We start from the raw sequence: 72,089 nt of genomic DNA, 5'->3' as shown, positions 1-72,089 counted from the left end.
AACAGAAGCCATAGATTGAGAACCATTCATACAAAGACCATTTATTGTATAGCTTTTCTTGCAAACTGAAGAGATAAGCAATATGAGACAGCAAGGCCTTTCTGCAGATGTCTAATTTAAAGCCTGTGCAAAATTTCAAAGCCAAAGTACCTGCCTGTATGCATAAGGATTTTGTTGAATCTCCTGCAGTAGTGGGAATGAAGTAAGGGAAGGATGCCATAGCAACAGTAACTCAGAAGTCTCTTTCTGAGTAAGATCAAAAGTCATCGCACTTTTTCATGCTTAATGCAGGTCTCCATGTTTATTTTGCAAATGAAATTTGCAAGAAATTGAGGCGTTTAATTAAAGTGTTCAACAGTAGCCTTCCCCGACAGTCCTGAATTCTGTGTGAAACAAACAGGTCATAATCATTTATTCCAATGACTTGGTGCATTACTTATAAAGCAAGAGAATAAAGAAGTAGTTCTTTTCTTTTTTTTTTCTTTCTGACTAAGTAAGCAATGTACAACACCTGGCCAATAATAACAGGCATATTAATAAATTGTAAAGCCTGAAGCCTGTCATCAGTTTTAAGAAGTATTAGCACAGAACATTTCTTGGAAATTTGCAAAACCTGGGAAGGTGTACGTTCAGCAGTGGCTGAAAGAGAGTGGTACCTATCCTTTTGTGTATGTTTGTGCAGGAACAGAAAGAATGGTACCTGCACTTCTGTATGTATTTGTGTGGGAACAGAAAGATGCTTTAGCTTGTAAACTTGGTTCACTAGATCATTCTTGTTAAATAAGAAGTCGGCAATGGATGTTTTTATTGCACTGATTTTTGGTGAAAGCACACAAGAATGAAAAGCTTTCTTTTTTTTTTTTTTACCTATTGCTGATTATTCACTACACTAAACTATCTGAATAATTTTCATATTCCTTTTGTAATACATATGTGTCTTAGGTAGATGGAATGACATATCCTCTATATGTCCCTATACACTGGCTGTTGAAGAAGCTGTGGTTGCACCTAAAATAAATGCCTAAAATTTAGGTCTAGGCAGACATATATGAAAAGCAGTACTGTCATATCAGTGATGAGAAATCATCTGACTTCCCAAAGATTTTGTGAAATATTGAAATTTTCCATTGTTAGGAAGTTGGTCTCATTGATCCTTGTGAGTCCCTTCCGACTCAGGATATTCAATGACTCTAGGATTCTATGAGTTTACAGAGACTGCCTTTTTATTTGTGGCATTTCAAATACTTTAGAAAAACATTTTCTTTTGGTAGTATTTACATCATTTCTGTGCAGGTAGTTTTGTGCTTAGATATGCTACCAGCTAGACAAATCAGATCAAAATTAACATGAATGCATTCATAAGTAAACAGTAAGGACCGTTAGGATTAATTTTTGCACATTTGTTTTTACTAACAAAGAAAACAGCAAACCACCTACCTGGATGAAATGAGATGTTATTTATCTGTGAATGTCTGAATGGATCAAAGGCACTGATAACATCAATATATTGGTGAGAGAATCTCTCACAATGCTTTTACTTTGGTTGCTTTTCTAACTTCAGTCAATATGTTATGTGGAGATCTTCATATTTTCTCTTGCAGCAGCTGCCTACAAAATTAAATAAGAAATACAGGTGAACAGAAATGAATTTACTAACAAAACATGTGAAATTCAAATCAGAATTATATTGTTGTAAAACTCAGACTGAAATGGTAGACAATATGATAAAATGAACTTAATTGTATTTGTATGGCAGAAAAAAAAAAAAAGAGGCATTCAGCTGAATTAAACTCAGACTTGCAGAAGTCTGTGCACCTGCTTCCCTTCTGACATGTGAGAGTCCATTGACTATCCATGTGAATTAAGTAAGTGTATGAGTAGCTAGCTGTTCATTGCTTCAAGACTTTAAAGAGAGCCTTGGTTCTATATTTATAAGAGTTTTTTTTCCTCTAAGGGAGACTGGCTGCTTTTAAGTCTTCAAAATAAGTCTCAAATGCTGTAGAGAACCAGGCAGCAAAACTGGGTTTTAAATTTCCTTTCTGCATCAGTACCAAACAGAATGATTAACTCTAAAATTTCTTAAAACAGCTACTGTTATTTCCATTTCCAATCATGCTGAAGTTTGAGCTAAAGCTCTCTCCACTAGTTCCTTGTACAAAAGCTAATTTCAGTACACTAAACTGTACCAGGTACATTTTGTTAAAATAAAATGTGAAATGTCAAATCAATCAAACCTAACATTAATTTGACAAGTGTTGTCCCTCACCATGAAACAGATGCCTGATTGTTGGAAAAATACCTGCTCAAATGTATTACATAGGTCTTGTCTGGAAATAGATATTTTTCATTTCAAGAGCTGTAGGAGTAGCCAGCATTTCTCCTTTCATTAAGTTCTTTCACTCTCTACTAAAATGTGAAATCTCTGTCTCCTCAGCTCTTTTACCCTCACCAAAGAAGGTTTAACAGCTCTTGTGGAAATGGTAGAGCACGTGATGACAATGAGCAGCCTGCATTCTAAGGCTGGAAACATGAGCTGTGATTAATCTGTCAGGGATTAAGTTTACAAACACAGATTGCTCTGCTAATCATACTGCAAGTGAACATGTCCCTGTTGAGCCTCAGTAGTAATACTGACCACTAAATAGAAGAACGGGAAGTATAGCATACAAAACTGTCTCAAACCACAGAAGTCCAATACAGTAGTTTACCGATCACAGTATGAAAGTAACTGTTTTCCCTAATGTAACTTCCTGAAACTTTACATAAATATGCAAATGTTCTCCCCAAAATCATGCTGTCAAGTTGTACCTGAGTCTGTTGGAACTTCCAAAGTTCATTCAGATACTGCTTCAACCAGCTTTGTGGTTGTATGGAGGTGTTTGCACAACTGGCATTTCTGTGAGGAGACCATTGTTTTTAAGGCCATTTTCTGAGTGTAATCTTAATTTGGAAACATTCTCTCGTTACAGCTCCTGGGTGGGACCCAATAGACTATACTTAACATACACACAATTCAGTATGTGTCTGATCTAGCAAAAACTATCTTTGATAAGGAGACAACTGCAGTCTGTCTTCACTGAATATACCAGTAGTTAAAAGGAAACGTGCATATAAAGATCATAAATCTCAAGCACAAATATTTGAAGAGCAAGTTCTCTTCAAGAATAACCTAAAATGCCCACTTCTAATTCTTCACTCTTATTCAGAGGTGGCAAGAGATTATTAAAATAATTAGAGTGAAATACCTATTCACCTGTGTTTTTCTTTAACTTGATGTTCCTATTTCTGATTAGGCTCTAAAAGAAAGAAAGCAGTGAACTGAAACTTAGTGCAGTAAGGAGCCTTTCCACAAAATTTAATAGGAGTCTCTACTTAATTCACTGCAGGACTGACCTGAATCATCTGCTTGATCCTACCTAGCTTCAAGTATCTAAATGAGGTACTCATTAGCATGTTGCCCATAACTACCTATCTGGTCAAAGAAGATACCTATGCAAATGCTAGCTATGCTAATATTCCCTTTATGATGAATATGCTGGTATCTTAAGCATATCAACTGGATGCTTGAAGGCAGAAGGAATGAAAGGGTGAATGTAAACAATTTGATACAAAGCACACTTCCACTTCTTCCTTTGTTCTTTGATTCTTCCTGTTCCTCCACTTATTCCAAAATGCCCCAATTGGCTTTAATGACTAATAAGTGAAATCTTAAGACTAACAGTAGAATTATCACACTAACAAAAAGAAAACTACTGTCCCACAAAACTTGTGATATTTATCACACGTGGTTAAATGAACCAAACCAGAAAAAAAAAACAATGATTTTTTTCCTATGTAGAAAGAAAAATATGTGACTGTCATGGTTTGTGCCTTAACAAATCCCTTCTGCAAATGTGGCTTTACATTTCCATATTAATAGTGAGTGAAAACAAAATATGAATTAATCTTATTCCCACCAGATATATATTAAGATAATGAACTCACCATGTTAATTAATTGTCAGGAAAGACTAGCATTATAGATGCTTGCTGGATTTTGCAACACACACCACCATCTGACTCACATTAGTAAGAATTTTCAGTGTAATGATAATTGCTATTTTTCTTGTTAATAAGATCCATGAATCCACTATAAAACTCAAAAGTAAAGATAAAAACACACAAGTCAACAACATAATTTTGTTTCTTGCTCATGAAAAGGCAGAATGTTCTTCAAAATATTCTGCTTAAAGTGTAAGATCCTGTGCATCTGTTAATCTGTTATGAAAGCGATACCTTATTTTAAATAAAGGTTACTTTTTTAATAATCTTCCATCTATTACCTTGTGAATGCAGGCATCAATTCCAAATATTTTGTTCAGTTTGAGGGTGGATTATCACTTCTGCTGATAGGTAGGTTGAATGAGGAAATATATAAGAATTTATGAAAATTGTATATTTGACATTTGTGTGCAGCATGCATGAAGTATAGCATATATTTTAATGATGCAGTCTTTAGCATTTCATGTTAAACTGAGGTTTGATTTACCTCAGTTTTGGAAAAGAACAAGTTCTACAGAACAGATCTCTCTCCTCTGTTAAGCAGATGTTAACCCGTAGAACTGTCCTGACCTTCTAGTCAGTGAAGAAATTGATTTTTCTTCTTTTTTTCTTTTTTTGTTGTTGGTTTTCTTTTTTAAGACAAGCTGCTGCGGTAGATTAAGGGAAGTATCTGAATTGCGTTTGCTTCAATAGCAGTTTCTCAAGAATTTGGGAAGAAGTACCAATTCTGTTATCAGTAAGAATTCCCCAAACATATGCGAAAATGTTTACAAAATAAGGGCCACATAATGTACTGCAAAGCATATCCTCATATCCTAAAAAACAGTATCAATTGATGCACATTTTTGTAGCTCGTATATCATAAAAAGTCGTGATGTCTTTCTCGCTCTGGATAAAGCTTTGTATAATAATGTCAGAATGGTGCGTTATCTGCACTGTAACCTCTCCTTTTAGCAGCTCTGCCTGTGTGGAAGCATCAGGCAGCACAGGGTAGTTGGAGTAGACAGCCCAGCTGCAGCCATTATTTGAGTAACAAGTAGCCCTCATCCCATCCAGACAATAGTTACTGAAGCTTTACAGGGACAGTGACCAGGGTGCATGGCCCTTCCCACATATCCTTGCATGTGATTGGTGTGTCAACTGCAGCAATCTCCTTGCCCATGTTTGCATGCCATCGTCACAATGCTCTTGACTGCGTGTCTTCCCTAGGGCTCCCTTTTCTGTGATGAGAGTTGGATGCCCAAACCTCATCAGACTCTCATGAGAGTTGCTGGCTCCTGCCAGCCCACTCCATTACCCTAGGGTTTCTCTGGCTAGCAAAACTTCTCTGTACATTGCCATCCACTGCTCAGCTGTTGGAAGGATTTGCTTTGGTGCAGTAGGTCCCAACCACGTGGCCATAAGCACATCACAAAATGGCTCCACATTCATGGCTATCATTTTTGCTTGTTTGCATCACATTTTCCTGAAAGGAACTTTCTGATAAGTTGATGGAAAAATACTAAGAGTCATGCACAGTAGAAGTAAAGATAAGTAAAAGAAAGATTGCTGTGGTGATCCAACCCAGTATGGAAGAAACAGGCCTAACTGTGAGACAGTAGATTAGTCATTGAACAGGCCTGAAACATGGGGATTTGTCTGCCAAAACCAATCCATTTCAGAAACATAGTCAGAAGCACTGGATTTTGATAAAATTTTTGTCAGGAGTTACCCATATGAGATTTTGTCAAAGACTTATAACTGATTTTATCAGTAGCTGGAAGCATCTATCAACTGTTATCTAATTATTTGAGAATTAATTTAGAGTACAGAAGAGTACTCTAAATTGACAGCAAACATATTTTAGTGAAAATAACGTATATTTATTTGTTCAAGATTGAAGCTTAATACCCAGACTCTTGGTAAACAGCCAATTCACATCAGTTCATTATCTTTATTACTGTAGTCCCTGAAGTGCCAGTAACTACAAGCAAATTTAAAGCAATCGGATCTAAAGCTGTACTTTTTTTTCAAAGATGCTTTTATAACATTTCAGTGAAGCTATGAAAATCAACTATGGTGTTGATTTTTAGCTTGGGAAAAAGGAAAGGAAAAAAAGGCAATTTGTTTACTCAGAAAGGGAATGAGTCTATACTAATACATGTTTCTTTAATAAAAGCTGATCTTATCTTTTTGTCAGAAAAAAAGACAATTTTACTGTCAGTCAAACTTAACATGCTTTTTTATGCTATGCAGTGTATTAACCTTTTAGTGAATATTATGTTCATCATATCTGTAGTTCTAAAGTCCTCAGCAAAAATAGCCTTTGCAGAGAGCAAAGTCTCCATTTTCCATTAGCAAAAGGAGGAAAGGAAATATGAAGATAGCCCTTATTTCCAGTCAGTTTGTTACAATACACATGAACAAATGAAAACACTAGGAAAACAGTCCCAATATGTTATCTTATTTTGGAGAAAATGAATAAAGGATTCTGTAAATAATTTGCTTGAAGGGATTTTTTTCCACTGAAACTGCATTTTATGGAGATGAGTTTCCATGTTGTGAAATTTGTCAAGTGAGACATTAAGAACTATGATTTTAAGATAACCTAGAGGTACCACAATATGCATCCTGCTTTTTTTTTGCTATAAAAGAAAACAACAGTCTACTCCTAATTTGTAGCTTAGTGAAATGAGAAGATTATTTATTGGTAACAAGCATGGAACAAAAAGTGGAAGTGTAGTTTGCTCAAAACCTGAGAAAATCAGGCTACAGGAAGGCCATTGTAATATAATAATGCACGTACACAGATTAAAACACTGAAGTTTTGCTTCATCTAGATTTCAGGTAAGTCTGAAATAGCTACTTGAGGGAAGTGATTATTTCGCTCTACTGATGAAGAATCTAGAGTGGAAGATGTATGAGGAGACACTGAGATCCCTCAGTTTGCTCAGCCCAGAGCAGAAGAACTGAGGGGAGGCCTCATGGCAGCTGCAGCTCCTTGCAGGGAGTGGAGGAGCAGTGCTGAGCTCTGCTCTCTGGGCCCAAGGGGACAGCATGGAGGAGCATCAGGGAAGGGTCAGGTTGGGTGTTAGGAAAAGGTTCTTCACTAGAGGGTGGTCGGGCACTGGGACAGGCTGCCCAGCACAGCAGTCATGTCGTCAAGACTGATGGAGTAGAATAAGCACTCAGACAGTCTCTCAGACATGGTTTGAAATTTGTGTGTTGCTATGTGGAGCCAGGAGTTGTATTTAATGATCCTTGTGGATCTATACCAGCTCAAGATATTCTTTGACTATATAGTTCTGTGAAATTGAAATGTAAGTATATGCCCCTTGAAGCATCTCCTAGAGTTGTTGTAGACATGTACAGAGGACATATATATGTTAGAAGCAAAAATATATATATATTCCAGTTATCAAGGAAATGAAAGAAAGTGTTTAATAGATGAAGGCAAAAAGTTCTCAAAAACGATGTACAAAAATATACTGTGTTAACTGGAAGCAGAGATTTAGATAAGAAGAGCACCATGAATACACTTAACTGAGAACAAATTATCTGAACTGCATATAAAAAGAAAGAAGAAAGAGAAGAGACAGATCACAGGAAAATGTGATGGAATTGTGATGGTAAAGATAAAAAGTAGATTCTTAAATAACTTAAAAGCTAAAAAAATCTACACAGAATTGAAACATGAAGAAAAGAAAGTAGAGACGTTAAAGAATATTTTTTGTTACAATAAAAGTTTGACTGACAGTATCTAATAAGCAGATATTCTATGAGGAGGAGTGATTATTTTAGAAGATAAAGTCAGGTTTAAAAAACCAAAAAAAAACCAAAAAAAACATACAGATTTTTTACTGACATTTTTGAGGGGAAAAATGTTATCAAACAAGCAAGATAGATAGGTTTTCATTTAGAAAAGCCAGAAACAACTTGGTGCATGGTTATGACTATATCTTCTGCCACAACTAGAACTGCACATCTGCCACAGTACATTTTATGAAATGACACTACAGAAATTAAATGTCCAAAATGACCACAGACTATTTGGAATATGCTGTGAATGGACTTGGAAAATGTGTCAGATTATGAAATCCATCTTTTGTGGATACATCTGGGAACTGGGTCAAAGGCCGTGGAACATCTTGTCCCTTGTCCCTGCAACAAAAATATCTTCTCCAAGAAGACACACTAAACTTTATTGACTGCAAATAAGTCAACCACTGCTCAAAAAAATGAAGAGATGGAGCCAGGTGCTTTCTTTGGAAGCCTAGGGCTTCCAGGGGGTTTCCAAAGAGTAACAGAAAATTATTTCCCTTAACTAAAAGAGCAAAGTGAACAAGCAGTGGACCAAATTAAGGAAGTTTTAAAAAGGCACAGATACCCAGTGCATGCTTGTATCATCTCTTCACTTCTCCAAAAAGATCTGGAGTATCTTCAGACCTTTCCAAAATCCCTAATACTTTCCTGCTTCATCCACCTACTGCCCAGTGACACACAACCCATTGTCTTTTGTGGGCAGGCCTTGCTGCTTAACTGACAACTTCCCTGACTCCATATCTGTTAGGCTTTTTTTCTGTGGGCTTACTTCTTTACTGCTTTTCTAGGAAATGATAGGGAAAAAAAAGGGAGGAGGGACGCAAGGGGAGGAGGTGGGGCAGAAAATTGTTCTGTCGTACCTCAGGTCAGAGAAACTCAGTAAGCACAGAGGAGATAGGGCATAGATGCCCACCCAGAGCCAACAGCTGCTGCTATTCCAGACCCTTCTCACCTGTCCAGCCAGAGCCTTTCCCCCCATGCTTAGTTTATTGGCACAAATGCTTGTTTTGATGTGGCCTTTTCTGCCAAGGTCATAGCCAGATCTCTAGTTTCTACAAGTAACACATGCTTGCACAAAGCACACAGACTCTAGCTCCTTATCCTCATCCCCTGTGTTTCCGCACCCCAATCTCATGCTAGATACTCAGAACTTCACTGATCCTCTCTGCTTTTGCCAGCTCTCTGTCACCTCTCTTAAAAGACTTTCATATTAAGAAAAAAAGTAGATGTAAACAAAGGCCAAAACTTAATGGTGACACAGCCACTGATGAACATAAACAGGTTATCAAAATTGTTCATACAAACCAAGAGTACTCCCAGAAAAAGCCAATGACCCATAATTTGTAAGGATGTGATCAAGGAAAGGGCTGAGGGTGGATACACCACCATTGCTGAGAACTTTTAAAATCATAAGTTGGGAAAGAGGTGGAAATCCAACAAAAGGACATGACCAACAGTGCTGCCATTGTAGCAGAGCTCTGGTACAGCTTGGCTGAATGAGACAAAGTAAATGACTTCCTCAGGAAGATAATACAGGGGTAAGGATAGCGTCTGCTGCTGTGCAGAAAACTCAAAAGGCCCAGACACATATGGTACAGTCTGGAGTCTTTGTCCTGCTAGAGCTCTGTGCTCTGTGGAAGGTAAGGCACACTCACCTAAAAGAGAGCAAGAATTCTTTTTATCTATTGAAGTGTACTTGATCATGTGCCTGAGAACTGCAAACTAGGAAGTAATATCTTGTTTCTTTTAACTAGGGGTGCACAAGATGTGTGAGGGGAGGCACCAATGCCATTTTACTGTCATTTCAATGAGAAGAGGATTGTCCTTGCTTGAAAAATACTTATCTTCAAATTTCTAAGGGCAACTTTTTAGCGTGTATGTTCTTTCTGTTCCAGTAAGTTCTTTTACCCGATACTGCAATTACTGCAAGCTCAATAGGAGGTCAAATACATTTTTCTCCTCATGTTGTTCAAAAAAGGGGCTTTGCGTTAACCTATCTTCCTGATCTTTCAGGATTATGTAATGATTCAAAATAGTATCAGAGCTGATTCTAGAGTGAACCTGAACTCTCCAAACACACTCACCAAATTATATTTGGATGGTGTTGGTGAATTCAATTCTTGATTCAATTACTAAATCAGTATAAAAGAAACACCTGTTAATACTAAACGTTTTGTGAGCACATCCTTACACTTATTCCCAAAAAGACTCAAATTAGTATTTTTATTTCTTAATCCTTTCAGTTTGTTGGGTTGATGATGATGATACTGTTGTCATTATTTTTATATATTTTTTATATTTTTATATTTTTCTCATTATTATTTTTAATAAAGGAAGCTTCTGCTACAGAAATGAAAATCTGTGATCAAAAATTCCCTGGAAGAATATATAATGAATTCAGCTGCTGACTGAAAGACAGTGTGTATGCTATAGATGTGTGAAAGGCTTAAGAGGAAGGGAATAGTACTTGACTTCCCTGATTCATTCAGTGACGGATGTTAGATTCAAGGAAGGGAATGTTAGAAATAAGCAGTTATTTATTCTCTCCAGTCTCTTGCAGCAAAAAACCACAGTAGTGACAGCATTCACCCACACTGAACAACTTAGAGATGCCAATTTGTGCTTAAAAAAAAAATCTGATTGCTCTGTTAACATGGAAACCTTTCATAGCATAATAAAAGCAAAAAATCATCTACCTCCAGGGTCTTACTGGCTACTCAGTGTGACACATATGATAGCACATTACCACAAGTTTTTATTTATTTCAACTTGAAGGTCAGAATGGCATGGTTTTTTTCAAGACTGGGACTCATGCTGACCTTCATCAGAAAGCTGGCTGTGACTAGTATATTGGAATTCTCTAAAAATAAGACTAGCAATTCTTGGCAAAGGGGTGCATTTTATTCTGAATGTAGACACAACATCTAGATTAATGACCCTCCCACCTCTCTGATTTCTCCCTGCAATTAAAACTTTCACAGGACATGTCATTAATAAAATTATGTTTGTGCAAGGTCAATGATACTTCCCTCATTTTCTTCAGTAGCTGTGGAGCCAGGAAAGGACAGTCACATGTCTTTAGCTATCTCCTTTTCTCTTCCTCCCAATTTCTCCGATGTCTTCCTTCATCAGCCGTGATGTCTAGCAGCACTCCTGTGGGTGTCTGCCTAAATAGGCAGAATCGATAGATGAGGCTCATGTGAGGGCAATATGCACACATTTTCAGAACAGGAACTTCCTATTCATATTTAAAAGCTTTAAATAATTTTCTGTATTGCATCATCAAAGTTAGACATTGATGCATCTTCATAGGTAAGTGCCTATCATTAAATACATGACTGTGTTCATGATTTCATACAGAAAATCACTGTTTTCAAACCCAGGCAACATTCCTTTTCATACACGATTATTGTTCTCCATTACTCTTGGAGGACACATTATTATGGCTGTCTCCTGTTAACTACATTGCTTTATTCTGCAACAAAATTTTAACATTTTCTCAGTTGTGTAGTTTTGTATATTTATTAATACATCACTTGTTCTGTAGTTTTATAGATTCATTAAAAGTCTGAAACACTATCAAAATGTCAAGCACCTTGTGGCTCTGATTCATGTCTGCTCGGCATTCAAGACTTAGTGCTATCAAACCCGTGACCTTTTAATTGCAGCATGTGCAAACTTTGTTGTTCCCTTGCCTGTTCACAAGCATGCTTTGATACTGTTCTATGGTGCATTGCAAAGCCGTTTCTTTTCTTCTACAACATTTCCCTGACTGGCTGAAACTGCTGACAATGTCCTGAAGGATCAATTAGAAACTACTTCATTTCTGTGAATAAAGAAAGAAAATCTGAGCTCTTTCTTTAGTAGGAAAAAACAAAAACAAAACCAGTAATTTAAAAAAAAAAAAAAATCAGTTCTCCTTTCTGCATTAATCGGAGCTATGAACAAGGAGAGTGGTATTTTCAATTTCATTTCCCAGTCAGCTGAAATGCAGTCAATGCAGTGTGACAATTTGGCTCGAAATGGCTAACCTTTTAGGTCACCAGTGTACATGATGCACCAGAACTAGATTGAGACTTTCTGTGATAAAATCCACAGCAGTAGGGGACATTATAGTGATCAAGAAAAGACATGATGTATTTTGAGACTGTATTTTCTTGAGTTACAACTAGTTAGCAGAAATTATGGCTGGTAATAGTTCTGCTCTGCCAGAAGTGGCTTGTATGATGCTGTGGATCCTAGCTGTGTTCAGTGATCAAGCCTCTTAATGTCCAGTTGAGAGACTAGAACTTGCTCTCCTATTGCAGAATTACAATCTTTCAGCACAATAGTATTTCCTCACCCCTCCACCTCTGTTATTTCTAGAACATCTTTAAATTTTGATATTTTAAACCTTTTACATTGGTTGAATAAAATGAGGACCATGAGAAAGCAAGTTCCATCTTTCATGAAGGAAACATAATCTACAGCTCTCCCAGTTGGAAAAAAAAAAAAAAGCACCATAAGTACCTGAAATCAGGAGGCAAGGAGAAGAGAAAATGAAACAAAATTCATGTTTGTTTATGCTCTGCTTTGAGAAGTTATGAAAAGTGATTTCATAATAAATAATTTGCTAGTGAATAGCAGATAGAATTTCTGTACTCAAAAATATTCTTCAAAAAGGTAAGTGATTTTCCTGTTTCAAAACAGTACTGAGTCACTTCTTTGTTGTTTCTCAGATGCATTGGAATACAGAGGTTGAAAGTTTAATTATGCAGTTTCTCTTCCTGTGAATTTACTTTTCTTTTTTGTTAGTATGCATGCAGAAAAGTCTCAGAATCACCAAATTTAGTTAAAACAAAGAACTCTGCAGTCAAGGCTGCTATTTTAAAAAACAATCTTCTCACATGTAAAACATTTGGTGTGAAAACTAAGCCTTGGCAAGCTTCCTGTTGGTCTCATTTATTTCAGATGAATATATTAAATAGTAAAAACACAGTGAACTGGAGATGTAATTTTATGAATAAAAGCCTTAAATATCCTTCCTGTAAGTTTTTCCTCTTATATGCCAGGTTTTAGACAGAAAACTATTTTTTTCCTTTTGCTAAGAGCTTTATTTATTTCATGTGACACTTTCTTCAAAGCTAGCTTCTGATATTTGAAAGAATCTTCCTGCAGACATTTTAAATTCAAACCTGATTAACTTGGTCTTTTTGATTTCTTTTTTGATTGTCTACAGGTACATGACCCATTCCAATTAACTACAAAGGAAGGTAAAAATAATCATCTTATTAGCTAGCAGCTGCAACTACCATGGTAACCCCATTTAGTATACTACCAGAAAGTAATGCAGAAATGAGAAATTTTAGAGACATTTAAAACAGCTAATGGAAATGTGACATTAATTCTCAACTCTACAGAATCTGTTTTATAGCTCCAGCACAAACACCACAAGCTCTAAGAGAGAAGTCTAGAATATGTAAATGAGCTGTACTACTGTACATAATTCATAGTTATCAGTAAAAAGACTAGAACAAAAAACACATCTTAAATTAGGAACAGTCAGCCAAGTGAGATTGGTTTTAAACAACCATGTACTATCTAATTGTACTGAAAGTTTCCTTTGTTATTTCTGCTATAATTAGAGAGAATAAAAAGGCCAAGTACACATCTGCGTGTGATATATTTCTACAAACTACAATTCAAAAGTAAATTTGTCAGACATCAAAGTGGAGTTGTTTACTCATTTTCATTTAATCTGGGAATGGTTTAGAAAAGGAGGTATATCCTCCTCATCAGACAAAGGGAAAACTTCAAGGTCTGTCAAACTGCATATTGCCCTCTCAGACACTGAAGACTTCTATTTCAGGATCAGCTAAAATGGGACAAAGGAAAATTTTGGAAATGTCATAACCTCTTTCTTTTGTTGTTATCTTTAGAATGAGTCATTTTTGAGGTCTTTACATTTAGAATTTGAAAATGTGAAAGATGGAAAGAGGTTTCAGAGGTGACAAGCACACTCAAAACTAAGAGAAATCAATTTATTTTTACAACACAACGCTTTAAAAAATTGTTGCCAATAACTAGAAATATCAATTGTTTTCAATGCCTTTTGTGCACCAGAAAAGAAGGTGGGTTGAAAAGCAAGGGTAATGCCTCTGAAGTGAGAGACAGTCTCTGTCAAAGTGCTCTCTCAGTGTTGCTGAAGAATTTCTGTCTATTCACTGTTAGTAGATACCTGTCTGAAAAGACAGAAGTCCCTGAAGGAAATGTGTTTCAATTTTTTTTAGCTTATTCACATTTTTTTCTCTGTGTGTAAGTTGAAAATGCCCTCTCTGATTCATGGGAAGTATATAAATGTATGTATAGAGCTAACTACAACTTCTGCTTTGCCTTAATTTCCTCTTTCAAATCATGATAAATATCAAGATGATTGTAAGCATTTCCTCCAAAAAAGCAAGAATCAAATCCATTAACTTTTGAGGAAAGCTGATTGACATTTGTGGCATTTAAATACCATTCTCAAGTGCTGTTAATGGATGTGGTCAGAAGTGATGGCTCTTAGACAAAGAATGTAAGAGATCATGGATACATTAGTTTTTAAGGACTGTGAGGAGACTATCAAAATCTCATAGAACGTGTGTTAAATTGTTGGCCTCCATCATATTTTGCACTGGCAAAAAAAAATGGTAAATTGTTACCTTTTTTTTTTTCCTCCTTGTCACTAATAACACAGAATGTGGTGAACTAAGGGTGTTCCTCTTTTGCATAAACCAAAATCAATAATTACTTTTCAGCCTTTCACAGATCTTCTGCAGTCTCCTGACATGAAGTAAGCCACAATTTGTCTATGTATATATGGAGTCTGAGTATAAAGTATAAGGTAGATGAGTTTCACAACTAAGAAAAGCTGTAGAGCAGTGAATGCTGACATTATTACAATGAGACAGTTAACAGAGGCAGTGCTGTATCTGAGAGCTGAAAGTAATTACTTTATTATTTGGAAAATGATACTTGAAAACTTTCCAATCTGTTGGCCAAGAATGCTTATTCTAACTTTTGGACAATGTCAGGAAAACACATTGTGTTGTTACCACGGTTTAAAATCTCAATTGATTGGTGTGAACTCAAGTATCAGAGTTTCATGTAGAGGCTTTACCTATTCAATTACTTCGAGGTACTGTCGACATTTGTCATCTCTTCAGCTATCCCCTATTGATGACCATGCTAAACCCCTCACGTGAATCTTATTGCACAAAAAGAGCTATTTGGATGAACACTTTTACAGACATTTTGTTGCTCATTGTGCCTTTTTAGCAGACATGTGCTCTATTTGGTATTTTGCCAGGATTCGAAAGCATGTTGCCAAAGAAAAGCAGATGTTTTTCAGTCATTTTATATGTACAGTCCAAGTCACAGTCCTTGCTGTCGTTTTATTTACACGATGTTTCAAGCTGCACTGGGTCAAACTGCAGTGGTAGTTGATATTTTATACTATAATGTAGGCAAATGAATTAAAAAGAAGCTGTGGCACACTATCACAAGAACTATCTATAAAGATCTTTCAAATCTCTCTGAAGGCATAATAGAACTAATGAGCCACTAGTATTCACTGCTTTTCTGAGGCATGCATTTAAAGCTTTTTCTCTCATGGATCAATACTTTAGAGTAACAAGAAAAGGGAGGAAAGTATTTTAAATATGAGACCAAAAATCAATTGCTTTTCTGTCAGCTTGATTTACACCACTGAGATTGATTGAGATGCTCAAAAATGTTGACAGAATACCTTTGAACAGAAATAAAAGCCAAAATAAAGCACTAAATTAACTAGTGTTTGACATGGGAAGATTACAAAATCCTTACTGATAGCCATGTTAAAGTAGAGGATAGATCTTTATTTTTAGCTTTGTTTATACTTGAGCTTTCATTCATGGTTGCGCTTTCTTGGGGGCTTCTCAGCTGGACTCATTCAGCCATATTCTTTAAACAAGATTATATCTTCCAAATATCAAAGGAGGAAAAACTAAATCATTAGTCAAATTTGTTTTGGATTTGTAGAGATATGGGGTTGAATGAGATTAAGTTTGTAGATTATTACAATTGAGCAATCTTTAAGTAGACTTTCAAATCTATATTGAGCAAGGTGTTTAGGCTGTCATTATACTGGGGAGATTTCCATTATACTGAGTTTAAATGTCAGCGTGCAAGCAGAAAACTTATGTGTCTTAGTCTGCATGCTAAATTCTAGTCATGCTTTTTTATTTAGTTTATCAGCCTTGAAGTTCAAGAGTCTCTGTTTGAGACAGTGGTGCAAAAATACTTTGTTCAGTTAAGGAGAGATATGTAGAAGGTTCTGTGAAATCTATGTTGATATATGTCAGCTTGAATTTAATAATTTTGAGTCACATCTGACTTGCCTACTTTAACTTTTTTTAACAAAATGAAAATTTGGGAGGGTGGCAAAGAGCTTGAATCTTGAAGGAAAGACTGGTTACATGTCAGACTTTCAGACTATATCAGACTTTGGCTTATACAGAGACTATGTATATTAGTATATGTCTGGATATAGCTGAATGTATGTGGGACCATTTTCTGTATTTCAAAACTCTCACTTCCTAAGCAGACTAGCGTTGTAATTCCTTGACAATAATGGTATTTAGTTTTTGCTAACTCCTGAATAGCACCCAGAAGAGTTTAAACCAGTGCTAGCTGATTTGGGCTAAATCACAGGGCCTATTCTGACAGTTTAGCACAAAAAACAATTCACTTCAAGGTCCATATCATAGAAGCTCATATGATGGAATGGTCTAAGCTGAAAAGGACCTTAAAGATCATAGAATCATAGAATGGCCTGGGTTGAAAAGGACCACAGTGATCATCAAGTTTCAACCCCCTTGCTATGTTCAGGGTTCCAATCACCAGACCAGGTTGCCCAGAGCCAGGATGGGCTCCTTCAAGGATGGGGCGTCCACAACCTCTCCAGGCAACCTGTTCCAGTGTGTCACCACCCTCTGAGTGAAAAACTTACTCCTAATATCTAACTTAAATCTCCCCTGTCTCAGTTTGAAACTATTCCCCTTTGTGCTATCACTATCCACCCTCATAAATAGCTGTTCCCCCTCCTGCTTGTGTGCTCCCTTCAAGTATCGGAAGGCCACAATGAGGTCTTCCTGGGACCTTCTATTCTCCAAGCTAAACAAGCCCAGTTACCTCAACCTTTCTTCACAGGAGAAGTGCTCCAGCCCCCTGATCATCTTAGCGGCCCTCCTCTGGACCTGTTCCAAGAGCTCTGCATCTTTCTTTTGCTGGGGTCTCCAGGCCTAGACACGGTACTCAAGATGGGGCCTCAAGGAGTCAGGGGATAACTCTATGAATTCTTTAATATATTAGTAGCAATGCAGCTTATGTTTCTCTAGTAACATATTTATAGAGAGTTCAGTTAAATCTTTTACTCTGTTACTGAAGATATGTATTTGGACGCAACAAGACGAGTACACAATCTTTCAGATACTTTATAGAGAAAAGTAGCAGGATTAAGACCCAGTCTTGATATGCAAGCTTAGATGTTGTAGAAGAATGTTGTTGATGAAAACAAAAGCTACAGAGGGATTAGTGCTGTCAACAGAATAGCAAGAAATGACCAAAGATTTGGAGAAAGATTTGAAAAACATCCAAATCTTTCTTTGGATATTTTCCAAATATAAATTTTCAGTGAAGTCAGGATATCACAGCTATAATCCGGATTTTTCTACAGTCTTCAGCTAATGAGAGCTAGAAAATGCCTAAGGTATACATGACTTTGAAGTAATTGTTCCTTTTGCTATATTCAGTAATTTCAGTAATTTAATTCATAACGTTTTTCACACTGAGTGTTGTTCTACCCAGATGTCACTTTTTTTTTACTTTTTTGTATTGTTTTAAAAGTTTAATACTTTCTTTCCCAAGTTGTGTTTAGTTGGAATGACAACAGATTAATCTCTATTTTAGATTGCCTGCAGTAATTAAAACTTGCTGCAGTTTCAATTTGCTTGCTTTAGATATCTGTCAACCTTACCTGCCTGGTTTCTTTTTTTCTTTCCTGAAGCTTTAAGTGTATTTATTTTTTCTGTTTGCACCTCTCTGGGAATTTGAACATAGGCTGAATGCTAAGGGAAGCAATTGTCTTTCAAGTTTTTTAATTCCAGAGAGTGAAGGCTCCATCTACAGAGTCCTGTGCACAGTCATAATCCCATCTTAGGAAACGGATACAATACAGAGATGTATCTGGATATAATGCTATTGACATTTGTGTCTGAATATGAAGATCCCAACACCTAGCAAACTGCCAGCTACAGCATAGCCCTGGAATCTTGTTTCTTGCTTTGTGATTGTAAGCACTACTTCCTGCTAAATCAGAGCCATGAGATACAATCACAGAGTCACAGAATATCCCAAGAAGGGACCCATAAGGATCATGGAGTCTGACTCCTGGATCCACAGAGGACCACTCAAAAACCAGAACATATGGCTGAGTGCATTGTCCAAACACTTCTAGAACTCTGTCAAACTTTGTACTATGACCACTGCCTTGGGGAGCCTGTTTCCATGGCTCCTACAGGATGTCTACATGAGAGCAGCCCTGACACTGTGCAGCAGTACTACTTATAATCCTAATAAAGAGCTGTGAGGGATGGCAACTCCTCCCTGTATTTCTTTCCATGCCTGCTGAATGAAGAGGATGGGATTTATTTGGCCTCGTTGCCAGGCTGATGCACAGTGCAATTATCAGTTACTGCTGATTGCCTGCCAGTTGCCATAGAAACAGTGCCATGGTAAAGTGTGTGATAAAAGGTGATAAAATGGTGGCTTTGGAGCCCAAGTATCAGCCCTGGGATCTGAAAATGAGTTTGGTGCTTAACAATGAAGCTAGGACCTTTAAAATGGTTCCTCTGTTTCCTACTGTCATGCTTTCAAGACACCAAAAGAGAGTTTGGAGATATAGGAGATATTTGTGCCCTGAACCCTGGGTTGTGCCCAGGGTTTTCTTCGTACCCAAAACTGAGGCTCTATGTCCTGAAGAGGAAGCTCTGAGATGTAAGAATCAAAACATTACAAATGCATCTGTGTCTTGCTGTCTGAGTGACCCTACAACCCATGTTGTGAGAGCTCTTCCAGAAATGACAAATGATCTTAGCTCAACATAAACCAGTCGCAGCTGGACCGTTTCATGAGCCTCAGCAACACCACGGATAGCAGAAGGCATGGTGGAGGACTTCACCAGTAGGCCAGAAGAACAGGTCTGCACATGCTGGGCTTCAGATTCTGGATGCATCTGTCACAGAGACACATCCTTGGGCATCTATCCAGGGTTTTCAAAGACTAGCTAAGACATGTAGCGAGGAGAGATTTCCCACAGTTTATGTCTTGACATGGATATATGTTGTATGCTGGTTGGTGAGCAGTTAAGAATTAGAAGAAAATAACGAGCAGAAAAGGAAATGTCACATTTCCAGCAGTTTCAAAACATTTTTCTCAGGCAGGCTTGCCCTGCTCTGAGGCTGGTAAAGTTAATGCTTGGCATGGACCAAAATTTGTTTTATCTGTCTTCACAAAACAAAACAAAAACAAGCAAGCAAACAAACAAACAAAAAGGAATCAAGGAATCAAGATTGGAATATTTCTGTGCAATGTTGTGTTTTTCTGTGAGCTTTTTGAGTTCTTTTGGTAATTAGAGCTATAGCAGTCTATGTTAAAACTCAAATAGCCAATCAGCGTATTCAGTGAGACATTGGTTGCTGATAACTTGAAAGCAGAAATCTCAATGAAATCCAGCTTGTCAAGTGAAAACAACAGTTCTAGTGACGTGATTGGATATGGCAGTTTGTATTAGCTAAAAATATCCCCGATGCCCAAATTGATATTGTATATGACACCATTTGTGCAAATCATTTGCTAGAGCAAGGTGTTACTTTTCATATAACATACAACACAGGTTTCTTTTTAAAGCAATGAAAAAGTAAATTAGAATTCATGGAGTGGAATGGAGGCTTTAAATTAGCAGGAAAATAATTATTATTAGCACTATCAACTCAACAGTTTCCATTCTTTACCATGTTAATGCTAACCTTTAATTAGGTCATATCTGAAGAGGCAAAAAGTTTAAATATGTCACAGGTCTTAATTTTTATACTTTATTTGCAAAAAAAAAAAACAACAAACAACTATACATATACTCCATCTATTTTAAGTAATAGTATGTATTAGGCAGGCACTGCTTGATACATTTTGAATCCCCTGCATATCATTAAGATAGGGATGATAAAGAAATTTTCAGAGGCTATTACATGTACTTCGTTTAAAGTAAGATTATTTGTTGATATGATTTTAAATTTTATGCTTAATTTCAAGCTACGTGTGAAAACAGACGTCAAATTGTTTACTTATATAGTTTTAAATTATTTTCAAAAATATTTCACAAACAAAGGAAAAAACGAGTCAGAGATTTTATTCAGTTGTATAGGCTCCAGAGTTTTACTTCAGGAAAAAAAAAATAAAAATCTTAACTGGTTCAGCTGCAGTCTTTGGAATTAGAGGGGAGAAAAAGGAAGAAAAGATTTTTCATGGAATTGTGTGCAGTTTTGAGTGCTGACAATTGACAAAAACTGCTCTGTCATTTTTTAAGAAGGATTGTCTACTGAGACCTTCATTAAAGTGTGAGGATGTGCTTCAGGAATTTTGCAAAAAGAAATGATTTAATATTCTATCTCCAAGTCCTTCTGTTCTCACTTCTTTAAAATGTGAAGAATTTATCCTGTTCTTCTTGTAAAGCAGTAGTGAAAAAATGTTATGAAGTTGGAAGGACTGCAAAAACCTGTTAAATTATGAGTCCCTTGAGACTGAAATTCAAGTTAATCTTGTTCATGAGTTTGAAGAGTTTTGTGAACTATGATTTGAAAAAGAAAATGTCGTATTCTTATTAAAATTAACTACTGAATAGTAAGCTGTGCTAACTGAATTGTCTGAGAGCTATGGAATTTCTTCTTGCTTAAATGCACAATATGAATAAAGAAATACCTAGAAATGAGCACTGTCTCCAAACAATGTTTAGTTGCTCCTTACTTCCATCACACAGTCCTCAGCATTTCTGCTACCGCATCTCCAAATTTACATTACACAATCTTCTGTTCTGGTGCAACAGTTAGCAGAAGAAAAAGAATGAAGAAACTGGTTATTCAAAAAAAAGCAGGTAGAAGTCCTTATTAATAAGGAGCTTGACCATTTAATTATTTGAAATGTCAGTGCTAGAAAAGGCATTATACAAAAGGTTAATATTTCATGTGGCTTAAAAAACAAACAAACAAAAAAAAAAGAAACAACAGTGTGAGAGTGGCATGAGAATACTGGGTAACCTTTAAAGGTCAGTTTCAAATCAAACAATTCTGAGAGTCTATGATTCTGTGATTCTGCTTGTTACATCTACTTAAGAATTTTGGATTGACTGTATGTATGGGATCATGTCCATAAATGTATCACAGCAGGGTCCCAGGGTGCACTACACAAACCTCTAAATGTCTGCCCTTAGAGAAATATCTATCCCTACAGTTGTGTCCAACAACAAAGCTGGGATGGGAGATTAGATAGTGTACCTCCCAGACTTCTTTGAAAATACATCTAAGATTCTGGAATAGCCTAACTTCAAAGCCAAAGAGCAATAATATCAGTACAGATGAGGGAGGAGTACATTTGGGAGTATATAGATTTTAGTCTGTTTCTAGCTAGCGCAAGGGCATTATAAATATTGCTTTAAAGATACAGTAAATTAAAAGAATCAGAGTTTTAGCTTGAAAACAAATTCTATCTTTGTGACATTTTCTAGAGGTAGGAATACAGATTATAAGCTTGCAGTACGTAGAACTATGTTTATGTCACAAAAATTATTGGTCTGCAGGAAATGCTATAAATTTATATAGTAAATACTCTCAGTCTTGTGTCAGATATTTTCATTTGTATTTTAAATGTACATTTGGATCATGGCCTGCTGCCTTAGTGTATTAGGAATTAAATTGTTGTGGCATTGCACTCCACTAACCTTTCTTTGAAACATAATCTATGAAAACAGAAATTTCAGAAGTGTTCCAGAAAGCCATCTCTCATCCTAGGGGAAGCACCTATGAGCACCTGCTCTTTCATGTTGGAAAAGTCTCGGAGGCAAGAAAAGAGGCTCTCATGTGAATCCAAGGATTACTCAGCAATGCCTGCTGCTGTCTTGAGCAAACACATTAGTCTGTAGCTTAAAACAGATGCAGGTCACGTTCTCTGGGCCAGCATGCACAGACAAGACTGCTGAATTGCCATCTGTGCTTAATCTGTCACTAAAGAGCAAGCAAGGGTGTTACAGCTTTTCAAAAGAAATGCTGACTGCAAGGAACACGTGCAGTATTAGAAGGCTTGCCAGTCACATGGCTTTCTTCAATGCCTTCTGTTCATTGCTTTGCTAATTCCTTCCATAAGGCACATTATTCTGACTTCTTACAAGACTGTTCATCTTACTTGGTATCTTTTTTAATTTTTATTTTTTCCTGGAAGTTAAGGGAGAAAGTGGGAAAGAGTGGAAAAGAGAGAAGGAGAGAAAGAAATGGAGAGAGAGACAGAGAGAGTATTTCTAAAATTTTTCTTGTCAAGGTAAAGAGAGATCCATCACATAACACTAATTTTATAAAGAATCCTTCTTATTATGAGCATGGAGTGAATTAATTTTAGCCATAAAATAACTTAAAAATAGTGAAGATATTTATATCTAATTAATTAAAAATTAAATGCTTATATGGCCAAGGTAACTGTCAAGTTAATCAGTATGGACATTTTTAAAAAAGATTAAATGCTAAAAGGAAAAAAGTCTTCCCCTGGTAGTTCTCTTTTCAGTATATTATAGAAGATATGTAATTTCTGGATATATCTATTTTAATTAACCATATTATTGTTATTGTCATTTTTTTTTAATATGATTTAGCAGTATGTGAGAAATGCATGTGAAGTACTTTCTGGCTACTTTATTTCAATATATTATATGAGATTATTTGTTTTAAAGACAATTCACTCCAGAGCATGTCTTTAGAAGAAATGTTCTGCCAAAGCTGTTAGTTTGCCAGTGGATTTTTCAGTCTTCTTTTCTATCCTAGAGATACTTTCATAGATTAAGATTTTATGCTTCCAAAATCCATCTCTTTGAATTTCTCCTACATATATCATAATTCATGCAGCTCTGTGTTTCTTATTGCCTATCTGTCAAAGTAAGGCTGTAATTTCACAAACCCTGTATTATGACTCAGCGACTGGAGCAGCTAGAAAAACATATTAAATTGCTTTCTCTCTAGAGGCAAGACATCTCTTTGATAATTAGGTAAGGCGGCAGAGAAACTTGGCAGAAACAATTTCAAGAAAAATCTCCCTGGTTTTTAAATAACATGGGTAAGATACATGTCTTGCATGAAGTGATAGACCCCAGTGAATTTTAATGGCACTAATACAACCTGAGTATTAGACTTGATGTATTTTGGTTTATTATAATTTACTTAGCAACCAATTTACATGTGTGCCATCATGGGTTGAGGGTGAGAAGATGCAATATGAATAGCTGGGCAGTTCAGTCCCTAGGCAGGTAGAGAATCTCCCATTTGAGCCACTGAAACACTGTTGGGAAGATAATTTTGTTGCAACTCTCATTGTGCTGATAATTGACAACAAGCTGAACTATTTGCTAGTATTTTAAAAGCCTATGTGAGTTTAGTTGCTTGGAAAAGAAGCAGAATTATGAGGAAAAAAACTTCCAGGGAGAATGGATAGGTTTATGTGACTCTTCATTCCTCTAGTCCAGGAAATCCTCAAGCATCTTTTGTAACCTTACAAGTTTTCTGTCTGGGTACTCCCTTTTCCTGAAACTTACTATAATATCTCATCATATCTCTGTTTCCTCAGAGAACTGATTAGAAGCAGGTCTTCTACACTTAAGAGAAGAGACATCTCAAGCTTATTTTTTGCTGATACTACATTAAATAAGATTTAGCCTTAGAATGATAACATTATTTGGATGGAGCTTTGCCATGTTCAGTGGCGTACAGCATTGACTATAGGTCCCTCCATAAACATCTTCCAAAGTGATGTTGTTTGTTTTATTTTATTTAGGCCTTTGGACATAAAATCATCACTGCACATATTCAGGATGGTTTTATGCTTCCAAGTTCTATTCTATATTGACAATAACATTAAAAAAAAAAAAAAAAAAAAAAAAAAAAAAAAAGATTTTATTTCCTTAAGTCCCTTAAAAAAATCTTTAACACACTTTTTTGCACTCTTAGTAGCATATGCAGAAGACGTGGCAGTGGGATAGGATGGACTTTTTGACCAGTTTTTGGTCCCAATAATGTTGTTTGATTGTAGTCTTATCATGTATAGACAATTCAGTTTCACCAAATTCACACTAACAGAAACTTAGAAATATTTGGGAAACGAAATGAGACATGTTTCGTTTTGTTTTTTAGCAAAATCTCCCTTCTGCCACTATCGTTATTTTTAAAACAATGACAATTTGAAAATTGTGACTCTGAACTTAATTTCAATTTTGACAAATTGTGTTTTCAAGAATGGAACTTGGGCTTTTTAACTAGGGCTGAGCAGATGGAAAGCTACTTCCAGTACTCCCACTGGCAGTGTGATTCATAGCACTTACTTCCCAAGAATTTTTACTGGCTTAATTTTTTTCTCCTCCCACTCTCACTCTCCAACCTCAAAACTCTTGGGAACTGATATAAGATTGTTTCCTCTTTTTTTTTACATTATTTTGCTTCTTAGTAAAATGTATACTTCCCACCCCAAATAAGAGCTGGGATGACTCCATGATACACTAGCACTTGCACGTCCTTTACAGAGTGCATGCAGAGCTTTCTAAATAATTTAGGAATGGATTAGACACACTGACATATTGCCTCAGTTTCATTTAGAAAGAAATTGTTTTCTTCGGAGTGTCTGATATGATGCTATGTTTTGGTTGTAGGAGAAAAACAACAGTGATAACACACCAATGTTTCTAGTTGTTGCTAAGCAGTGTTGTTCAGAGCCAAAGCCATTTTCAGCAAAGAGCCCAAGGGGAGGGAATAGAATCAGGACAGCTTATTTAAACTGGCCAAAGGGATATTCCATACCATATGACACCAAGCAGAAGGAGTTTTGATGGGATTGGGAATTCATTTGGCTTTCTTCCACTCACTGTGTGGCTAACTGGGTATCATCAATAGATTGGTGGTGAGCCATTACTTTTGCCTCACTTGTTATATGCATTCATATATATTTATATTGTCATAACTTTTTTCCTTTATCTTTCTAAGGAGTCTGATCTCAATCCACAAGTTCTACTTTTTTTTTTTTTCTTCACAATTCTCACCCCTATCCTACAGGGAAGTATAGAGGGTGAGCCAACAGCTGTGTGGTGCTCAGCCACCTGCTGAGTTAAGCCAAAACACATATGTAGCAATATCAGGTAAAAGATCACTGTCATTATCAGCTGCCTATCATTCAGAATGTCGGGACTGGAGTGGAGATGAAAGCTCCGCTTTTACATGGCTTTTAGCAAATTTTTCATGCTTTCCTGAACAATTTAGTCTCTTTAAGTATTAAACTACTAAGGCTATTAAATTACAGAGAACTCATCCTACGGGGACTGTACTTTAGATGCCAAAATAATAACACAGTACCTTAGTGCCCAGATGATATTTGTTTGCATTGAAGTTCTAACGTGGTTATTTCAGACTGCCTGGTGTGAAAAAGCTTGGCTGAATAGAGAAGCGTTTCACTGTGAGGAATGAAAACTTGAGTCTGAGAAAAGACATAATTCAAAACAAATGCTTTTTCCATGAAAGGCCTGCCACTTTGGGGGGAAAATATCAGTGAAGTGAACAATGCCAAAATGCTTCTACTGCCCTGCTCAGTTCTCTAAATGCACCAGCAACATGCTATGCTCAGAGCAGGCAGACAGCCAAGTCAGAAGGAAGCTGCCATGGAGCAGAAGCCAACAACGGTAGCCATTTCCTCCTCTGGGCCTGCACGCTTGGTGTCTGGCACTGCATCCTCATGCCCATGGCCTACCAACTTCCAGCAGGCAATGGGATGGAACCCCCATGGCTGCCTGGGAGTTGAGCTCTGCATGATCTGAATGACAGCAGCAAAACTTCAGGCGGCCTGGAGATGAGGATGTATTGTTCTATGCAAGCAAACATCAAAACATGCTTTTAATTTTTTAGTGCTCATTTCCTCTGTGTGACACCTTGCCAGCTCCATAGGCTGGGTTGGGGTTTCTGTTAAGATTTGCCACACTCAAGCATTTTTAAAGGATAAGTAGATAGTTAAAGCTATGGCTTTAATTATATCTTGGAAGAAGTGATACCATGCTTGGATCTCAAATTTGTAATATCTACCACAGCTTGGTCAGACCTCTGACTGACGGTGCTTTAACTCATGGAATTGCATGGCTTGCTCTTAGACTTGAGCTTATCTAGACAGCTAAAGTATCTCAGTACATCTGTGAGCACTGTGTGCAGCTCAGTTATCCAATCACAGACTAGAAACCCAAACTGAACTGTGTAATACCTCAGAAATATCGTTGGACCAAATCTGTCCAGGCTGTAAGGAACCGAGGCGAGTGAGATCTGAACTGTGCATGTTGCCCTTACCCAGCCTGAAGCTCATTTTTCTTTTATGTCTGGAACCCTGTTGTAAAATCTTGTAGAAGATAACTGACATTACAGATGTCTGAAGTTAAGTAGGATAAATTCTCTCTCGGATGTAGATATGAAAATTTTGTCACAGGTCAAAGCTTTCTGACTCTGTCTGGCTTACTGTTGAGTTCTGGTATGTGCTTTTTTTCAGGTATAATGTAATGGGGAGAAAATTACTTCTTGTGCTTTTTTGTTGGTGGTAGTTCAGCAGTTTGTAAATCTAGGTGCAGCTAGTAATACTGCCTGTTATCAATACTAACTCTCATTATTAATGTCAGGTGTGTATTAATGTCTTCAGGTGTTCTTAACTGCCAGCTCTTCGTCATGTAACTAAAACTTTCTGTTCGAAGTATTGTTTTGGCAAATTTGTTTTATATTTCTCTAAGAATAAAAAATATGAGAAAGATTCACTTTCCTGTTAAGAATTGTTAAGATTTTTTGTTTGTTTGTTTGTTTGTTTTGTTTGTTTTGTTTTTTTGTTTTTTTGACTGAGTGAATTTTAGAGCAGAAACTTGAAGTTGAACCAGAGCAACTTTGTTTCAGGGCAAACCTCTTCTGTTGTGAATGGGAAAAAAAAAAAAAAAAGAAAAAAAAAAAAGACTAAGACTAATCTTTCTTCAACCTATGAATCTTCGAAGAAATTACAGTTAAGGTATAATTATAGGAGACTTTCAAAAGCTTTGCAGATTAATTAGCTCAGAATTCCAGCTGCTCTGAGCATGTTCCCTCCAAGCTATTCTCAGACATCACCCTTGCACACACACCAATAGATACTCCAGTGCGAGGTTAGATCCTACAGGTTCAGAAGGATTTTGATGCCTCTGATTCATTGCAGGCTGAGCTGGGGCTGAGATCTAAGACGACCTTTCTCCTTCTCTGAAGGAGAATATATTTAATTTGAACCTAGAGGACTGAAGTGATGGATCAAAGAAGGAAAGAAAGAATCTACAGATTGGAACTGATTTTGAAGCTGTTTCTGTATTAATAGATAAAATGGGCTTGAATTGTTCTCTGGCCTTAAGTCCAACTGACACAGCATAAATCAAGTTTATATAGCTCAAATTACTTCCCATCCAAAATAGGTTGACCACATCCAGGCTGGTTGTTTTGAGTGGTCTGTAGTCCATGTTAACTCCAGATATTGCTGATAAGAGCGCTAGTTGGTTTAGGCCAAAATGATACTGGGCTCCATGTTAACAGAATGGACAATTCTACAATCCTAAGCATTTTAGTTTTCTAGTTTTGATGAAAGTGTATGGAAGGAGTGAGGTAGGAACAGGGAAAATGTTCAGTCTTGGTCTGGGAACATTAGAGGGGGAGACTGAGGCGGGGATTTAATTAAGAAACATCAGACAGGGAGAGCTAGCATTAGAGAAAGTGCTTAGCATGAATGAATAGATGAGGAAGGCTAGAACCAGATAGTAATTTAATTGCAGTGTTTGTAAACAACTATAAAAAACTGTCAAACGCTGTATTCTTATCTCCTAAATATCTGTTAGAACAAGGTGTCCAAATCTGTCATCAAGTGTAGCAATAGCAGACAGAAAGCACGGAATGATAATTAGTCCAGTGTTTGCAGTCCAGATTAGATTTCAGACTTTGAAAGATGTTGTGGTTTTGTGTTTTTGTAATGTTATCAATATATGAGGCTACATAAATCCATAAATCCATTAATCATTCATTAGCTTTTCTCATTTCTCAAATATTCCTTATTACTTTTTTTTCTTTTTCTATTCCTTTTTTTTTTTTTTTTTTTTTAGCTCAAAAAAGCTCAGGAGGCAAGTAACTACACATTTTATTTAATCCTTCCTCTGTTTTGTAGGTATGAAATTTTATAGCGATTCAGAAATGTACTATAGTCATAAATTTGAACAGTGCAACTTTTTGTTAAGGATGATGAAAATACCAAATATCTGATGACTAAAATTTTTTATGTAAAGTATATCCCTGCCCAAGAGATGGTGAACACCCTTTCTAAAATGGTTCTGCTAAAAGATTGAAAGAATTTCTGTAAGTGAGGAGGATGCTATTCTGCCATCATTTAATAGCTCAGTGATTTAAATACTTAGAATTCAGGACACCTGGATGTTCATTCCTCCTTTGCCTAAATAAGTCTGACTATCTACTTTCAATCATCTAGAAGATCAGCTCAAAAGAGATTTGAAGACCAGACAGTGTGTTTTTAATCCATTATCTTAACTCTACACAAATTTGTAGTAACACAGGTTGCAAACAGGAATTCAAATATCTGATCTCTCAGTGTAATACTCAACTAGCAGCTGCAAGGTTGTTCTCAGAATAGTTTTGGTCCCTGTTAGCATAAGAGACCTAAAATGAAACACGGAGCAGTCTAATCTCTTGTCTCTGATACATGGGAACATGTGACATAGTGGTGTGGCTTGTGCTGCTTGCGTGATAGGTTCCCAGGGAGAAGAAACTGAAGGTCAGAACTTGTTCTGTGAATGTCACATTCACAAGTAGAAAATTGACTTTGTTTTCTAGTGTAGCTGTTGGAAAATAAGAAATAGTAAGAACAGTCTGGCTATTTTGTTAATGTACAATGAAGAGATATTTGCAAGTCTGTGTTGTGCAGTTAATGGCATTCATAGCAATACCTTGTTGGCTTCATTTACCAAATTGAATATATACTTCATTATCTAGAAATATTAGTGATTCAGATTTTTACATAATGAGCTTTATAGATAAATGGGATCTGAAAGTATGTGAAAATCAGCCTGGCACTGGCATCAGAAATATCTATTCAGATAGCTTATGATTTAGAAAATGTGTATTTTGGAGGGCTTTAGTCTCTTAAAGTACTATACTTACAGATATTTCACATCCTTATTCTGTTGATATACTGCATACTTGAAAGCACTTACATGTCAGCTTGCAATTATTTCTTGTCTAGAGAACTTCTTTTAAATATAACATGTAATTTGGGTAAAAATATCAAATCTGAATATTGCCATACAGTTGCAATATTGCTTCTCTCTTACCTTTACCACAGATGAAACCTTTACACTTTAGAATGAAATCTTTTGCTATATTAGTCCCCATTTTTATGTATTTATTATAAAACTACTTTTTTTTACTTTGACTTCCCTATGTTGGGCTCTTCCATTTTTGGAACTGCATGTAGATAAAGCCATTTAGCAAAAATTTCCTCAGACTCATTGCCACTGAAAGAACAGCTTCCGTTTTTTGTTGTTTTGTTTTTTTTTTTTCCTATGCATGTCAGTAAATTCAAAATGAAAATCTTTCTTGTACTCTTGAGATAAATGATACTCTATAAATCTATAAATCTCCCTTAGTAAAAAGATTGAAAATCACACTTATTTGAGAATAATTTTCACAATTTTGTTTTAAAATAAGTCGGAGTTTGAGAAGTTTTCTATGGAGTAACAGTTTATTTATGACTTACTAAATCTCTCCTTCGTCCTTTAATCCCTCTGTATATCATCCTCATTCATTACAGTCCATAATAGCATCTCATTGGCTGTCTCAAAATATGTGAGCTAAAAGTGAGGATTCCTGCCAAATGAGAGATTTGCATATAGATAGCCATTCAAGTTCTAAAGCTTTGAGAGGCTTTCTGTTAGCTAGCAAGTAAACAGAACAAGGAGGAGGAAGGACAATAGGTTCAATCACTGTGAGATTAAAAGGTGAACTTCAGTAAAAGCACATATAATTCTTGTCTCTTTCACCTTGAGATGAAAATACTAGTATGCTTGTGATGGTTCCCATGGTTGCACTTCTAGCTAGCTTAAAAAGTGAATACAATAGAATGTATCACCAAGCCTCTCCCTCTTCTTGACCTTTGGTAAAAAAAAAAAAAAAAATGATATCAGCACTTATAACAAATGAAAGGGAACATATTGTGGCTGGGCTGTTGTGTCCCCGGACTTATTTTGCTCTTTTTGTTCTAATTTTCAATTGCACTTATTTTGGTTACATTATACAAGATATACATGAAATACACACTTTAGCCATGGCTGAGCAGGTTTTAGTGTCTGTTTATATCAAAAATATATCTATTTAATAAATACTCTTTCTTCTTTCTTAATGTCCAAATGAAGCCTCCATTCTCATCTGTGCTTATCTATATGCATTTTTTTTTAATTATTTGTGTAAGGCTTCCTCTTCTCATAAAACATAACAGCATACTTTAAAGCCTTCCTGAATGGGGTGTGTGCACCTGAGAGATTTGCGTTTAGTCTCTAAAAGGTAACTCTCTACTGCAGCTGTTTTGACCTCTTTGTCATATGCAGTACTAGTCTTTCTGTTTTTCTTGCTCTTATTTTGCCATCCTGATCACAGTGTATGTGAAACACTAGACAATAGGCAGCAGGATTAGAAGTGAAGATATTTATTTAATGACCTGTATGTCAAATGCATGCTGGCTTATAATGGCTAATTTTAAAATTCAGATGCTTTCCTGTGCTGTCACTCCTGTTTAGATGTCTCAATGGATATTGACTTTGAACATCTAGTCTAGGTTGGCAGACTGTGTGCTCTCCTCCCCATCATCATCTTTCTCCACCTCTATGTCTCCCTCTTCTTCTTCTTCTGTAGAAGTGTTACAATCTTCCTGGTCCATGGAAGGGAGAAAGTCGGTGAGAGAGACATTCTCATCCAGAGCATTGTTGATAATGTTGCCTCCATTCATTGCCACTGCTTCATCTTTCTCATTTTCCCATGCATCCTGATGCTGTTCCATAATGTACTGTGTGGTGTTGTGGGGTGCACGCATCCCAGGTGGACAGTGCCTTGCTGTGTTCATGAGGTGGAAGTACTTGTCCATCTTTTGCAGCAGAGTGAGAGGCACATGGAACCCTTCATTGCAGCTGCAATCCTTCGTGTTACATAGCGGGGAACTTTCCCCATTTCTGCTCTTGCTTCTTTTATCTCTGAGCCTGTTGCTGCCCACTGCTGACTCACAGGGCTGTTGCAAGCCCAAGGAAGAGTTGCAGCTATGGGCAGAATGGCAGGCCTGGGGCTGCCCACATCCAGTGGCAGGAATGTGAATTTGGGACTTTTTGGGGCTGCGCTGCCGACCTGATCCTTTTTGGTGGAGTGGCTTGGAACAGCAGTGACACCTCATTCTATTCCTCTGCCTCCTCCTTCCACACTGCTGGCGTGTCACCCCTGGCCTCTTGTGCCATGATCTCCGTGCAGGAGATATGCGCAGCCGTTTCTGCCCACTGCTGCCTTTTGATGAAGATGCACAGATGTGGTGCATCTGTCTCTCTGGTTTTCCTTGCTTTGTCCTTCTGTTAAATTTTTGTTTCCCCTGTCTTGGCCATCTTCTGCCTTTGCCAGCCCTTAAGCCAGTCAATTTGAGTATATTCCTTCGCCTTTGCCGTTGCCTGTCACGTCTGCCAATACAGCGGTGCCTCAAGTTGACTGCCTTTTGCAGAGCGATGTGGCTGCACAAGCATTGCAAGGGACAGTCTCCTCTGACATTAGGGCTCCACTGTGTAACAAGGGTGATATTTGGCAACTGGTGCCAGGAGAGAGCCCTGCGCCTCACCTGCCGCATGATGGCACCCATCTGTCTCACTGTTCTCTGCCAACGTGGCTTCATCTCTGGTGGCCTGAGGGACAAATGGCGGACTGACATGGCACCCCACCCAGTGCTATGATGTGACATCATCAATGGGGTGATACCTATGACGTGTCATCCTCTGTGACCTCCAGCGCTGGTCATCCTGTGGGAGGACAGGGGATATCTGCACCTGCTTCCCAAATAGACCCAGGCACCAAACCAGGTCTAGCTTTAATGTTAGTCCTAATTTTTCCTTCTCTTAAAGTGAATGACCTTTATCAAGGGGGAGAGGAATATGTTGAAATAAATTTCTGTCCTTTCATGGCCATCAGAAAGATGGATAGCAGACCTATCTTTCTCAAGATTCATTATCCATACATATTCTAATTCCACTATACCAGGCACTGCTTGTAGCATCCATTTTGTTGGCTTTCCCAGTGTGGAACAAATAAATGAATAAAGGTGTCTGTTATGGTGAGAGAACAAAGCCTTACACAGGATAGCTAGATTGAAGACAAGTGTTATACATTTATTTCTGGAAAAACAGATAATGCGTCCTCATTCTTACCACACAAAAATAACGTTTATTTGTTTGATTGGCTGTTTGTTTATTTATTTATTTATTTTTCATACATGTGTCTCTGTGAAGGTTTTCAAGGCCTGTGCAACTGTGAAGAAGTAGACACTGTGAGGATGTATTGCTTTAGCTGTACACTGATAGATCTGAGTCATCAGGGTCATGGTTTTGTCATAAGAGATGCTCATTTACATCAGGTTCTGTGTTCATCATTTGCTGAGAGATATTGTCAAGTACTCATCATATAAATTATTTGCTTGCAGTATTTCAGAGAAAATATTTTCTTCCTTTTTTTTTTTTTCTTTTTTTCTAGACCACTAACTTTTACTTTCACTTCCTCCTGGAATAGTTTCCAAATCCTTCCAAATCCAGAATATATTAAACATAAAAGAAAGGAAAAAAAAAAAAAAAGAATAAAAAAGAAAAGATGTATGGCATTCAGCTTTCAAAAGATAAACAAAGATTACATCTATTCTTAGTGTTAGGCTTTGGTGTATTTGTTACCAATTGTGTTATCATTTGTCAACGCACGATGGCAGTAGCAGCCCATGAAATGGTTAGCTGATCATTGCATGAGTAATGTCCTTTTCACATTCTTTTCTAGGGATAGCTATAGTTTTTGCTTATAAATGTTGAGAGCTGCTGAGCTCAGCTTGACTGCAACTGAAAGAGAAGATGAAGGTTCACAGTATTTGTTCAATCAAGGTGTCCTGAACTGTTGCCCCAGACACTGTTTGTGATCTGAACCTCAATGTATACAGTGACAGTCTGATGACAGTATTAACTGCAGAGACTTTGTGGAAAGCTTTGTCTTACTGTATTAAGTATTGTAGGTTCTGTGGTCATTTTTTTATCTCTCAGTCAGATTTTAGCGATTAGGAGACCTTCCCAAATCAAAAGAAGGATTTACTTAGCAGCTGATCTGGTTAATAACGTTCCCTTGTCCCTGATGAGTTTTGAGAGGAATCAAAGGTATTTGCAAGGCAGATGTAGAAATATTCTGTACTGACACAGCAAATACAACTTTTTCCAAGCTGTTATCACTTCAATATGTTGAGGAAAAACCTTTTAGACATGCAAAAGTAATTTAATCAATAGTGATTGATGTAACTTGATTTGATGTTGTTACTTATCTCCTTGTTGAACACTGACAGCTTCAGCAGAATGTGTCTACATGGATTCCCTTTGGATGAACTCTTCAAAACAAACCAGATATTTAACTCAAGCTCCCTGCAACCCAAAGGAGTTGCATAGGGCTGGATTCCCATGGGTCTCCCAACTTTAGTGAGACTGGTTTGTGCTTAATGCACATTTGCATTTGGATTGTGTTACTGAAAGAACAGTGTATCCTGCCAGCTCTAGAACCTAGAAGCAGTAATAGCCTCATCGCTGCAAAAAGCCCAGGTCCACAGGCTTTACCTAGAAGGGCTCAAGGACAGCATAGCTACGCCGTTTCAGACACCTGACTCCCCCCAGCACTTCCGTCCTCCAGGCTAAGATGTGGTTCACAAGTTACTCATTCCTCCAGCAGCAGTCCTAGAGGATGTACTCATAAGATGTCAAACCCAGCACAGCTGCACTGAACAGTCTATAATCTTTTTCTTTTAACTAGTTCTAATTTTACTTGTTCAGTTATCTTTTCTGATAGGATTGTCCTCCTAGCAAAGAGGAACTTGCAACAATTACCTGTGAAGATACATGCTTTTTCTATTTCCAGGACTTGCTAGTGCTAATCTCTGGACTGTTTTTTGAAGTGACAGTAGTATCAACTTCATTGCTTCTGATAATACATATAGTGTAATGGTAGTGTAAGATTTGGACTGTTAAGGAAATCTGAGCAGAATATAGACTTCCAGACTATGGATTCAGATTCTTTGAGTAGAAGTACTCTTGTACAACCTGGAGAATGGATGGGGCAGGTCTGAAGACTTGCTGCCACGATGTTTCTTAGCTAAAAGATTGTTGGGAACTGCAGCTGTTTTGGATTCCATACACTGACATTATAGTCCTGCATTGTGGAAAGAGTCAGACACCTGCTTTGTGTCCTGCCTTGCAGCCAGCAGCTGAAACATTGCAGGTGGTTATCTACCAGTGCACAAATTCTGTGTTTTAAGAGTAAGATTGTGACCAAAATGTCAAGGGAGACAGGTAAGCACAGGAACTGGCTGCAGAAAAGCTGGGAATCACTGTTTTTTTAAATTCAGTTCTTTATTTTTCATAGACTTTCCACACTCTTGACACAAGACTGAGTAAAGAGAAGCTAATGCTTTCCATTCACTGCTCAGAATAGGTTCTGCATGCAGTGAATATATATGTTTTTCAGAGAATTCAAATGTTATGGCTGTTTTGCTCTAGAAGCAGAACACTTGTTTGTCTGTTGAAAATATACCTCCTTGTATTCCCTGAAATAATTCTGAAGCAATTATTTGATGCTAGGGCAGTCTATGTCTGTGTCTGTGCATACAAATTCTTCCTGATTCAGATGCTGAGAGAAGTGTTTGAATTTTTGACATAAGATTCTGTACTGTTAGAGTGTCCTTCATGCTTCCTACCTTTTTCAAATTCACCCACCTGTACACACATCTGATGTCTCTCTCTCTCTTCTCCAACTTTAACTTGTTGTCATCTTTCATTTTAAAGTCTGCATTATTCTGCTGTTAAAAGTCTTTTGTATAGTGTGGATATATAAGGATTATACTGCATACTATGTGTTAGATTAAGGAAATAAATCCATTTTTTTCATGATTATTATGTTGTACATTTTGGTCCCCAACATGGTAATTTGAAGTTGATTTATTTTCAAAGAATTATTTGTTGTAATATATATATATTTTTTTCTGTAGTGATTCTGAAGTGAGGCTCAGATCCTGTTGGTTTGGAAAATTCAGTGGCTCTAAAAATCACACTTAGTTTTTCAGGGTCTGGCAGTTTCTATAACTTACTGTTGATGTCAGAATACTCCCTCCACTTGGGAGAGGAAATCTTTTTTGGAGAGATACTTCACTGTTACACAGTGTTGTATTGCCAGCATTTGGCATCTCATTGCAAAAGATTCTGTCATCTTCCTCTTTTGCTTGTTGAGCAAAACAAAAGGAAAGCTGGTTTCTGTAAGTGTATTTGCTGAAAATCATTTTTAATCTACTGGTTTAGTCTACTTATTACATCCAGGAATAGTTCAAAAAGAAGCCTGAATTGTTATCTGACATTTTCTTTTTACCTAAAATAATTTACCTAATTTATTGTCTGAATTCAGATTCGCCTCCTTTATTTTTTGTAAATGAGAAGTGCAGACTGATAGTATGGGCACAAGACTGAAAGCAGAATACTTCAAAGGTGGAACCCTTACCTTTCTTGGACTCAATAGGTATTTTGCTACTGACATTTTTACGACTGAGATTTTATCCTCAGTGTCTAATGCTGAGATTTCCAGGACGTTTATTTGTACTGTTTTTATTTATGCTTTGCGTAAATCAGTAAGATTTATGCACATTCACTTTGTGAAAACTGTGTGAATATAACTTGAGTAGAAATTTTTTTAAGAATTTTACAGTAGTCAGTGGAATATGAAAGCTATACTACCACTCGTGGTTTTGATCATATTCTCTCAGAGTCTTCACAGTCACCAGAGAAAAATAAGCCAGTACAAATAGGGCTGCCTTTTAAATATTGTGGATACAAAACATTACATTTCTGACCAAAGGAAATATTGTAGTTTTGTCTGATACTCTTTTGATGCAATTTTACTACAACTTCTTTTGGTGAAAATTTGCATTAACTGTTTGCCTCACCACCGCAGATGTCAGAACATTTCCTTCATGCACATGCTTGGCATGTATTTGAATAGAGAAGCTGAAAGATTGTTTGAAAGAGAGGCACAGGCTTAGACTTTAGATCTGGCAGAATACTGAACTTCAGAGAAAGAGAAGTTAAGGATCAGGCAGAGAAAATTATCATAGTAGGTAGCACATGCACTGTGTATGCTGAGCACCTCTCCCAGTCCTCTGAAGAATGGAATTTGGTAGTGGGCTTCAGACAGTCTGTTCATGTGAAGTGAGTCTCATCCTGAGCATCATAGTTGAGCTGCATGTGGCTCAGCCTTATTTGTAAAGTGGAACAAAGACTGAGATTCAGAGTACACAAAAAAACCCAACAAAATTTAGATTAGAAAATAGAAAATAACAGAAAAAATGAACTCCCAGGCTAGATTTCTGCAACTGTATAAGTTTTGCATTTCATTAGTATAGCTGACTGTTATATGAGAGATGGAGCTCTGCTCTGTGGTTTTGGAAGTCTTTTCCAAACCAGAGCTTAGAAAGATTGTATTCTATGTAGTATTTCTTGATTTCTGGAGCACAGTAGTTGTTTTTTGTCAACCGCATCAACTTCTGCTTTTTTTTCCCAACATACCCTTTCCTCGCTTTTCTTTATCTGACAGGAGCTTGCAAAACCATGGTCACACTGTAGAATATGTTTGGAGGAAGGTATCTGAACAGTCACAATGTTTTGTATAATTGCCATGATTAGCATGATTGGTTCTCTCCAACCGCTACATATCTTCCCCAAGAACGACTTCATAATTGTCATAACTGTCAAGCTGTCATAACTTGATGTGGGAAGCAAAGCAGCCTGTAGCACATGGTGACTGACCTCTGCACTAGAATTCAGTGGCAGATTCAACTTATCACAGCAACTGTGAAAGGGGTTTTAGTACTTTATCCCTGGCCTTTGAATTTTCATCTTTTCCACAGAATGTGCTCCACTGAGAATATGAAGAGATGCAGTAGCAAGAGAAGTGAGGCATTAACAAAATGAAGGGACAGAATATCTAGCATGAAAATAGATGGAATAGAGTCTGAGTCTTCTGGGAGTTAGCTGTTTAGCCTCTGCCTTTCAGCAAGACAAGAGAGAACCAGAGTAATCTTTCTCTGCTCTCAACTCTTCTTTCTCCCTCTCTTGATTCATCACATCACTCTATATTCTGTCCTTGCTTTACCTCACCTTCTTCCCAGCTTTATTCCCTACTCAGTTCACAGAAGTTCTTTGGCAGCACAGTTCTCTCTACTGCACTACATTCTGTGACTCTCTGAAACCTGTTTTTCTGATAAGCCTCAACCTTCTCTGTCCATTTTCTCTCCCTTGGTAGGCAAGTCACTAGTTCAAAGCCAGAAACACTTTTGCTTACATCTTCATTTGCTGGAGGGGAAAAAGCTTTGCAGTCAATGTGAAATAACCACTGGACATTGATACACACTGCATAGGTAATAAAATACATTTATGTATGACTATGAAAATGTGACTGTTTTATAGAAATCTAATATTCATTTTAATTAGATCCCTATACAATGCAGCAACAGAATGGAATTTTTCTCTTCATTTTTTTCAAGATCTTGGAATCAATTGTTTTCTGACTCCTTAATTTATATGTTACTGTTGAGCTAAGTTCATGTTTACAGTCAGTTCTGAGAATGTCTGCTTATTTGTCAGGCACTGGGAATAAGAAGACTGTGACTGCAGCAATGTTGACCACACAAACTTACAGTGATATAAGCATTACTTGATTATCATGCAATAGAGAAAGGTATCACCAAGCAGAATTTTATTTAGAATTGGTTTTGCTGTTGGATTTATACTTCTCAGAAGAGGTTTCAGTGTGATGTCACAAAGAACAATTAAATGGACTGTTGGGTTGACCTTCTACATAGGAAAATTCAACTTATTAATTTTTTTCAAATAATTCTGGAGCAAAATAAATATATTTAGTTAGCAAAATTTCTGTGAAAGTATGTTTGAATTCTTCTGTTAAAAAGTAAAGTAATACTACCATGATTGATATTTGCTTAGCTGATTTTTGACTAAATCATTTTACTTGATACAAACTTTTTATTCATAATTAAAAAAAAACAAAAAACACAAGATATGATGGCTTGTATTAAAAAAAAAAATAATAATAATAATAAAAAAAAGACAAAGTCTCATGTTCCCAGAATGTGTTCTATGTCCTATAACCTCATGTTCTGTTAGTCAAAACTGTTGCTTTATCCCATTCTTCCAATGCTTTGCTGGACTCATTCTGCTTTTAGTGCAGCAAAACACACGGTTTCTTTCAGAACTACAGTTAACAAGAATGATGACATTATGCTACCAAGCTTTTAAACAAGAGTGTTATAAAACCTGTAAAACCATTCCAGGGTAACTTGAACATTAGAGTATCACTCTTTGTAGTCTGTTCCCAGTAGAACAAATAATGTTTTTCCTCCTTGATATTAGCTTTCATTTGATTCACCAAAAACTCTAAAAGCAGTCATTATTTACATATAGATTGAAAGACGGGGAAGCTAAGTCCCAAGGACAGGAAAAAACAGCTATAGAACATACCACTCTGAATGTTGAAGCTTATATTGTGCCTTGTCCCTTTGACCACTAGACATAGTCCCATATGTTCAGATTTTTTGATGTTTTAAAGAAGAGGTCTGGGGGATAAGAGAAGAAAAAATGCCTCAGCTCCAAAAGGATGTATCATAGAACAGCATGCCTTTGGAAGGAAACATTAAAATGAAAAGAGTTGTTCTACAGTTTGTTTTGTGTGTCAGAAAATGAAGAAAAATTATTTTAAATGACAGAGAAACATCCTGCTCTTACCTTGTTCTGTTGCTATTGTTTGTTGGTTAGTTGTTTAGTTTTCCTTTCCAGATTTCAAATAAGGCAGCCAAATTAACAGAAGTGCAATCATAAAGACATTGTGGTTTGCTGTATTCCTTCAAATCTGATTTTAGCCTGCTTGAATTTTTTGTGTACAAACATGCTGCCGGTGTTCCCAGAGGTGAAGAATGTAGTCTGCACACAGACTTTCCATTGCATGGCCAGATCTAACATCTAACATGTCAGTTGCACTTGCATTTTAAATGACTGCATGTATTCATATGAATATACAGTTAGATGAAAGGGAAGTCTGATATTAAACAAATGTCAGCCTGTGTAAGTGGAAGGACTTATTATGTTTTATGGAGATTTTTTTGGCTAAAGTCTTTTGTCAAAGCTTTACCATCACAGATGTGCAGGTGTTATTTCCTGGCTTTCACTGTGGAATTGAATAAGCAAGCACCCAAATTAACTTGTTAAACATTTTGGAGGGCATTTCCGGAGAAAAATATATTAGAGATCCTGATTCCCTCTTCCCTAAAAGGAAAATAGTTATTCAAACTATCAAAAGGGAAAGGATTTCCTAATCTTTAACTGGTAACGCTCTCAAATAGCAAACGACAAAAGCTCAGTGTTAAACAAACTGCAGATTAAGCCGTGTCTCTTCAAAGACATTTGTTTCTGTTATAACTTGTGACTCCAAATTCTGGTCCAGAACACAATGAATTGCAACTTTGTGTGTGTGTGTGTGTGATTGTAGAAATACAGTGAGTTTACCTACTTCTCATGCAGAATAAAGCTCACTGTTTCTCAAATAATTCATTTTACATGAGATTTTTATTAGCCAGATAAACTGTTAGGTCAGTTTATCCAAGATACACTAAACAGCTTTGGGCTTTATTAGCATCATAAAGACTAATTCTAAAGACATTAATAAATATTTTACCTTTAATTTATGTTTTATAATTGTCTGAAAGATTCTGTTTTCCAAAGAAAACATACCTTTTGGAATACTGTTTGTGCTCTTCTAAAGTGAAGATATGTTTCGGAAGAATAGCTGACAAATGTGAGTGTCTCTGAGAGGGAAAATATTCAATCAAAATGGATAAATATTCACTTGTGTACACATATTTTCTTTTTAATACTTTTCCACCTATGTTACAATTTCAACATATAAAATTATTTAAATTTAGAAATGATACATTGATTAAGGAAAAAAATTTGCATTTACATTGATCTTCTATTGCCTTCAGTACTATTTTTGTAATTAAAACATTTTTCTCAATATTGCTTCACAACTTACAGCTGTTTAGATAATTAACTTGTCTTATAGCATTCCATCTCATTATCTGTTTCACTGTTAATGGAAATATTTCCCAAATTAACAAGATTTGAAAAACATGTATCTTGTGTACTGTAGTAAGGAGTTAATAATCTTTCTTAAAAATTCTCGTAATATGTGACAGTACTGGCTTCTGTCATAGCTTAGATGAGGTTACCAACTGGCAAACGGGGTAGACACATATATGCATAAGGGGTTTTGCTCAAGTTGATTGGATTACCATCCAGTCTGATGTCCTCAAGAGCCCTGCGTACATAAGTGAAATCTCTCATTTTGCAGAAAGTATCTTCGTGCATCTCTTGAATGTTGTTGTTCTAAAAAAAAAAAAAAAAAAGCCCAAGCTGTCTGTTAGAATAGTGGCTTGAAAATAAATTTTTAATCTTTAAAGAAAAAGCTATTGATATATTTGCTGTGTCTAGGGAGATAATAGAATTTGAGATTGTGGCTACAAGTGCTCAGCTGAGAAATCTCCTAAGCAGAGGGAAAAACTTTTGTCTGGTGCAGTTTCAGAACTAAATAACTCAAAGAATATAACTAAGGCAGATTTTGGAGCAGGAGCCTGGTAGAAAAATAGAGCATTATCATTTTGAGAACAACAGCATTATCAATGCAACTTGGAACCAGCATAGGACAGTCCAAAAGTCACTGAACATAAATCACTATCTTAACAGATTGATGTGCCTCAACCTGTAAAGGCACAAATCTGGAAATTAATCTGCGGCAAATTACTTCCCCCCCCAGGCCCTCTGACGTTAGCTTAATCCACATCTGTATACATACAGGGAAAATTATATGTTTTAGAGTTATTCCTTTGATGTAAATTCTTCTCATATACCTTTTCTTTACTGAGCTTTCATTCTTTAAATGAACTGTTACGAGCAGTGAATTGCTTGAATCCAAGATTGTCTGGAAATTAGAACTAAAAAAGTCACCTCTTAAAGTGAGGACTGGCTCAAAATTATTCCTTATTACTTTATTAGTCAGAAACTGGTGTGGAAAGAATACAGCTCACTAGCTTTGGTCTGTAACACATAGCACTGAATTCATTCTAGCAATTTATTTTCGAATAATATTGCATTACAAAATCTAATAATTTTTAACTGAGCTAAATTTTACTTATTTCAAATACTGCAATAATTACTTAATTTTATGTGTCCAATAGTTTATTTGGGTCAAGCACATAGACTTTTGGATAAACAGAAGAAAGAAAACAAGATAATATTCACACTTTCCAGTTTTACTTGCTATAATTAACATGATACATAGTACCACTACTGTGTAGCCTACCTGAAGATGAAGAGCTTGGAGGCTTTCAGGGAGTGGCAATGGAACATGATCCAAGTTATTGTCAGTGATGTAAAGATGCTGTAATTCATGCAGATCCTAGAAGATGAAGAATAAAAGCAGGTGAGGATGTTAAAATATTTTTGAAAATCTTTAGCAAGTATATTTGAAGTCTATCACTACGATTATCTCTATTGAAAACTAACTACTTTTGCTTCAGCATTATATGGATGAGAAGGCAGAAACTCAAAGACAGTTAAGAACTTTCATTTGCACAGGCAGAAAGCTATTTCTGTCAAAGATTAACTGTTTGGATAAAAATAAAGGAAAAAGGACTTTGTAAATGTCTTTAATTAGAAACTTCATTTCAATGATGTTGAAAGTTGAAAATAGTGCCTCTACCAGTTATGCAGAAAGGCTTCCCTATTTTGTCTGTTTTCTTGTTTTTGTGATAAACTTACTCAATTTTGCAGAAGCTTACTGATGTTTAAAAATTTTAACAACATGAGAAATGCTTAGTCTAAGAATAAAATTCAATTTGAAAAGCTAAATGATTTTCTCCACAGTTTAGTGGAAGAAGCAGCTTCATCTGATGATTACAACAATATCAAGATACAAACTTGTCTAGGTCAGTAAAGCTCAGTAGAATTCTCTCATTTTTCATCTTCTGTTACTCACCGGAGTGAACACAGTACCTAACTACTTGCTGGAGTACAGTGTTTTTGTTTAAGTCTTTTCGGCAGGGATTTTTGAGACACCAGAGTGAAGGTGCTTGGTAAATATGGAAGGGAAGGGCTGAGAGCTCCTCATGCAGAAGAAATAGGTGCTAGGCCAGAGTCTCAACTTCTGGGCTGATTTCTGTTTATCATTCCTACTCCCAGTACTTTCCTTATATTGGGCTAGGCAAAAATGTCTGACTCAATAACTCGTTGCTATTGGTTGCTTCCCTTATAAGCTATCTTCCAAAGGAGGAGTTCTGACACAGTTGGTTACAACTAGTTTCTTACGTGGTCCACATGAGCCAAGTCTAATGTGTGAAGCTAATTATATTCTCTTTGGTGTTTACAGTACAGTCTAATGACTTCAGATTTCACACACAATTAGAGATACTACATGGCTGCTTCTCTCCACCAAAATTTCTGAGGAAGGGTGATCACTCAGAGGTTCCAATTTCAAGATGGGAAGAAAGTGTATTCATTTAATGATCTACTCTAGCACATTCCCATGTAGATACAAAGCAGAATAATTTTGAAGCAGTGGCATCCATAGCTTTTCTGTGCCATCTTGTCTGCTTGTAAGAAGAGATAAAGCAGCTTTCTGGAGACTCCCTTGTTTTGTTAGCAGTGTGGATTATTGGCTTGTAGATACAGTATGCCATCATATGTCTTGTCTGGATCTTCATTAAAAAAAAAAAGAAATAGGGCTTTAATGTTCAGCCAGTAGTGTTCATTCATCTTGTTCCATTTTTATTGCTTGCCTGGCAATCAGCACAGTAGCAATGTCTATAACCTCAATAGCTTTACTACTGCCGGAGAGATATTTAGGCTGCTTTTCAGACCACATCATACTTCAGTTTGGAGAGAGGAAGAAAGGATTTTCCTGTGAAACCTGCACTTACTTTAAATGCCTCATTACGGATTCCCTTGCGACCAAGCCTGTTGTTGCTAATATCAATGAAAGTCAAGGTAGATGGCAGCTCAGGAAGTTGCCTTATCCTGTTGTCACGGAGCACAAGTTCCTGAAGTTGGGGCAGTCTCCGGAAGGCATCTTCATGGATCTCTGATATTAGATTTGCAGTCAAATCAATCCTTTTTAAGTTATCTGGCAGAGAAACAAGATGCAATGAGCATTTCTCAATGTATTTCTTGAAACTTAAAAAAAAAAAAAGAAAAAAGCAAACAGCCTATTTAAATTACAGGTAAAGAGCTTTAAATCTGGTACATTTGTAACTCTGAAGGTAATTCCTTCTGTTTATTTCCATGGAAATGCCACAGATACTTCAGAAAAGATAATTCACATCTAATGTTTCTAGCAAAAGGGATCAACATCTCCCTTTCAACCTGCTTAAAAATTTTTGTGTCATTCCTCATACATCTTTCAATAAAAGAAGTCAGTAATTGTTAAATTCACATTTATTCTGGAAATATTTTAAATGATTATCTTTTGAAAAAGAAAGTTTAAACGGAAATAAAAATAATCTCTTCTATTTGGTCCCACAATGTTGTCACCATTTTCCTACTGGAATGTAATGTAAGAAATTGCATATGTTGACTTTTTTTATAAAATACATTCCAACATTTTTTCCAGTTGAAAAAAATATTACAAAATAAAACTTACTTTAAACAGAACATATAAATATCAATGTATTGATATGCATGGACTTGAACTTTAAGTCAGTTAATCTGTGGCTTAATTATAATTTTATCCAGAATGTTTTTCATCATTAATCATTATTTTATTTTATTTAACATTTATTTAACTTTTTTTCTCATTGTGCAGTCTTTTATTTTTTTCTACTAGCAGTGTATTTAGGCTTAAATAACTTTTAGGTTTTCTAAGTGTTTCTTGCCCTTGTTTTATTTATAAATGGAAAATGTGTCCCTTCCCAGCTTTCATCTTACTGTGCTGGCCAATCCAAGCATTTACAGTTTGCTTTCATAGAGAATCTTTTACTCCCTTTAATTATTGCAGTAGCCTTTTTTTGACAGTGATTCAACACTTTTCAGCATTAAATCTATAAGCATTTGTTACATAAAGTTAGTCTAAAACACACAATAGAAAAAGTGGACTGATCATCAGATTGGTAAGTGTAAAAATCATGTATCTTCAAGATGGCTCAAGTAAGAAACTGGAAAATTGAGGCTTTCAAGATTACTAATTTTGTCCAGTTCAGGCCACACAGGATTTTGAATTAGAATTTTTCATTTACTGAAGAATTTCCTAGATAGTTCTGAAGTAAATCTACCTACATCTACCTAGAAAAATGGTACATTCTGATATGCTGCAAATATTCCATTGGTGTTTTTTTGTTTGCTTGTTTTTGTTTTATTTTTTTCTATCTTCCTAAAGTTTATTGCAGGTAACAGCAATAACACAGATGAACTTTATTATTTTAGTAATTCAAGATTTTGACAATATTTGAAGTACTGATCTCTAAGCAAAGCAAACCACTTTTCTATGTGCATTTATATGTATAATGTTACTAGCATCAAACATAATGTATAATGAATCACAGTGCCAGGAAGAACAGAAAATAAAGATATTTGGAGAAACAGTATTTTCCATACTTAAGTTAGCAAAGTCGTTTTTGTTTATCTTTCTGATTCGGTTGTAGCGTGAGTAGAAATACGTGGTTTTCTTAGGCAGTGGTGGAACAGCATCCAGCTCGTGGTCATCACAGTAGACTGTTGTTCCTAGGCATGTACACAACAGGCACGTGGGAAGGCCTGTGGAAGAATTTAGAAGAGAACTGACTGTTTGGACAAAAAATGTCCAAAAGGATATGTAAAATAATATAATGAAATACTCACCTAAGCATATAAAAGATTTTATTGATGCTAAAGGTAAATCCTATTCCATCTTGATCACCACAACATATAATTACAACCAAGTGATTAATTTCTGCCTCAAAAATAATTACTTTTTTTTCCTAACTATGCCTTTTGGAAGGGCTTTTAAAATATTTCTTAGGATACTGTGTGTCCCAAGTTACAGCAATAGAACATTACGTGGCAGCAGCAGCCAAAGTTCAATTTAACCCTAATCTAGCATGAGTTCACTTCCATCTAGAAGGGAAAATTAACAGCCAGTGACTGAAACTTAAAATGATTTCCTAAATCTGTTTCCATAAATAGTATTTCTAAGTAATGTGTAGGGAAGTTAATATTTTCAGAGCTATAGAGAACTTTAATTTTTTATTTAGGAACTTTTTATTTAGATTTAATGATTCAGAAATGTAATGTCAGGAAAAAAAGTATCTTTCTATCAGTCTGAGTTAAGGTAGTTTGAAGACTGCGTTAATAGTTACCACCAGAAGGAAAATGAAAAAGCAACACATTTCTTCTTAATCATATAACTGTATGCAGACAGTGAAATCAGGTGTTTCTCATATTATACTGCTCAAATGTTGTGAGAATTCTGACAACAATTGAATGTTCTCAGTGCTATTTTGTGCAGAAAAAGTTGCTAGTTGCTATGAGTGTTCTATTTTTTATACATTCTTCGAGTACTGGTATAAATCATAGAATCAGAGAATCATAGAATCATAGAATAGCCTGAGTTGAAGAGGACCACAGTGATCATCTAGTTTCAACCTCCCTGCTGTGTGCAAGGTCACCTACCACCAGATCAGGCTGCCCAGAGCCACATCCTGCCTGGCCTTGAATGCCTCCAGGGATGGGGCATCCACAACTTCCTTGGGCAACCTGTTCCAGTGCATCACCACTCTCTGTGTTAAAAACTTCCTTCTAATATCTAACCTAAATCTTCCCTATCTCAGTTTAAAACCATTCCCCCTTGTCCTATCACTATCAATCTATGTAAACAGTTGTTCCCCCTCCTGCATATAAATGCTCCCTTCAAGTACTGGAAGGACACAATTAAGTCTCCCCTGTTTCTCATCTTTTATTGCCATATAAATATTCCTCTGTTTCATGTTTCTTCCCTTTTAGTAGCAGATACCTGGTTGTTCTGATTAGTTATAAACTAGTAGCATAATTAATGAGTATGGAAGTATTATTTTTGCAGATGAGATTTTTTTCCAGACCAGCTGTAGAAGATTTGCCTTCTTAATCCATGCCAGTTATCAACAATAAATAGTAACTAGCTGAAGAACAAGCTATACATGTGGTATCTTTTCAGGCAAGATTAAAGATTAAAGATGACCAGAATAGTGTTATTTGTTAATATCTGCTTGGGTAACTATAAGGATTAAACTCTTATTTCTAATTTCCCAAACTTCTTTCAATGGGTGGTTTAAACTAGTTACAGGAAGAAAACAAACTGTCATACCTTGAATCATTCCAAAAATTTTAGACCTAAATGAATGCAGACTTGAGAATGGCTAATTTTATTCTTTGAAATATTGCAACATAGTACAGGAAGAGCATTTCTTCTTATGTCCCATTTGAAAGACTTGTACTTATCACTTTGTCTAGAGTAGGCTAAAAAAGGATAAGCGTAGGGTAAGGATTCAAAAATATGACAAAAAGATAAATGAACTTGGCTTGATGTTCCTGGGCTTTGTAATCTTCTGTCCAGTGTGAAGCCAAGAACAGCAGCAAAATCTGAGAGGAAAATATGTTGCTGAAAAAAGTAAAGGCATCAAAGAATCTTATTCGACATGTTACAGCCCCTGGCCTCCCGCATGCATCTTTTCATTTGATGCACTAGTTGGTTTACATTCAGTGCTGAAAAACTGATAGATGAAGTATTCATCATATGTAATATGTATGTGAAATGTTATTCTAATTTCCTGAAGTTTTAAGAATTGAAGGAAGTTGTGAGGGTTTTTCAGGATTCTCCTGGGAAATTGACATTTCCACTTCTGTTTGTTTTGGCTTATGTATAATGTTTTCGTCTGGTCAATGTTCACTATTAATAGAATAAAAAAACCAGACTAAAACATTATTCATTTCTCCTCATCAGACACACAAAATTTTGGATGCATGAGCTTTTCTATTCATTTATCTTTCATGGCACTCAAGTATTTTTTTAAGCGTGGTAAAAAAAATTTAGGCTTTTTCTGTTGTGTTGATCACTATACAACACAGACTCATCACAGACATGAATAATTATAGTAGCCTTCAACTATGGGTTTAGAGTAACTACTAGCAAATCCTAATTATTAGCATCACAATCTTGTGTGGGAAAGGGACAGATTATGTTTTGCAATTTTAATTTTTCTGTGATATGTGGAAAGCTCTTCTTCAGAATCAGATAAAAAAATTAGTTACACTGGAAATTTCTAAGCTGTTCGCCTTTCTAGAGTTCCTAACTTTTTATGATCAATTCTTCACTTTTTTTTGTATGAAAATATTATCAAAATAATTTAATGAGCATAGTTAAAATGTTATTGGAATCTAAGTCAATAAAAATGTGGTGGCAGCATTTCTGAGCTTCTAAATTTTTTTAAAGTAAAAAAAAATTGAAAAATGTTTTAATTGATTCAGAGCCATTTTCATAGGGAAACAGAATGGCAACCCTTTGACTAACCATGTATCTGATTTCAGGGCATTCAAGATAGGCCACAATATACCTCTGCAATAACAGAGATGCAGAAATGATATATCTGATGGGAGAAAGTTGAGGTAGACGTTCGTAAGTGGGCAAAGTGGGCTCACTCAAAAGCAATGTTCTGCATGTAAATCTTGTTCCTTCATACTAACCATCTTGAGTTTGGGGCACAAGAACCCCAGACCCTTGTGCAGAAGATCCATCAATTAATTTTGGCGTTGATGCTTCTTCCTCAGGTTCTTCTGTCAGTGGTGCAGAAGAATAACTCTCTTGAATTATAGAAGGTATCGCAGTCCCAATCTCTGTCTGGGAAAAAAATTGAGAAATGTTACTGTTTACTTCCACTGGCAGCTGTTTGTCTTCCAGTTACTTACAATCTGCCAGTAGAGGTCACGTAAGTTCTGAAGTTTAGTGCTCAAGCTGCATTTTATCAGGCAGCTATAGTGAATTCTGGTGGTGTGTAAACAAATCACAAAACTTCAGCATGCTTATTCTCTTTTTATCTTAATTTTTAAATGTGCTGTATGCACATATGAATGCAAGCTGCATATATTTCATTAATAAGAACATGTACTAACAAAATACTTTTATCTGCTTTACTTAAACACATCATTTTTCTGAGAAAGCTGGACATTCTCTGTGTGACAATGAAGTAAAATTTGCTGTGAAGCATCAAAAATATGCCTGCCATTTATCCATGATAGTGGTAATCGGATCATCGTAAATTCATAGAATCATAGAATCATAGAATCACCAAGGTTGGAAAAGACCTAAAAGATCATCCAGTCCAACCGTTCACCTATTCCCAATAGCTCCCACTAAACCATGTCCCTCAACACAACATCCAGCCTTTCCTTGAGCACCCCCAGGCTCGGTGACTCCACCACCTCCCTGGGCAGTCCATTCCAGTGCCTGACCACCCTTTCTGAAAAGTAATGCTTCCTAATGTCCAGCCTGAATCTCCCCTGCCGTAGCTTGAAGCCATTCCCCCTGGTCCTATCACTAATGACACGAGAGAAGAGGCCGACCCCCAGCTCACTACAACCTCCCTTCAGGAAGTTATAGAGAGCACTGAGGTCTCCCCTGAGCCTCCTCTTCTCCAGGCTGAACATTCCCAGCTCCTTCAGCCTCTCCTCATATGGCCTGTGTTCCAGACCCCTCACCAGCTTTGTTGCCCTCCTTTGAACACGTTCAAATTCAGTGTGGCTGTGAAGCCACCGTTATTATTTTAAAAACAGTAACATCTTTTTTAAAAGTTATTATTCAAGAATTCTGAAGTTTAAGTGAATGCAGTACTTGCTAACATGTCATGAGTATTTTTGTCAAAATTCGTTCTTAGCGTGAAAAACTGAACACCCTAATTAGCTTCATTCATTTGTGGATGCGTTATGTAAGAGGGAGAATTAAAAATGCAAATAAAAGTTATTAGATAAAATACTGATTTAGAAAAATTCTATAAAATTTGTCAGATCTCGTTGCAGAACAAGAAATTATTTTTTCTTCTTTAAATCCTCTATTGAATATAATTAAAATATTTAGTCAATTTTGATGTGATAATTCTTAAAAATCATATGATTTTGCTATAGGACAACTTCAAAATAAAAATCTAAAATGTGGGAACTTTCTCATGTCTTATCATCTCTCATAAAAACAGTGTTGTAGACTCACCAAGCTTGTTGCTGGAGCAGCCCACATTTGCAAAAAGGCAGTGCAGTTTTCTGTAATCACCCAGACACTAAGAATGCACTGTAGTTATCTAACCTCTGCATTCTGCTTTACTGCTGTACCTTGATTTCCCCATGTTTGAGCCCTTCAGGCTGCCCTTTGAAAATGCACTTATTTTTTAAATCCAGAACGTGAATTAGAGTTCTTATGGTGCTTTGCACATTGAGGTGCTGTTTAAATGTTAGTTAAAGTATACTCCTCTTCGGTTGCTGCACCTCAGTGCTGCAGTTAACACTCCTTAGAGTCTATCTAAAGTAGAGTATCAAAAGTAGGATTTTTATCTCAGTACCTTCACCTTGCACAAAGGCACTCAAATGTAAAGTTAAACTTTATGAAGTATTTTCCTTTACTGCAGCTTTCTAGCACAACGTGATAAAGCTGTTGAATTCTGAGTTTCTCACCTGGCAACTTCTCTTACTTCTAGATCATTACCCCTTTACTGCTAGCTTTGCTGTCCCACTGGAGAACTGGCTGTTCAAGTTGCTCACACTCATGTCCATAAATCATAGTTGTAAAGGCCAATAAAAGATGTAGATTGCATCCATATGGGACAGGTCTTTAGGAATTTTTAAAATTAGCTTTTCTATTTAGACTACACAAGTTAGAAGAAATAGCACACATGAAATGCTAGGTCTCGGACTCAAGCATGAATAATGCCTTTGCTACATTCTAATACCTATATTAATTAGATTTGGACTGAATGGGCTTTACGGTCTCTGTATCTTCCCTAATTACATCACTATAGGCCATATTTACAGATAAATATGTGCTGATTTAGTTATTAGGATCATAACTTTGTAGAATGCATGGTAATCGAGTGAGCAAAATGAACTTGAAATGAACTATGACTGAGTAACCTGTTGGTGTAAATAGGAGTGAGGCTGTACCTTGCTCCTTTGTGTAGACAAATACAAAATGTTCCCATCTGTAGCACTAACAGTAAGAAGCTTAAGCAGGAATGGACTTGTGGACAAATCTAAAGAAGACTTTGGGAACAAAGGAAATGGGACAGATGTTCTCTGAATGGAGAAAGCCTAGAGGGAGGGATACATTCCAGACTTTTATTGACCCAGGCTTGCACTGCACTAAAGTACTTGCACATGCTGTCTACTTCTCCACCAGAGGATGTCAGTTGAGAGTCCCTGCCCTGAATAAAATCCATAGATTTTGAGACCTATTAACAGCTTTATATACATCTTTTGTGGCAGTTCTACAGAAAACAACATTCTGGACAAAAGCATCTTCAAGAGAGGGTTTGTAAATAGACCTAGGAAAATGTTCCTTTCACAGGATTTGAATTATCTACACTATCTTTCTCTGAGCATTTGAGGATTTACTTTATGGTAGTTGAGACCCACAGTTTTCTTTCTCTGCCTTTTGCTGTTCAGCTGTTCTTAGCTCTTTAGTCACTTAGTTGTTGGGCACCAAGACAGAGATGCTAACTTCTAGTAATTCTGTTTCTGGATTGTTTTTTCTCACTCTTCTGTTACAGGATATGATCTCATTTTAGGGATGCACAGATAAATGTCTGCCCACATTTCTTGTAGAGAAATTATTCCAAGCAGCTCACATTAGTATGTGTTCGATCCATTGCATCTGTTGTCACCATTGTAAAAAAAACACCAACTATTACAAGGAATGTTACAACATTGCCATTTTTGCACTAGTAATAGGAGTTTAAATGTATTACATACTAGTCCCAGAACATGAGCAGCATTTGCTTGCTGTACATGGACTGGACTTGAACCAGTAACCTAGAGGTAACAGTCTGTTTCCCATTACTGGTCATCTGATCCATACAGTTTTCTATTTTCTACATATTTGATAAATCATGCAAGACGGAAACAAGACCAAGATGTTTCTTTGTACATTGTACAGAATGATCTTTTGTCTTCCAGATGTTTGTTGCTTTTTTTGGCAACATACACTTTACAGAAAAATAGAAATATTTTTAGATCATTTTATGAGATTATTATTTCTTCTTCATTTTTTTATTTTGTATTTCCTTTGCTATTCTAAATAATATATAAAAAAAATACAAAACAAGATTAATATTCTAGAGATAAAGGATATTTGCCAATATATACAGGCCTTCAAATCATAATTAGCCTTTAAAGACAGACATAATATATGTCATAAGAGAACAGTGAAAAACAATCATCACATCACATCAAATGACATGATATGAAGCTATTCTAGTCTGCTTTTGGAATCAATTGAGAGATCTAGAGAATAACAATACCAGTATTAGCTACAAAGCATGCTGTAAGCAGAGTAATATGTTTATTAAGATGTCATGAAATATTTGTGAAATATTTTTTTCCTCCTATATTTACTGTCAGTATAACTGAAAATGAAACTGTTCAATGTGGATGACCAATTCAGAGGCACTTTTAGATTAGGAAGTTAAAAAAAATCAAAAGCAAAGAAATCTGAACATACTGAATGAGTGATAAAACACAACTGGTGAAAGCCTGGTCATGTAACAAGTCATCCATGGGCTAGACAACTAGTATAAGCTGGCCTCCTACCACAGTCAGCAGAGAAAGAAAAGAACATCTGAAGAGCTCCTGCCATCAACTCAAAACAGGTTTTGTAGGTATTTATCTCTCATCATTACCTGAAAAAGAGCTAGGAAAAAATTGTAAAGGTTTTAAGATTAGAAAAGGCTCAGGAAGCTGAAATGTGAAAAGAAAAATAAAAGTAAGATGAAAGAATGTTTGTGGGGTAGTAGTCAGCAGTAATGGAACAGACTGGAAATGTAGATGAGTAAGCATTAGGACCGTGGATCCACATAAGCTGTACAATGAACAGAAATACAGAATGCAAAGAAATTCAGTGAGGGAAATGGCAAGGCTTGAAGCCATCACTCTCCCCATTTTACTTCTGAGGTTTTGTCTATTGATTAATATCTACAAAAGAATTCTAGGATCAAGATTGATATATTTCATGTAAAAAGTTTAAATCTACAGGAGAATCTCATGTGCGCCTTCTCTCAGTTCTCTTTTACTGCAGAAAATATGCTTTAAAACACAAGCAGAAATTTATAACTTAAAGAGAGACATTATAAACTTGAAGGGGCGGTTCTAACACACACTGGCCCACCAAAAGGAACTAGCTCCCCTACTGCTGTTCCAAAACTGTCAAAGGCTTACAAGAAAATACCTTAATTACGGAAGAAGTTATTGGTTTGTTTTTCTTTCCAAAAGTGGCACCTACTAGTTTCTTCTTGAATTTTGCATTTAAGATCTTCTTTTCTCTTATTGCCTTGAAAATAAATATTTGCAAGTTAATGTGTAGCTATTTAAATTACAAATTTTGCAGCTCAGAAAAATTACCATTTTCTTGTACAGAACTATAGAAATAGCAGTTAGATTGGAGAAAGTAGTGTCATAAAACTTACTGTGAGATTCTGGAGAGAGGAGGGTAACAAAATTTACAATTTACAAAATTTCTAAATAAACTGATTTTACCTATTCACATTCATTCTCTCAGATGTTAGCTATATGCATGTTTACACTGGTGTATCTTGTATTCTATAACTTTTTTTCCTGCCAGATGTTGGCAGGATGGAGTCTTCACCGAGAAGACATCTAGTCTTCAATGTGCAGGACCATCAATTTTGGTGGAAACAGCACATTTTTCTGTGTTGCTCCTGGGAACAGTGCTCTGGAAATGATACTGCCAGGCATAGCATCCCTTATTAATCCTTTTATGGTTGTTGTGTTTTTTTTTGTTTTGTTTTTTGTTTTTGTTTGTTTTTTTAAAAGTTATTTTGTTGTTTCTATTGGAATTTACACACATACACATATATATATATTTATATGTATAAATATGTCTACATATACTTCAGTCAGCCCAATCAAAGTATATGAACTTGTAATCCAGATCTTTAGAAATTAATTTTCATGGATTCTGCCTTGGAAAATGTAGATAGAGTCTGAGGCTCTTTTCATTAATCTTGGAAAATAGTCTTTTTATCATCCTGACCACATAGTATCCTAAAACATTTTGTATTAAAAGCAAGTGTAGCTGTGTCATGTCTGGTTATAGCTGAGTAAAAATATTCATGTTGCACAGCATTGGAAAAGGGATTTTACTTACAAATTCTGTTATCTGAGAATGCAGAAATTCCATATAAATGGAGGCTAATCAGGATTTCTATCGGTATTAAATTAAAGTCTCATTTCAGCACCATTTGAAATTACAGATTTCTAACACTGGTTTGAAAGCTACGTAATCTTAAGCAAGCCTGGAGCAGACATTGTTCTTTGGAATAGTGCTGAAGTTTTGGAAGACAAATTGCAGAGAAATATCATGCCAGTTTTAGAAATCAGAAAAGGACTCTGAATCATTAAAAGACACATCAGAGCTGAAAACTAATCTCAGCTACTTAATGAAGACTACCACAGCAGTTCTTGCTGATCCAAGCCACAAAGTGAACATACACAGTCTGTTAAACAAACTTGGAGACCACTCAGCCTGCTGGAGTTTCTACCAGGAATGTTGTCAACCCACAGAAAACAACTTCAGTTTGACTTTCAGCTACCTGTAGAGGAGAGTTCAGCATCTCAAGCATATTTTCTCATGCATTGCAGTCAGATCAGGCACTGCTGGAGCTGAACGTGCTTTTGTTCAATTCATCAGCCTAGCTTTTCCTAAGCACACTGTGATTTCTTTGAGTACACTCCAACAAAACACTGTTATAAACATGAACAGAAAAGGACTGTATTTGCTCCACTTAACTTCAGATGTTGAATTTGAATATCCTGTTCAGCAACTCAAATGACTACATTTGCCTGTGTAGACAGGCAAAAAAGAATAACCTCCTGAGGGTGGTTCATCTCAACTTCCTGAGGTGCCTGTCCATCTTCCTTTGGCTGTTCAGGAGACAATATGAAAGCAATAATATTTTTCACTGGACATCAAAGTTTGGTGTCATATCTATTTTTCATCTCATTTCTATAGATTGCAGTGCTAAGACATTTCATCTGATTTGATCCAAACTGGTATACACATGTAGCCCAGCCACCGTGATACAGATATAATGCTCACAAGCTGTTGCATCTTAGAAAAATTTTTAACAGTTTAGGTATGCCTTCACAGAGTGGACTGTTAGTGTAAAATCAGCTGACAACCATTCGTGACAGGTCTAGAGCAAGAACATGAGGCAAAGGCGAAAGTGCTGAGGGCATTCAACCAAGAGAGCATATACCTGTTGTTAGCCTGCCAAGGTTGGCACTGCAAAAATCTCTGTTACAGAAGACTTCCTAGCTACCAAATGAAGGAGAGAGGAGAGCATGGATGAGATGCTGAAACAGAGCCAGAGGAAAAATTCAGGACAGAATGGGAACAAACCAAAGGAAATGTGATTATGTAGCCTAATTAGTGATGAACTGAGACTTTTTCAAAGGATTATTTGTGTACCATGCATTAGAAAATCACTGTACATGAGCAAAGATAGAGACAACAGAGGAGACTCAGACCAGAAACACAGCCCTCTCCACTCTGAGCTGTATACCAGAGCATGTTCTGGATTCTAAATACCAGGAATTTTTCTTTAAAATCTATATCTTGTTTTGACTCACTCTAAAATGTTTCTTACCTGAAATGTTTTTTTTCAATTGGGATAAAGGTGCACATTAAGAGCTTGCTTGTATTCAGAAAAAAAAGACATGCAGCCATGCATACAAATTTAGAAATCTGGGTTAATTTTAGCAAATATCTGTATCCTTATGTCACAATCTGTATTAGTAGGAAGGATATGCATCCGTTCTTTCTGGAAGTGGTCATAAGGCTGGATGTCTGGCAAAAAAATGCTGAAGTGCTCAAGGATATCAAGGTAGCAAGCATCTATTGTAAAAGATGTAATCTCACTGTCAAGTTACGGCTCTCATCTCTTGCACAGGAATTTCAAGGCTGGTGATAGTTACACTAAAGTAATGAGCTCAAGCTGGACCAATTTCATGCCTTTGGACTAGGACAACTATTACACCAATGATTTCACTGTTTGAGGCAGGAGGAGGATTGCAGTTTATTAGTTCTCTTAAAGTAGTGGTAACTGGTGTTATGACTATTTTCAATGTTTTAGGTATTTAAGACTTTTTTAGCCAGTATACTTAATCTTTATAACTTTTTGTGTAGATAATTAGGAAAGACTAACTCTTCTTGGGCTACTGTACTAAAACTTCCTTCCAGTACTTGAAGGGAGCTTATGAGCAGAAGAAGAGTTTTTATATGATCTGATAGTGACAGGACAAGGGGGGATGCTGGAAATGTCTAGCCTTTGTGGAGCTATACATACAGAAGCATATAGAATCAGTTATGAACAACTGAGTGAAAGAGCTGTATTCAAAACTCAAATAGAACATTGCCTAAATGGAATAAAGCTCCAAATGGTAAACTTAATTCCCTTATTTTATTAGTTATTTTACTTCTACATTAGTTGTGCCAATTCATAAGCTTTTTTAAAGTCTATATGATGTATAACCATTTTTAAGTCTCTAGCTTAATCAGAAACCTATTACAAAGTCATAAAAAGAAGTGCAAGCTTCCTTCAACACTGAATATGGGCAAGTTGGAATTCTTGCACAGGTAACAACCATCTTCATTTCTGTTACAGTAACAGCAGCAATCCTTTGTGTGCATATGCGGACACATTTATGTGAATGTGTATTTATGACTCATGTTCTTTTCTTTGAGCAGGATTCTGAACATTCTATTAGCAGTTTGATTCAAATTCAATACACAGATGCCATTTTAGATATTTGGTTTTTTACAGTGCTTGTTTCTAATTTTCTTCTGGATCCATATTATCCAGCTCATGTACTCTGTGTACACACACATGGACCCTCTTTTTTTTTTGCTGCTTATTTAGTGCTAAGTTAGCTTTCTCCCTTCTCAGCCTCACTGGTACCAATGAAAAAGGCAGCATTATTTTTCTGCAGTCTGTGGATTTCAATTCCTATTTTCTGTCATAATTTTTCCTAACTGAAGGAAAATGAACTAGATAAATTTAACAGGCAGTATAATCAAAAGCGTGTAATATGATTTTATTAAACCTTATTAACTGATGCAGATAGGAATATCTATGCACAATTTATTTGTCTCACATCCCGAGTTTTAGTTTCTAAGAGGGAAGAACTTCTGTTAGTACAAACAAGAAGTTACACAACAGTCTCTTTGATAGACTGACTTGATCATACCCATTTTAAGGAATGAAATCAGTACACGTTTGCAGAGCAGTTGGGACAATGAAGACACAGTCTTGACTGGGGCCTTTGAACTCCATTGTGACAAAAATATTCATTGAAAATAATAAACAAAAAATTGCTATGAAGGAGAGGGACGGTACAATGCGTGTTTATGCAGTTGTAAGTGTCAGCTAAAACCAATGCAAAGTTTGTAGATAACTTTACAGTGACATCTCTTTGCAGCCTTTCTCCTCCAGGACCTTGAAATTTCAATCTTGGTAAAAGGTTTGTATTCTTATTTTCCTTTTTGTTGTTGTTGTTGTTCTTTTTTCATTTTCATTTGTGGCTGCTCTTTCGTATGTGTGTATGTGTGTGTGCGTGTGTGTGCATTGCCTTTTTGCCTTTATCTACAATTTTTAGTTCTTAAAGTCTTTATAAAATTTTCTTTCTGATTGATGTATTAGTAAGGTTTTCTTGGCAACAAATGTCCTTTCGCAGCAAAGTCTTGGCTTAGACTTTCATGTTTCAGTAACCTAGACACTTAGAAACCACAGATTTTGTAGCCGAATTTTGATCTAATACATGCCAATGCACAACTTTGATTCAGGATTCTGTACAATCTTCTAATTCCCAGCTGTAAGCAATTTCCCCTTGCAAAATCTTTGTACTAAAAATGTGTTCCATGTACATTTATTATATACAATGAAAAGAATGCAAGAAATTACAAACTTATTTTAGCAGGCATTGCTAAAGAACCTCTGATTTCCATTGTTAACTTTTCAAAACTCAGTATCAGAATTCTAGAAGTCATGCCTCTTCTGTCACTGTTAGCTAACTATTAAATTAAAACTTCAGAACTCAGCTAGACATAGGTACCGTAAGTCTATATAAAGTTATATGAGTAACATATCCCAAAAGAGAGAATGAGTTTGAGATGCAACACCTAATTTTAACCAGATAGAATGACAGATAGGATTCCCCCATAATTACTTGTAAGTCTTTCAATTTGGTGACTGCACATTCAGCGATTGATTACAGGACATAATGGGTCCATTCTGGAAAGGGTATATCTGACACAGGTACTTTAATTTAATTCTTTGACATTCACAAGGACCTAATGCCCCTGAATTAAAAAGAAGCTGCTCATCTGAAGTCCTTGCAAATCTGACTCATAGACTATCTGAAAATCAGTTGGAAGTATGAGCCTGGAAAAGCTTGAAATTAGTTAGTCTAAAAAAAGGTGTTAGGAAAAGTTTGAACTTCTGTGAATTTAGAAATCTGTTATGTAGAATGATTTATGTTTGCAAAGAACTGAAGAGAGCAACAACAGATAATATTTCTTCAGTTTTTCAGATTTCCAGAAAGCTAAAACATTATTTGGAGGTCTCTAAAGCAAAATGCAAATCAGGTCCTAAAGAGTTACTGCACACCATTTGGATCAAATGAAGGCCTGCTATTCGTATGTGCCTCTGTGGTATTGCTCATCATTAAAGCTATGCATAATAAAATCTAAGCCATGACCTTCAATAAATACTGAGTTCTACACACAGGGCTGCACACAGAGACATGTAGTTTGTAAGTTGTAACAGTGATTGAGAAGTCATAAAATCATAAAATGGCTTGGGTTGGAAGAGAACTCAAGGATCATCGAGTTCCAACCCACTGCTGCAGGCAAGGTTGCCAGCTACAATATTAAGTACTAGACCAGCCTGCCAAGGGTCCCATCCAACCTGGCCTTGAACACCTCCAGGGACGAGGCATGCACAACCTCTCTGGGCAGTCTGTGCTAACAGTTCACCACCCTGTCAGTGAAAATCAAATGTGTTGTTTATAAAACATGAGTGATGACAATAATGTTTAGAGTATCTGAATGATAACTGACTTAAAAATCTATAAAAGCTTTCTGATTTCTGTAACACTGACCACCCTGAGCTCTCTGTTGGGCTTTGGGAACTATGAATGCTTAGGCTTCTTTGGGATGGTACATGGGAAAATGAATGTAAGCAAAGGATTTTGGCAAAAGATCTGGGAAAAAAACAGCTCTCACAGGGAGGTCCATCCATTCATCCTTAAAGTAACATTCCTTCCAGCTGCTATGACTGATGACCTTCACTTGGAGAATTTTAAGAAGACTGGATAAAGAGCTCAACATTGGGAGAAAATCATACTTTGGAAAAGTTTACAAGACAAAATAAATATTTTGATGTCTTATTTTTATTCCATGTTTCCCTAAGTATAGCAAACTGAGATAGGATCTGTTTTATCTTGTTTGTTATAATATTGATCATTCTGAATTTCCTTTCAGCTGGAAGAGAGCCACAGGAGACTTGCCTTATATGTCCCTCAGAAACTTGAAGAGGGGCCATACAGACAATAGTATCATAGCATGTCACAGGGAGACCAGAAGACGGTTGCACTTAGCATTCAGGACATTACTGAGAAATCTATAGGACTGATAGGTTCTCAGGAATAAAAGGCATAGAAACTCAGAGTTATTGCTCTCTAAAATGACGCACAAGTATCTAGTGATTTAAAGTTGAAGGTGAATTTTTCATGGAAGAAAGCACAGATGAATGAGTATTTAAAGACCTTTGAATCTGCATGGCACAGGGAAGTGGATCAATGACAAAATCATTCCTCTAAGCCAAAGTTCTTCACAGTCCTTCTTAGATTAGAAAATGTATTTCCTCTAAACTGTGAGGTTCTGATCCTGATGCAGAGATGATATGTATCATTCCAGTTTGCTAGTTTTAAAATATATTTATCTGTAAATTCTGTCTCTTTTTCCTTTGATTTTAATGCTGCTACCTTGATCTCACCTTGATGAAATACTAGCTACTGTCTTTCTCAATGCAATCATGAATCACTAAGAGGAGCACATTTTCATGAATTATGTGCTGTTTTGTAAGAAACTACTAAAATATTATATGTAATTAAAAAAGTCAAAAGCAGAACAAAAACAAAGCAACCACACAAAATTACCCTTATTATCTAACCAGTATTTTTCGCTTATCTTCTATGATGAACATCTTCTATCCACTCAGTGCTGTATCACACAGTGCTTATATCACCTTCATGGAATTTTTGCCCATGGCTATGAAGCAGAGTGAGATTAGCACTAATGTAACTTTTAAGTAACATAGAGAAATACAAAAATCTAGAAGAGAGCATTAAACTCAACAAAGTGAGTCATGTCTTCTACAGGCCACAGTATCTCAGAATCTGACAGAATTTCAGTAGTTTTTCTTCAGTAATATTCCTTCCATTCTTGTTTTTCAATTCAAGCTCCTTTCCTTTTCCTTTCTCACTTCCTTTTGTTCACTTTTCTAACAGAAATAGTAATCACTACCTTTTATAGCCTAAAATACTTGTGTTTAACATATTTGTTATTATGAGAAATAACCTCAGGTAACAGCATTTCACAACCTCATCTCATGGGGAATCCTGCACGTCCTATAACAGCTGTTTCAGTATCTCATATAGACAAATAAATCACTGGGGCAATCTCTATCACAATTTGCAACAAAGTGAGGAGACCTGGGGGAATCTCCTGCCTAATCACACATACGCAAATGAATTGGGAAAAAAATTGGCCATATTTTTAGACTGGAGAAAATGTGAACACAGTGTGTTAGCACAGAGAATTGATTGTTGATCAACAAAAGACAACAACATGAGCAGATTTGTCTGCTATATGTTTTCATGGCCAACAAAAGCCATCTGTAGCTGCTGCAGTTACGTACTTTAAAAGAACAGAAAAATGAAAAGTTCTCATTACCTCTAATTGGTCAGATTGCTCAGTTTCAGCATAGGCAAATGGGTGAGGCAGTTCTCCAAGTGAAACATCATAGAACTCAGAATCATAAGTTAAAGGATCAGTGATAGGTACAGCTCCAACATTCTCAAAGATAAAAAATCCCAGAAAAATATTTACAAACGTCTTCATTCTGCTTTTTTTTTTTTTTTTTCCTGAAAGAGAAGAAAATGAAAAAAATGTGACTAATATGATAATTGCAAGTAATCCATGAAAATTTAGTCTCAGAAATACAGTGCTTCTTTTCATGCAGCAATGATTTGATGGTCATATTTATTCACAAAGTCTCAAAGGTTTATTTTGGATCAGAGAATTTCTGCAGATGGTTTTGGTCATACTAACATTTAGCTAATAAAGGAAGGACCAACTGATTTTTGTTGTATCAGAATGGTATAAAAATAAACTGATCTCAGTGAGAAGACATCTAAAGGGTAAAGAAAGTTTGTATAATAATCTTTATTCCTTTTCATCTGTATTTTACTATTTCAAATTTATCACTAGAAAGAGCTTTTGAGAAATTAGCCAAGGCTAAGTTACTATTTTTTAATCAATCACAATAAATCATACTTTGAAATGTCCAGCTTAATTTTGTCTTTCTCCTCTACCAAAATCTACTCAAAAACATTAGGACCCCTTTCCTTCCTATCTTTGGATGAGCATAATCAATGCATTTTTTCACCCAACAGCTGTTCTGACATAGTGTCATTTTAAGTTTTCAAAGGATGTGGCATATTTGGAATGTCTCTTCTGCAAAGGGTCTGGGGAGCAAAATCAGAAATAGTCTATGTTCTTCCCAGCCCTATTATTGACAGTAGCCTTACTTCTTTCATTATCCAATCAGCATAATTTTTAAAGTAGTTAGAAATTACATTGGAGTGCTGTCACCTGTTCTCCTTGGAGGATAGAACTTCAAAATCAATTACCACCTTTTTAAAAGTTCTATATTTTACTAACATGGTGCAATATTCACACTAGCCTTAAATATCAGTATTTATACATTCCCTATCCTTTGTAAGTTATGTCCAACGTGCAGGGTCTATTCAATATTTTTTGCTTACATCTTAATTTATTCACTGCTTCCACTAATTTCACCAAAAGGGCAGACTTTGATAATAAGCAGTGCATATCTAATAAACTTCTGTACTTCTGTTGTAATCCCATAATACACACAGGCAAGTATTTCATTTAAAATTATAGCAATTTAAAGTAGATTAAGTATAAGAAACGTGTGAGACAGTTTTTGGAACGTGTGCTAAGCGACAACTTGAATTTTAGTGATGTGAAAAGAGATCTTTATGAAGCTGGTTTAGGCATGAGGATATGAAATTCCTCTGGGGATGGCCAGCAACACAAGGCATTCATTTTTCCCTCATGTGCTTTATTCAAAAAGACTTTTCAGTTGCTGCTGGGAGAAACTAGCGCAACATTAGCTTGTCTTTGAGCAGACTTAGTTGAATTGCACCTTTCAGTATTAGTTTATAAGATTACTAAAGGTTTCCTGCTTCACTGCAGTAAAATAAAATAAAATACATCCAAGCGTACTTGAAACACACTTGAATATTCTTGTTCTTTTTTCCCGTTTTGTATTTTCTGCTATTCTTAATAGAAATGCTTCTGGTCTTACTTTTTTCTGACGTGTCATTTAACTCAAATGATCAAATTATAAAGGATATTATATACTAACCCCAAAATATAATAATAACATACATTTTTTTTGCTCCAAGCAAACAAATGCTGAATACCCTTTATTCAGAATCATTCACATTTAATTTTTCCTAAAAATAAAAGATTTTAAATGACATATTTAAATGTACACCATTTTGCATAAGTAGGCAAAAGCAGTAAATACAGTATTAATCTCCTTGGAAAATACTGCTATTTATGTATACCCATAGTATCTGCTCTAACCTACAGAGTTTGTATGTCTCTGTACTTCCCTTCTGTGCAATATATTGGAACATCCTGTAATGATATTGGCATCTGCAGTAGCTGTAAGATCAAATATTTTGATGAAGATTATGTACTCCTCTAACAGGAAGGAACTAAGACATATCCAGAGAAAAACATAGTCTCCTCTACCTTCAGCCTTTAAATCAGCAATTTGTGCAATAAAATCAAACAAATGCTATAAAAATATTTCCAACCTTAAAAATCCAATTTACTTTTCTAAGAAATAAGTACCAAAACTTACCTTTTGCTTCCAATCTCTCAAATGGCGTGGAGTTACTCAGAATGCAGAGCCAGTGGTATTAGACCCTGACCAATGACAGTGGCATTCTGGGGCTGTGGGAGGTAGTACAGCTTCTATCCTCAATGGGGGACTTCAGCTCAGAGAGTTTCTCTGACTTTGAACACCTTTATGTTTGATTTTGAAGAATTTAATTTGAGCAAGGTCAAACAAAGGTTTATTGTAAGCAAATGGCATTTATTCCACATCACTGCTTTTTATCCCTTCCCCTAAAACTCCTCACTGCTCCTACCAGTGTCTTTATAAATCTGATTAAAAAGTAGAAGTAGTTTTATTTTTGTTCAATTAATCCATTATAGATTTTATAATAACAGGAAGGATGCAGAACAGAAATGCAATGCATGATCAACACTCAGTGATATATAAGATATTTTAATACATTAAAACCTCTGCAATAAAACGCAGAGTTGTTGATATTTAATTTCTTGATTGCTTTCTCAGTAGGCAGATGTAAACAATAAGCATAAAATAAAAGCATCAGTAAAAGGAAATCTAAGTAAGCTGTAAGAAAATCAATACAGAACCCACGTGACTTTGAAACAATGCCCAATTTAGCTTGAATTGAGACATAGTAGTTTCATCAAAGCTGGGAAAGATCCTCTAGATTTACCACAAGGTGAATGACCTAAGTCACTTCTTACATAGCGAATAAACATATTGTTATTCCAAATAGTCAACACTCTCAATTGTGTGCTGGAAACAGTTTTTTAGGTGCTCTGATCATCTAAAAATATGTGTTTCCTACCTTCAAAATCAAGACCTCAACAAATTGCATAGTAAATGGAATACTTTTACCTATGACATATTTTTTGCATGTGATAATTTAATTTATTTCAATCTACTGTGGGTAATATGTATTTAGAGATTTTTTTTTTCTCTAAGTACTTCTGAGACAATACTTAAGGGACCCATTCTTTCCCATGTTTTTCTTTGGCAACCTAGGTTACCTTCAGTAAAGCCTGTGACTCTGTCCCCCACAGTATTTTCCTTGAAAAGCTAGCAGCTCATGGCTTGGACATGATTGTTACTCTTCACTGCATTAAAAACTGTCTGGATGATGAGCCCTGAGAGCAATGGTGAATGGAGTTAAATCCTGCTGGTGTCCAATCATGAGTGGTGTTCCTCAGTGGCCAGTACTGGGGCCAGTCCTTTTACTGTATTTTTGATGATCTGGACAAGGAGATTGAGTGCACTCTCAGTAACTTTGCAGATGACACCACACTGGGAAATAGTGTTGATCTGCCTGAGTGTGGGAAGGCCCTACAGTGGGATTTGGATTGGCTGATCTCTGGGCTGAGGCCAATGGGATGAAATTCAACAAGACCAAGTGTCGAGTTCTCCACTTCGACCACAGCAATCCCATGCACTGCTACAGACTTGGGGCAGGGTGGCTTGCAAGTGGCATAGAGCAAAAGGATCAGGGGATGCCGGTCAACAGCTGACTAAACATGAACCAGAAGTGTGCCTAGGTAGCCAAGAAGGCCAATGGGATACTGGTTTGTATCAGGAATATTGTAGCCAGCAGGACAAGGGAGGTGATCATCCCTCTGTACGTGGCACTGGTAAGGCCTCATCTCAAGCCCTGTGTTCAGTTTTCAGCCCCTCACTACAAGAAAGATATTGACACCTTTAACACGTTCAGAGAAGGGTAGCACAGCTTTGAAGGATCGCGAGCACAAATCTTACAGGGAGTGACTCAGGGAACTGGGATTATTTAGTCTGTAGAAAAGGAGGCTCAGGGAAATCTTACTGCTCTCTGCAACAATCTGAAAGGAGACTGTAGCATATGGGGGGTCAGCCTTTTCTCCCAGATAACTAGTGATAGGAGGAAATGTAATGGCTTGAAGTTGCATCAGGGGAGGTTCAGGCATTGGAACAAGCTGCCAGGTGATGTCAACATCCCTGGAGGTATTAAAGAGACATGCAGAGATGGCCCTGAAGGACATCATTATTGGCCATGGAGATGATGATCCAAAGTTTGGACTAGATGATCTTAGAGGTCTTTTCCAACTTTAATGATTCTACGATTCTATAAAGGATGATACCACTTCCTTAACATATATGAACTGCTATAACATACTGCAAGTGATAAATATATATTGTAGTAGTGTGCACTTTACTTTATACTTTATATATACATTATACTTTACTTTTTTACTTTATAATGTTAGCCTATTCATGATTTCTTATTGATGGCAATTTCTGTATATTTTTTTCTGCTTGATTCTGTGGTGGCTTTTTTTTATTATTATTATTGCCATTTTGTACAATAAAGAACCACTCTTCAGATCTTCTTCATCATTTCTCCATCTCTTCTTTTAAATGTACCTCCTAATACTGCCACTGTTCCATGCAAACAGCTGTGAAAGCCTAAAGATATTCCTTACCTTTGAAGGAATATAGTGTTAATGTAGAAGACTCTAATGTATTAAGGAAACCTGATTCCTTTTGTTTTAAATAATTTCCTCATCATTTTGTTTTTCAACTAAAAAGACCAACCTATAAGCCCAAATTTGTATGCAAAACTCAAAGCATATTAAAAATGTTAAGCAATCTCTAATAATTTGAATGTCCACTGGCCTAGGCAATCTGAGAAATTTGAAAAGATTTAGCAGATGGATCACATGACCTGTAGAAGAATAACACATCTGTCAGCACATAGGCAAGATATTTTAGGACAAATGAAATGTTATTTAGTATTATTTGCTGCCTTGGCAACTGAGTGAAGCCCTGAAGTACTATAACTACTCCTAGATGACAGGAAGGTTCAGCTTAATATGATTCTTATCAGAAGGTGGGCCTTGAATTGTTACATCCAATAATTTCTTTCTTGAAAACTCCTTTCCACTGTGCTGTGGGATCACACTACTGAGTCCTGTTGCAGTTTTTGTTCTGGTCAATAGTTTTAAACTCAAAGTACTGTGGTTTACTCCTGAAGCTAATGACCTGGTTGCTTTCAGAACTCAAGTATACTTGTTGGAGGTCACATAATAAATAGCTATAGCTTCTACAGTAAAATGCATCCAAGCGGTAATTTACATTGTTCCCCATAATGAAGTAATGAACATTATCTGACTTCTAAGTATTTTATTTTCTTCTGTACTTGGTCTTTTAAAAGATGTAATTTCTAAATGCTCAATCTAAGTAATACTTTCTCAAAAGTATTCTCTTTAGATAAGCGCTTGTACAAAAGACTTCAATCTTGTATCCTTTGTTGAAGGAAAATTCTTATCTAAAACAACTTCTTCAGGTCTACACTCGTGTTTTTTTTTCTCACTTCTTTACACAAATAAGTTGATTTTTACATACTGTGGCCTAGGGCCTGAAGCTTTTGGCAATTTTGGTCTACAGGTTTTGTTTTATTAAGACCAAAACTATTCAAACCACTTTAGTTTCTGGATCTTACCATAATCTTGATTTTCATGGCTTACTATTTTCCCATTCCTGCTAAAATACAATATACTTTGCTAGCTTTGTTTTTGCAGAAACAAGGAGGCCAGTAAGCAAATAAAATGAACTGAATGTTGTATTACAGTAACTGATGTTGGTATTTTTTTTTGTTTGTTTGTAAACTTATTTGGAAAAGCCTACATTTTATACAAAGTACATCACAAAATTCGGAACATGTTGTCTTATGTGGCACATATATTTTTCAAATAAAAATAAAGGGGTCAAAGAAAGAAAATTATTTTTGGGGTGTATTTTATGATGTAAGTAAGCAGAAGTTGGAGACAGAGTGGCAAATCTGTGGGAGACATGCTGTGTTTGATGGTGGAATTAATGTTTTGCATCTTCTTTGACCTTGGATGCTAGCAGCTCTAGACTAGATAGAAATCCAAGAGACCAAAGAGTTTAGCAGTTGGAGAATATTATGCACACAAAAGCAAAGGAAAAAGAAGTTTGTATAAGTACTGGTGATATTTCTGATTGCAAAGACAAGCATTCAAAAAAAGCTCACAGAAAGTTTATGATTTGGGTTACTGTCTTGTGTTTTCTGAATCCTGTTATCACAGAAGATAGTAAAATTCCTGGGTCTGGCTAAAAGACATTTGCAAATGATCTTTCCATGTCCTGTAATTAGTCCCTTCAGAGATGTTTTTTTTCTCCACGTCCTCTGGAGAGGATTTTGCAGTTTAAGTTACTGTCTTGCAAACATCCCTAGTTATCTCTAAATCTTGCTGTCTGACTTTGTATATTGGGCTTGATTAAAAGCTCGCTAAAGTTAATGGAGAGTTCCATTGCATCTAGTGGTTTCTGGAGTAAGACTAGAGCTGAAAGCATATCCAGCTGTGGTCATTGCCTAACACTTTTTAGCTAAAAATGCATTCCTACTGTATAATTGCTGGCAACACAAAATGAATTAATTTATTCCCTTGTATTTTTTGAGAAGACTTTGTTTCCATTTCAGTTCTCCCAGCTCCTGGAGGTACAATGACTGCTAGCTGTGCTCTTGAACTCAGTGCCAAAGCCTCAGGACTGTCCTTGTCTTGTTTTCTCAAAACTGATTATAAAGCACTGTCTTTGATTCAGACTGTCAGAACTCATTTAATAAATACAATTTTTTTCTTTGCTTTTTTTTTTTTTTTATTTTGGGTCTAACAGATTCATCCTCAGAAACTTCTGATAATAAAGAATGTGTGGAAAAAATAGTATTTTCTCCATGGAATGAAAAATCCTGCCTGTACCTCAGAAAGAGAGCTTGTATACATCATTAAGATTCCCCACCATCACCTTTCTAGACTGCCAACCAGACCAGAAGTACAGACCTTTACTCTGCTACTTCAGATCTGTCAAGTTCTCTTGCTACTTTTAATCGAGGATAATATCCAGCTTTGGAAGGAGTGAGACGTTTGTTCTGTTTCTACTTAGCACCTGGCTAAAAGCTGCTCTCAGTTTGAAATGATAGGGAAAGAGCAATTAGTGAAGATGTTTATGTATTTCCATATAAAATAACAGTAAAAAAATGAAAGGTCACCTTCTCTTGGGCCAGGGACAAGTCTAAATAAAGGAGAGAAGTATTATACAGAATCACACAGAATCACAGAATGGCCAGGGTTGGAAGGGACTTCAAGGATCATGAATCTCCAACGCCCCTGACACATGCAGGGCCACCAACCTCCCCATTTCATACTAGGCCAGGCTGCCCAGCGCTCCATCCAATCAGGCATTGAACATCTCCAGGGATGGGGCATCCACAACCTCTTGGGGCAGCCTGTTCCACTAGTGTAGTAGAGGTGACAGTAACTTAAGCTGCTCAAGCCATATAGACCCTTAAAAAGATATTCTAGAGTTCTTCCAAGTCTTTTCCAGATTCTATGAAGAAGTACATGAGAAGTACATCAGCCACACAAGGAAATTTGGGTCACTTGCATTACAAAACTGAAGTAACATTGGCATGTTAACTTTTGCATTAGCTGGTGTTGTGGTTTCATGATTTTTGTTGTCAGTATTCCACATCAGAACATCACGTGGACCAGTGGGAGTAAACGAGTTAATGTTTTGGTTCTGTTTACTGCCTTTTGTGACTCTTTGAGCATCCTTATGGGAGGGGAGGGGGGCGGCATCCCTGGAGGACCTGGCGGGAAGAGGCAGTGGGATGGAGCTGAGGACAGGACCCGGAGCGTCTGCCTCTCTCCGTCTGGCCCCGGCTCAGCCGTCTGAACTCTCCGCGGAGAAAGCACGTGCTTTCCCTCGCACTATCGTGGTTTCACTCTCATTTTTTGATACTCTTCTCTCTCTCGTTTTGTTTGATTTAGTTAAATTCAGTAAATCTTCCTCCTCAGACCGTTGCCATTGTGTTTTCTCTTTGTTAAAACTATCGGCTAACTCTCTGCCCTTCCCCTCTCCCGGAGCGCACATGGCCCGGGGCCGGCCGGCTAGCAGCAAATCGTTCGTACCCCTTTTTTTTTCTCTCTTCTTCCCGGGGCCTGTGCCCCCGTCAGGGACTTATATCTAAACATAACCCCTTGACAGCTGATTAGCATTAACATTAGTGTGAGGAGGGGACCTTCATTTCATTACGGAGAAGAGAATGCCCTTCTGAGAGTACATGTGCTCTCTGTCCCTCAGAACAGGAGAACAAGCAGGGGAGGCAGGAAACCTGCATGGCTGGGCAAGGACCTGCAGGTCAAACTGAGGGTTACGAAGAAGTCTGCAAGCAGTGTAAGCGCGGATGTGTCACGTGGGAAGAACACAGGGATGCTATCAGGGCATGCTGATACAGGATCAGGGAAGTCAGAGTGCAGATGGAAGTGCACGTGGTGAGGGATGTGAAAAATAACAAGAAAGGATTCGGCAGGTACACTGGTCACAAGAAACAGACCAAAAAGAGTCACCACCGTTAGCTATGCATTTTCTGCAGTGATGGACAAGGGCCTGCATGCCGCACTCGTAAAAATCTGCACCTACAGAAATGACAGCTGCTATGACAGCATCACTGCTGAAACACACCACTCACCACCTCAACCTGCTCAAATCCACTGTTTACTCTCTATAAATGTTTGACAAGCATTAATGAAAGTAAATGAATCTAGCTTTTTCTGCAATTGGAAGACACACCTGTGCTTCAGATTCACTTCCATGTCAGATGCCATTCTGTCACACTGCCCCTCTGCTGCCATCTGTGACACAGCAACAAAATGTAACGGAATATTGGCGGGAAGATTTATCCTCTACTGCCATGCCATCAACATCTGCTTCTGATGTCTTGGGCCAACATAATGAAGTAGGATGCATTACTTTTGGAGCAGCCCTTGTACATACCTCATCCAATTGGACAGCTTTAAATTTTCTAAACGAAAGTAGTATTCAGCACTCCAAACTGTTCCCACTGAATGTTCATGAAGAGCTTTACTAAGGCGCACAGTGTCCTAAACAATCCACTTCTCATCCAAATGTTTGTATCAACTTTTTCTTACGATTTTCTATTATTTGTTTTCCAAATTTAAAATGTACACTCACTATTATGTAAACAAAGAGAAACCAGAATGCAAAATCCTGTAATCATTGAAGTTAGCTGCAATCAAAGACAGAGCTAAATTTCACGCCAGCATTTCAGAACATTCACTTCTGAGATTCTGAATGCCCCCTGACTGTCCTTTTTGTTTGTTTGTTCTAAAGGCATAGGTTGAAGAGGTAGGAAGCTATTTGGCACATCCCTGTCCTGTCTCAGTATCTCTGATGTCATGAATTGCTGGATTGTAGAGCCTTATTCAGCCCAGGACCATGGCGAAAGAAGTGCATCAAATGAACCTCCTTGGGACTTGGGAACAAAGGCTGGAGCACATAAAAACAAAATGTCTCAGAGAGAAGGGGAAAGGAAGGAAATCATGTGTCTGCAGAAGGGATTAGCATTTCCATTTTGCTCATCAAAGTTAAACAGAGTACAAAAGAAGGATTTACAGTGCTCCAACTGTTCCATCCCTTGTGCAAATCAACATAAACAGAAGGAAAAATAGAGTTAAACAGAAAATGTAAGATAGCTACAACTGTTTTTATTAGTAAAGTCCTGTTTAGTTTTAATTATTTCTGAATAAACAGTCAATGCAGGAAAACAAATAGCTTTTTAATGAGTCATAGTTACAACCAAAAACACATTACATGTGTAATGCTTTATTTCTCACCTCAGTATGCCTGATCCTTTGTTCTTGATGACAAATTTCATTTTCAATTCATATGATCCTTTGAAGTTGTTATTTGTCTCCTTTAAAAGTTACTCTTACTGTCACCCTTCATCTTTGTATTTTTTTTGTCAGCAGATTATAGTGTTGGATTGTGTATTATATGATCTTTTTCCTATCATTGAAACACAAAGTTTTGGTAATTTTTACAGCCTGCACAGTTTGTTTTTATTTTTTATCTATTCCATAAAAATAATAAAAAACATAAATTAAAAATAGCCTGCTTCTTTAAAATCTATGAAATGTATACCAGATCTGTCTAGCATTGATTATTACTGATTAGTTCTCCAAACATTTTCATGCAGTTTGGTGTGCTAAACTGTAACGTTTTTCTAAATGAGCATCCAGAATATTGGTTTCTTACCCAGGTAAAGACCACATCTATTTAGACTTGGAATTTCCTTGTTATTAAGAATAAAGTATAAAGTATTAAAAAGAATTCTTACTGTAAAATCAAGCACCAAATCTATAGTTAACGATCACAGTTTTTTTCTCCTGGAAAAGGTGATTTAGAACTTGCTTCTGGAATCATTAAATGTTCTTCCAAACTGTAAGCACGGTCCAAAAGCTATTAGTTTTAATCATCTTTAACCAGACTTGCAGGCATGACTGTCCTGTAAAATTCAGATTGTCCTTGTTTCCAAGGACAGTTTTACATCCTCAACATTTGTTCACTGAAATAGCCCATAAGTTAAATCCATCACACTGTTCTATTCCCTCTTTCAGTATGCTGTAAATTTTCAAGCAGATGAAAAATTGTGAGATTATTACTGTATATTTTATAGGAATAAACCATATGGTTAGCTTAGAAAAGCACTTAGAAAGTCAGAGAACTCCGATTACTCAACTCAGCTAAACAAAATCTGAAATTGCTTTTACCACAAATTATCCATCTTATACTCCTTCCTTTTATTTGAATCCAAAGTTTCAAAAATATACTTTTTCTCAGGATATTTAGCAGTTTCAGTTTGGACACAGCTGGCAGGTGATAGTGACGTAACATAAATTGAGATCAACGCTTGAGACAATGTTTGCCATGGAAAGCTGGAGAGACGAAGATGCATTTTCTGAAGACTTTGTTGGAGAAATTATAATGGGTCACTTTTTTTTTTTCAACCTGATCCTTTTATACTTTTAAAATCAGTTAGATGAAAACAAATACACATTTTGTGCTTAATTTCTCTATCAGTTATGTATAAGCTGTAACAAAGGCAGTCTCAAGAACTCTCACAAAGCCCAA

General features: G+C 36.5%; 1 protein-coding gene across 1 annotated transcript; it reads right to left on the bottom strand.

Annotated features, from left to right (window-relative positions):
- Window positions 1-40,338: 40,338 nt before the first annotated feature.
- EPYC (epiphycan) lies at window positions 40,339-61,120 on the bottom strand. The gene is made up of 6 exons (XM_052668080.1): window positions 60,887-61,120; window positions 48,343-48,496; window positions 45,244-45,402; window positions 43,575-43,777; window positions 41,960-42,055; window positions 40,339-40,986 (listed from the first exon to the last, which is right to left on the bottom strand). The coding sequence occupies exons 1-6, from the start codon at window positions 61,052-61,054 to the stop codon at window positions 40,816-40,818; spliced, it is 951 nt and encodes a 316-aa protein (XP_052524040.1). The 5' UTR covers window positions 61,055-61,120; the 3' UTR covers window positions 40,339-40,815.
- Window positions 61,121-72,089: the final 10,969 nt, after the last annotated feature.

The sequence above is a fragment of the Tympanuchus pallidicinctus genome, unplaced genomic scaffold (assembly GCF_026119805.1).
Source record: "Tympanuchus pallidicinctus isolate F22 unplaced genomic scaffold, pur_lepc_1.0 scaffold8, whole genome shotgun sequence".
NCBI classification, from domain to species: Eukaryota; Metazoa; Chordata; class Aves; order Galliformes; family Phasianidae; genus Tympanuchus; species Tympanuchus pallidicinctus.
This window is presented reverse-complemented; position numbering and strand designations above follow the sequence as displayed.

Coding starts and splice junctions, on each gene's coding strand:
- EPYC (XM_052668080.1), bottom strand. CDS start 61,054: ATGAAGACGTTTGTAAATATTTTTCTGGGATTTTTTATCTTTGAGAAT. Junction 43,778..45,243: donor AAACGACTTTGCTAACTTAA/GTATGGAAAATA, acceptor TTTCTCTGCCAG/ATAACTTAAAAAGGATTGAT. Junction 40,987..41,959: donor TCCAAGCTCTTCATCTTCAG/GTAGGCTACACA, acceptor TTTTTTTTTTAG/AACAACAACATTCAAGAGAT.